Source organism: Panthera uncia (genome assembly GCF_023721935.1).
Source record: "Panthera uncia isolate 11264 chromosome A1 unlocalized genomic scaffold, Puncia_PCG_1.0 HiC_scaffold_17, whole genome shotgun sequence".
In the NCBI taxonomy this organism is placed as follows: Eukaryota; Metazoa; Chordata; class Mammalia; order Carnivora; family Felidae; genus Panthera; species Panthera uncia.
The window spans coordinates 124,565,618-124,637,706 of NW_026057577.1; the positions used below are offsets into that span (position 1 = coordinate 124,565,618).

The following is a 72,089-nucleotide window of genomic DNA, read 5'->3' on the forward strand; positions in this document are numbered from 1 at the left end:
TCCTTCCAAGTACCCCCACCCCCTGAAGGCTAAATCAAAACTTCTAAGCCTGGCATGTCAAATGCTTAACCACTGGTCCCCACCAATTGTGCCACATGCCATCTCAGCCACTGCTCAGTAGACTTCGTGCCTGTGGATGGCTTCCAACGGACCACCTGCTGAATGAACCAGCAACACTCTTCATTCATTCTCTCTGTGAGATACACTGACACCCATGTTGAGACTTGGCTGCCAGCAGGCTATCCTCCAGTGCTCTCTGTACCCACCAAGTGAGACACAAACTCACCCAAGTCAGTCCTGCGTGTCCCAAACTCATTTAGGCCAGTTCAACCTGTTATTGTAATCACATTATGAAGCTGATAAAGTATGAGTATGCAAAGAAAGTCTGATGCTGATCTATAAGAACTATCTTCAATGGTTTGAAAATACTTGACAAAGGCATGTTGAAAGAATATTGCTAGGGGCACCTGGGTGGTTCAGTTGGTTAAGCATCCAACTCTTGATTTCAGCTCAGGTCATGATCTTAGGGTTCGTGTGTTCGAGCCCTGCATCAGGCTCTGTGCTGACTGTGCGGAGCCTGCTTAGGATTCTTTCTCTCTCTCTCTCTGTCTCTCAATCTCTCTCAAAAAATAAATAAACTAAAAAAAATTTTAACTGAAAAAAATTAAAAATTAAAAAAATTAAAAAAAAAGAATATTGCTACCCATATGCTTGATAACATGATGGTGCAAGATTAGGCTGAGGGATACCTTTAAAAATTTAAGCATCTACACTTAGATTTTTTTGTAGGTGTTTGAAAGTCCTTATCCATTTTAAAGAAAGCAAAACTAGACAAAGTAGTTGATGTTTTGCAGTGTGTTACCAAAGAAAGATAAGGTGAAACTATGGTCAGCAACCCACAACCCAAAGGAGAAGGTTTGGTCTTGTTACAAAAGGGTGGTGAATGGACATACAGTCAAATGTTTTTAATTAAAATAAAATGTTCCAGGCATATATGTATTATTTTTTTATACAAGTGCCCTGTGTCTGACTTTTGGGAATAACCATCAATGCCCTACTGTTCCCGACTGAGGCTGACAAGGAGACATCACCTATTGTAGCTGTAACTCCTTAAATGCCCCAGTGCTCTGTCACAGCTCCATGGCTTTGAGCGCATTGTTTCCTCTGCTAGGAAATGTCCTCTGGGCTCCTATATCTGGCACATTCCTACTTACTCTGTCTTGCCACATCAAGTGCGATTTCCTTCACATTACCTCTCCTGGTTGGTTTGTTTGTTTGTTTTCTCAGCCAGCGGCAGAATGTCCTTCCTATATTTGGGGACCACCCCAATCTATGAGGCACAGCCTCTTACTGGAGAAGATGTAAATGCCACCTATATTCTTCTCTGCTTCCCATTGCTAGGGCCCAGACACATGAGCTCGGCATAGTTCTAATCAACCACAGGCTCCAGCTCTACCTCTAAACTGGTGGCCAGTAGGTGAAGCTGCTGGACGTTGCTGCCCGCTCTGCTCTGGGGTTGGTGGTGACAATGGCGGAGGCTGTTTTCAGTTTCTGGATGTGCCAGTGGTAGAGATAAGGGGAGGCTCTGTGAACTCCATGTTCGATTCTCAGATATTCTGGGAGCACTCTAGTAGCCTTTATTAAATTCCTTTTCTGCACAAATCAGCCTAAATTTGCTTCCATTGCTTACACTGAGAATCCTGATAATGCTTTGCCTGCAAGCAGTGATACGACATTGGAACTATCCCTATGTGTCTCTGTCCCCCTGTGATGGTGAGCTGGGAACAGTACATTTCATCCCTGTAACTCCAGTGCCTAGCACAGAACAAAGTAAGGCAAGGCAGATCCTCAACAAATTGCTGTTTAATTCATTAACTTGTGAATTAATTACTTAATCGATGAGTGACGTTCCTCTGAAAATCCAAATATAAAATGACGGCAAGTGACACCAGAATGTTTTCAGTGGTTGAGGAGGTCTGTGGCCTATTCTGTCCCTATTCTTCACAGAAGACAAGCACAGGCACAGAGAGTTCCATAGCATTTAATTAAATATGAGATGGTAACACACGTTGGACAGTTGTATACTTAGCAGCTCTGCAAAATGTTTGTAATGCATATGGGAGGTACATGGTCAAATCAGAGACCTTCACTGTAGTGAATGATGGGTAGTTTTTAGAAAAACCCCAGAAAAAAACCACTGAGCTGACACAAATGCCATCTGATCTGCACCATTCCAGATGTCTTGACCACATATTCTCACCACCTTCCTGCTGGTTCCGTCTTGTAGCCTCTCCAGAAGTGCTATGGAAACACAATATGCACATCTGAAATAGCCTCTACTTGGCTTTTCTGAAGGAAATTTCCGTGGAAACTGGAATGACAGGAGAGGCAAAGGCTAGTGGAAAATCAGTCGAATAATCCAGGGGCTCCCTAGATCCAGCCAAGATTGTTTAATTGCCCAAATCAGCTGCCTGTTTCTTGGTTCTCATTTCATGCTCTACAGAACTAGAAGTTAACACCTCTGACTTATGCATTGTGTCTGAGACCAATTTTTCTTTCCTAATGAAATGCAAAAGGAGGTTGGTGGGAACAAACTTGCAATCTGACATTATACCTTGTCCTTGAGTATAAAATCAAGCATCAGCAGCAATTATGATTATAAGAGTATAATACATGGATTTTAAATCCCTCCAGTAACAGACAGACATTCACACACTAAATTCAAATAATAACCTGTGCCCCAAAATACTGAAACATGGGATTTTAGAGCAGGGGTGGCTTTGATCTGTATCAAGACTTATCTCCTTATTTCTTCAAGAGATTGTCTATTATATCAGAGGAACAAACTTATGGCTTCCAGTCCTGAATTAACATGTAAGGTTTCTGTGTTCCAATTTCCCCAGAAGTTAAAGATGACAACAACACACCTCATAGGACCTCTGTGAATAAGGTATAGGACACCCAGGTTGGCATGGGATTTCCTGTGATAACCTCCTCTTTGAGACCTAGTTCCCATTTCTACAAAAGGTAAAGAACACATGTCCACCTGGTGGAAAATGTCTTCTAGGGCTGACACACCAGGTAGGTTCTGCTTTCCCGCCACACAGATGTATATCACTTGTCTGGCATTTTCCCTGACTGTCTGCAATTGGGCACCCTGAACATGCCTCTATTATAGCACTTTGTGTTATTGGATCATTTGTTTACAAAGTTGCCACTTTTATCAGATTTTCCACCCTATGAGGGCAGGGTCCCCAACTTTATTCACCTAACCCTGTGACTGGCACATAGCAGGCTTTCCATGAATACTTGCCAAGGAAATGAAAGGGATAATGCTTAGGGAAATGCTTTGAAAATCACAAAAGCACTAACAAATCTAAGGGAATAAGAGATTATATTCATCACTACTGAATCAGAGAAAAGGATTTGGAAAGTACAATGGCCAACAGAGGAGTAAATGATCTTATTATCATTAGGCCTCAAAGCCAACAGATATGATTTTAGTCCAAAATTTAAAACCCCCTTTACAGATATCACAAAACAAAACAAACAAGAAAATTGAAAACTTAAAAACACTTAGCCCCCCAAAAACTAAAAACAGGACAAAAAGGTGTAAAATGTAAACAAAAACAACGGAAACAACCCCTTGAACAAAACAAAACCCTGAACTATGCCCTTCATTACTTCCTGTGCCTCTGCTGCTCTGTGTGGTTCTGCATCTGTCCATGGTCTGGGGGGCTGTGGGATGGGTGTTGGCAGCACTCCTCTGAGCTGAGATTTCTCAGCTGCCTTGACTTGGTTTGAGCTCATCACTAAAAATTCATCTAGACCAAGAAATGCATGTTCTTTACCTTCAAGAACATGGCCCCAGTCAGCTCACTCACTGCATGTGCTTGTAACTCTTCTCCCTGAAGCTTGTGGAAACATCCACAGGTATAAAACTCAGGACAATTTGTGGATGCATTTGGATTGGGGCAGTCTCTACACACAGAGAAGTGTTATTCCTGGCTCATTGCTCAAATGCACCTGTGTCTGGAGTTGGCAACAGGTTCTTCTATTTCAGATGGATGCAGCCGGGTGGTATTAGCAAGACAATCACGCTCTCGATAACTAACAACAGAAATCCTGGGCTTCTACTTTTTCAGAAAAACAGAATCAAATGGGATACGTGGGGAACAAACTTCAGTTTTCGTAGACATGGCTGGCCATGGTAGTTCATACATCACCTGACCCTTTCTTTCTCAGTGTTTTTAGTTTGGTGGCCATGTCGCTGTCTGGGACACTCCTGGTTTATGCTTGTTGTCCTGGAATGAGTATTTATAACTCCTCCTTTCACTTTCAAAGATGACCCAGTTTGGACAATAAATGACATAGTCACCCCATTTGTTATTAGTGGGGTTTGTCACTCAAGAATAGGATAGTCCCTAGTCAAGGAGAAGGCGCATGTTTTGGGGGAACCATGGTTAGACTCCCGACCATCAAACCCCACACTGAGGGGGGAGCAAAATGGACAAGTTACTTCATACTTCCAAGTCTCCATTCCATCATCTATTAAAAAAGAGAATAATAATAATAACGATGATAATAATTGTACCAATGCCTGGGATTACTATGAGGATGTAGGGAGACAAGCTACGTAGAGCCCACTGGTATATAGTAAGTCTTAACAATGATACCTATCATCCTTGTTCTCCTTTTCCTCTCTCTTTCCTTGCCCTCTTCCTGCCTTCCTACCCCCTCCCTTCTCTCCTCCATCCCTTCTTTCATTCTTTCCTGGTTTTTTTTTTCCTTAAATAATGGAACAATTTGGGTTGCCTGAAGCAGAGTGCTCCTGTCTCAAGCCAAATGCCCCTGGAGTGAAAAGGAGTGATCCAAGCCATGCTTCTGAATCCTGTAGATGATACGGAGGGCTTGCCTTAATTCTGTCTTCTTTGTGCTTCGAGGAAGAGTAGGCAGAGCTCAGTCATCTTTGTCAGTCATCATGGTTCCAGTCCTGGGTTTCTGAAAATTCACTGGTTTTGGTAGAAACTGGACATGGTGACATAGGCTTCTTCCTGGCTCGATCCCAAGGAAGTGAGAATGGGTTGTCCCTGGGCAGCTGGGTTCAATGTCAGGATTCCTGATTGGAAAGGAAATGGAGTGGGCCCAGGGCCATTTGTAGTTCCAGGGACAAGCAGCAGGCCCTGGTACACATGAGGCCCATTCTTGCCACCATCCCTGAAGTCTGGGGGTCTGGAAGATGGGAGCACAAGGGCCTCACACATACTGACATTCCCAGCCAGGCATCCGAGGGGCGAATCTCCTCTGAACGTTTTTGGGGTAATGACTGCATGCTCAGATGGCCAGGTGGGGCTCTGCACACCCCCTACAAGCCTCTGCTTTTCAGACTCCTCTGGTTGTGGCAGAGAAGTGTCTTGCAGAAAGCCTTCGGCTTCATCTCTAGCTTGAATGCCATCCACCTTATGAATCTGGCAGTCCAGGAAACTTTCAGGATTGAAACTCACATTCAAATTCTACACCAAAAAAAGAGAGAAGGCATTAAGAGTGCTCCAAAGAGACACACCAGCAAAGGTTCAGTTCAGGGAAAGATGTAACAAACTTTCTGACAGGGGTTTACCAGAGAATGTCAGAGAATTACCCACATGTTCTAGTTGACTCTACCACTGGATGCACTCTGACATGTCATTCTGAGGGGACTGGCCATGCCCTCCAGCCCCATGAAAGCCCAGGAGACTTCTGAGACTTGTATCTCATTTTAGTTTTCTATATCCAGGGAGCTGCAGCTAGGATCTTGCAGTTATGGGATGCACAAAAGACCAACACTTGCGGTTCAACTGTTCCCTATCCTGCAATATTATTCTTGGCTTTTGGAATGCCTCCAACATTGTGAAAGAATCACCAGAAGCACTTACCTTTTTTGGTTTCTTGCAAAGTTGTTCCAGAGTCTTCTTATGATCCGGGAGACTGGGCCACACAATAGGTTTAATTCTGAAATAAGAGGACATTGAGAAAGATGAAATGAACAGTGAGGGAGCATGCATGCACAATAGGCCTTTCCATCCATTCTGAGCCAGAAATCAGAAGAGCAGATTTCTAGTCTTGCCTCAGCCACAACTAGGCGGGTGAACTTGGACAAGTGACTTGCTTTCCCTGGACCTCAGTGTCCTATTAATTCACAGAGGGGTTGGACCAGGGGTCATTGTCAGTGATCTCTGTGAACACCTTTGGGAGAGAACCCTGGAGAAGAGGAACAGTGAGGCTTGGCAAGGGTGTGGCTATGAAACCAACATTCCCCCGGCTCTTCTACTCTTAATATAGGTGTTGTCATCCTACTCCTTCTCTTAACTGATAGCAACTCCTCTGCTCTGATTTTTGTGGAAGTGAGGAATATTTTCTAAGCCACCCAGGGAAATTAGAGTATCATGGGGCACCTCGATGGTTCAGTTGGTTGAGCATCCGACTTCAGTCAGGTCATAATCTCATGGTTTGTGAGTTGGAGCCCTGCATCAGGCTCTGTGCTGTCAGCACAGAACCTGCTTCAGATCCTCTGTCCCCCCCGTCTCTGCCCCTCACCCACTCGCTCGCTCTCTCTCTCTCTCAAAAATAAACATTAAAAAAGACAAAAAGACAAATTAAAGTATCATGAGAGCATGTGGCACTGTGCTGAAGGCATCTTCCTAGAACATTAATAACTTGATGGTATGTGTCAAAAGCATCATTTTCATAATGAAACAGACAGGGCTCTGTCATGAGGTAGAATGCAAAAGTCCCATGAATTTGTGTGCTGAAATTCAAGACTTCAAATACATTCTGTATTTTCCATGGGTACCCCCAGCTGCCCAGACATTTTGGAGGCATGGTTCCCACTATTTTAGAAGAAAAAGTTTGGGGGCAGGGTTTGCCCTATGTCTAATTTATGTATTTTCACCTCTTATGAAATTAAATGTGGAAATTCACCAGTGCCTTAGGGTGGGGAGGGATGTTGGGCACTACAATTCCTGAAATGTCTTTTCCCTTTGTAGTTTTCTCATCAATAAATAGGCTAGAGCTCCAACTGTCTGGGACCCCATGTAACCATCCTACTGATTAAAGTTCACCTTTTTTTCCATAATGCACAGGCCAAGATGACCATCAGAGACACAGAGAAGAAACTCAGAATGCTAATAGTTAGTAAAATAGGATCCATCCTCCCTGGAATGCAAGGAAAGATCTTGGTTAGTAATCATTAAACATGGAGTTGGGGAGGCTTTCAGTATGCTTTGAGTTTATTTAGTAACTCGAGACCATTTACTATTTCTTCAAAGTCGCCCTTCAGTGAACAGGATAATGTACTAACTTTACGCACAAGGAATTTTGGCTTCAGTAAGTGGCACTCACGTGAGTGACCAGGTGTAGAACATCTGTCATTTGAAATGTAAAAGTGGCCCAGCATTAAGGATAGCAGTACTCTTTCCCCAATATCTACCATCAAGAGAAGTAAACCTAGCAGGGGAATCAGGAGGGGGATGCTCTACCTCAGAGGTTCATCAACTTCCAGTCTGAGAATGGGATGTTGGTATGTCAAGAATAGTTCCCCTCATACTTCAAAGAGAAGGTATCTGTGGAGTGAGCCATGTTCTTTGGCTTTTATGGCCATTCTCACTTCCTAGACCATGTGGATACCTTTGTTATTCTGGAAAAGGAGGCATGAATGAGCAGCACTAACCTGCTCATCTTCTATCACCAAAGGTGTTCTCCTAGAGGAGCTTTTGAGAGACCAGCCATTGGGATTCCAGTCTAAATTGGTAGAGTGGAGGTAATAGGTGGGGACTTTATTCAGAATTATTATCAGCTCCCAAGAACACCTGGGTCAGTGGAATCCAGGGCAGCCTATATCATTTGATCAATGACTATGGGTTCTATTCCCACTACTTCCTTATTCTTCACAAGAGGGGCCAAGATGGCAGGTCATTCTCCAAAGACAGTGTAAACATACCCTCAGGGGAGTTCTAACATGTGGGTTCCTTTCACCTTTCTGCCTCTCATTCTTGTTCACACACCTTAACATGCAAAGCACTCTGCAGGGGACAAAGATTCTGCTGTCACTTCCCACCTGTGATCTCTGGAGTTCTGAAGTGGAAGCTTGGACTCCATTCACTCCAGAAGCCTTCAAAATAGTCATGATTAGGAATGGATCGGACTTTAATCTCATACATTGCATCAGGTTGTAGCTTTCTCTGTAGGAGTGCCAGCTTTGTACTGGATAAGTTCACATGCTAAAGAGCAAAACATGTCATTATATTTTTAGGGTCAAAAAAGACGTGTTGCCTAGATCCCCCAATCATTTCAAGTTAAGTGACTTTAGTCATGAAGCCCTTTTCTTGTTAGGAAAAGGAGATATGACATAGAGAAGAGCATGTGTGAGCTCATAAATGATGCTACCAGTGGTCAAGGAGGGCAACAGTACCATGGGTCTTTGTTTAGGTGAGCTGGACTCTTCAATACCAGGAGGATATAAATCACTCCTAGGCCCCCACCTTCCTTTCCACACTTCGATTTCTCTCTCTTTTTTTTCTCTTTTTCTCCTCTTTCACATTCCAAAGGAAAATACAAGGGAATGGTAAGGTAAGTGAGCAGGAATAATTTCTCTCTAGAAAGATTCAATTCTACATTGCAAATAGCAATATAGAGAACAACAGTCTCTTCAGCAATGTGCATTATCCTTAAGAAAAAACTATCAATTTGATGGATAAAAAGTTAATATTCCACTGTTATTTACATTTATACTTATTTGATTATTAGTTTTCATATATTTATTGCATTTACATATATCTTATTTTATGAGACATTTCCAAGTTTCTTGCTATTTTTTTCTGTTGTTACATTTGTCCTTTTCTTAATGATTTATAAGGCCTCTTTATATATGAAGGATATTAACCATCTGTCAGTTGTATGTATGGCAATTTAATCCTAATATCTAATTTGCCTTACAATTTTGATTATCATGTGTGGTGACATTTATAAGCCTTTATTTTTATATATTCATATGTATCCGTCTTTTTCTCTCTTTACTGCTTTTATGCTTAGAATATTTTTCTTCATCTCAAGATTACATAAGCATTTACCTATATTTTTTCTACCTTGTTTAGTGTTTCACTTTTACATAATTTATTTAAATCATCTTTTTATTCTATTTTTTAAGTTAGGCATTCAACTTAATTATTTCCCCAAACAGCTAACTGACTGTCCTGGTATCATTTATTCAAAATTCTTCTTTTCTTGGGGCTCTGGGCTGGCTCAGTTGGAGGAGTGTGCAACTCTTGATCTTGGGGTGATGAGTTTGAGCCCCACAATATATATATATATATATATATATTTTAATGTTTCCTTTCTCCACTATAGTTGCTTTTCCATTGGTGCAATTTTCAAATGAAGACTCAAGAGAACAGGACCAAGGTACCCTCGTTTGTGTGGTAGAAGGAGGGTAGAACTGTTTTAGGGTAGACATTACACTTATGTAAGTACTATACAGCAGCATATTGCAAACAAAGAAGGCTGATCCTGGCCTAAGAAAAGAGAACAGCATGGGTATAAATAGGCATTCTTTTCACTGTGAGAAAGATAAGCCATCATCTGGTTTTTGTCCATGTGTTACAAATAGGACAGAATTTAAGCCAGTGAGCCCAGAGGAGCCTAAAAACCTGGGACACTTTACTTTTCTCCCACCTTCTCCTCAAGATAGATTGCAGGGATGGCCAGACCATTCCAATGACAATGAGAGCTATAACAGGATGGCCCAGAGAAGATCCAGGTTTTGTGAAACCTGAATTTCTTATACTTTGGGGAACTTCTTACAGTAAAAGGTATATTTTGAACACAAAATTGCAAGGGGCCCTCCCCAGGTAAATGTACCTCTGGGATGAAAAAATTTATAACATTAAGAAGTTTTTATTTTATGATTTTATATACATATATTATAATTTTATGTATTTTATAGAAATTTACTTATTCAATATACTTATGCAGTCATCTTTATGCATTTTTAATGTATAAATGTAGTTGATCTACATACCATCCAGTCATTTTCATGTTTTTCCTGGCGATAGGCTACCTCATGCAATAATTCTTTCACATACTTCTTTTGTAAGTGAGATGTGTTAAATGTCACCAGAAAGTCATTTGCTCCCTCACGATAGATGACTCTTATGTCAAAAGGAGCCTCAGGTTTAACTGGAAAAGAAAAAGAAAGGAGGTCAGTCTATAGGGCAATCAAGAAAATAATTATACTTTTTAAAGTTCATCCATTCTGAAAATCACATTCTTTTTCTGGGTCAGTAATCAAGCAACAAATCAGAAAACATTTATTCTTCCTGGTTCAAAGCTTGACTAGACTTTTCAGCCTCCTCTGCAGTAGAATGTAGCCTTGTGAACAACGTGAGTGGAAATGTGCACCACCTCCCACCTGGCCCAGAAAGCTTACATGTGTGACCTTATGTTTGTTCCCTTTCCACCATTTGGAGTCATATGTTGAAGACAGTGGAACCACAGGATGAAAGAAGCCTGAATATTGTTTGAAAGAGCACCATGCACACATTAGAAATACCCATTTTGGCTTTTATGTGAGCAAGAAATAAACTTACGGTGTTTGAGATATCATGTTTTAGGAATTATTTGTTATAGCAGCTAGTGCTAATTCTACACTAAAACACATTCACTTTGCCTTTTGAATACTACAGAATTTGTTACTAAGTAGCCTCAAAGCAGGAGTGTTTAAACTTTGAGTCTTCATTATTCCAATAAATCGGGTTTTAAGCTGGCAGCCTTGTACCTCATCTCAGCTATATAGAAGCTGAGGGTCTGCATTCTGTCCCTAAGCTCATAATTTTTAGTGTGACTTTAGTCTGGTTGGTATTAGCTCTGAATTCCTCTCTAGTCTCTTTCTTCTGTCTGCCTGCTGAGCAAACTTACTCTTAGGCTCACAGGCACCATATATGAAATGCTGTTGGAGGGAAATAGGTTTTATTTCAGGCAGAACCTACCCTGAGAAAGGTACTGAATTCTTTGAAAAGCATGCATGTCAAGCAGCCTCCCCATCATTGACCAGGGGCTTTCCTGTCTTGGGTTCTTAGCTGCTCTATCACCAAAGCCTGGGACGTTTGTTTTCTAAAGATGGGGCAGCCACTTTTTTGCATGGCTGGTCTCAGAGAATGAGAGCACATAGACTAAAATCTAATCTAAATCTATTGTTAATGAGAGAGTATGTGTTCATTAAACTCTTACCCTCTAGACTGAGCTGAATTCTAGGCTCTCTGCGCTGGGCTTTATGGCAGACTTGTTGACCCAGTAAAGTGAACTTATGTAATGGAGTTTGGCTCACTTACTGTAGTCACTTGCTCATAGTGGTGACCACCTAAGTTTCTCCTGCATTGCCCCAGAGATCCTGAAAAAGAGGAAATGTCTCCTTCTTTGCCCTTGGATGTCTTGTAAAAGAGGAAGTTTATCCTTCTTTATTTTTAGATTCACTATAGAAAGGGGAGATGCCCTGGGGGAACAGGAGGAAAGGGTGGTGAGTGTAGAGAAACAGACCAACAGAGAACCCCTGCCAAGCCAGTTCCTACTCTTCATTCAAGGGAATAATTAAGATTCACATTTTCAGGGGCGCCTGGGTGGCGCAGTCGGTTAAGCGTCCGACTTCAGCCAGGTCACGATCTCGCGGTCCGTGAGTTCGAGCCCCGCGTCAGGCTCTGGGCTGATGGCTCAGAGCCTGGAGCCTGTTTCCGATTCTGTGTCTCCCTCTCTCTCTGCCCCTCCCCCGTTCATGCTCTGTCTCTCTCTGTCCCAAAAATAAATAAAAAACGTTGAAAAAAAAATTAAAAAAAAAAAAATAGATTCACATTTTCAGTGAAACCTCTGATGCTAAATTCCTTGCCTCATCCCCATCTCTCAAGGTCTCATAATAATGGAAGAATTAAGGAAAGAACAGACTGATATTGATTATACACCTACTAAGCACTTATGCCAGCTTCCACCAATAATCTCTATCATCACTACATTGATGAAGAAACTGAGTCTCAGAGAGGTTAATTAACTTAAGTTCAGGTTCCTATAAAATAGTTTGATATGATTTAAATCCAATTCTGTCTGATTCTGAAGCTCACTCTTCTTCATTTAGCTTTTCTTTCTGTACTCCATTATCTCACTCTGGCTTGTCCAGGTGTCTTCCAAATAGTGCTGTCTCTGGTTCAAAGAGTGTCTCTGAGCACATCAGAAAAAGTTGCTCATTACTCAAGCAACATTTTTATAGCTTAGTTTATTCTGTGAGCAAACTAAACAATTACACAGACTCACTCTACCAAGACAAATGGGAAGGCAGGAAGCTGACCCTCTAGCTTTATCAGAGGGCCCATATCTAAAGAAGGGGGAGTGAGGGGCAGGTGGTTGCAGGGTAGCTCTGGTCTAGGGCTCAATCAGGAACTTCCAATTTAAATTCAATTAAATGACAGTTCTGCTAATCAAATGTCACCTTAGGAACCAGAAGAAGGTGCTGCTGAGTGACATACCTCCATTACCTCTCATCTGGTTGCTTAAGGGTGCTTTTCAAAGCCTGAAGGGGCTCACCACACCCAGTTCACAAGGGCCCAGACTACCAGCTGTGAGCACAACTACCTTTCTCCCTTGGCCTCTCAGATGTGGCTTGGTAGGTTTGCTTCTGCTGAGATCTAGAAAATAGGCTTCTGAGAGCACTGGATATGTGAGATCTGGGGATTCAGATCAGCAGGGTGCTACCTGGAGTCTTGAGTAGTCACATGCTCACTCTGTAAAATGCCATGATGCTGTCAGAGGACTGAGAATCTCTGTCTTCCCTACCTGATTTTAGAGTAGTGAATATAGATTTGCACCCCCAATGTAAACATTTAGATATGGTGCTCTTGTGCAGTGCACAAACTGACCATCCATCCATAACAGCCTAGTCTCCAAATGACCAAAACCTACTTTGCTTGTGTCCTATATTCAGAATTACCTTGCAGTTACATTGGTTGTGGCCTATGTTGCTGTGTGTTCAATATGCACAAACCATTTGTCTAATGTCTCTTTTTCACTATCTGAACTTTTATAGGGTAATTATTCATACATGGAACTTTTGTTTTCATTCTTTATTTTACCAACTTAGTGAGGCAAAGCTGAGACTAGATTCAAAGTTTCTCACCTCTTTATTGTCTCTAATGAGTATTATTCTTTTACCTTTAATTTTCTTTTGGGATGGTGAAGAAGGGGTTGAAAATAGGGAGAGAGAGTGAGCCATAGTACTTAAAACCAGCAAAAGAATGAATGTACCTCTTCTATCACTTTGACCAGTTTCCCTCCTACATATATTATTTCATTTGTAAATCTCCATAGGTAAAATAAACACATGTAGTCATTATTCCATTGCACTAATGCGTCATAATTGGCTTAGACATTCTCCTATATCAGAGTCTGTCTGAGGTTTTGAATGTAACTTTATTCACCCTAGGGTTATAATCTGTAAGTAATAGAAAAGAAAATTTCTTGGGTCTATATTCTCAATCTTTCTGATTATTTTGATTTACTTGCCTGGCAACTAAATGATGAATTGGTAATTAATATTGACTTATAGTCAGATAATTGAATGGATTTACTGATTCATATTACTATGTATATGAATATTATATAGAGCAAAAGGAAACATGTAGGTGAATTTACCAATTTCGATTATAATTTTGTTTGAAATATTTTTTGACAAAATGTAATATGAATATTCTAGGCCAAATATTAATTGATATTAACTTTTCAAAATAACTTGATAATTTAACTAAACATACTCTGAATATGGTGGATATATGGGAAGAAGAATACAAGGAATTCAGGAGAAGGAAAGATGAAGAGGGAAAGGGCATCAGAGGTCCAGCTCTAGTGACTTCATGTAGAACTCTTCCTGCAATCTGTAGGTGCCAATCACTATCTTTCATGGCTGAGTTGGAAGACCCTCAAAATTCTTTTTAAAAAACTTTTAAAAAATGTTTATTTATTTTTGAGAGAGAGATAGAGTGTGAGCAGAGAAGGGGCAGAGAGAAAGGGAGACACAGAATCAGAAGCAGGCTCCAGGCTCCGAGCTGTCAGCACAGAGCCCAATGCAGGGCTCAAACTCACAAACTTTGAGATCATGACCCTAGCCAAAGTCGCACACTTAACCCACTGAGCCACCCAGGCATCCCCCTCAGAATTCTCTCATATTAAGAATTAGTGTCACATGCTTCAAAACTTCCAGGTCTTAAAAAAATTCCTTCCATTAAGGACTTTGCTATTCTCTATTGCAAAGAGCTTTCATGATTTGTCTACTTTTAACATGCAGAAAGTCCAGACACAATCAGTGTCTTCATATATGTCCAAACGGCAAGCCTACTCTTGTAAGATACAACTTACCTATCTTGACTATGTTCATTTTCCTGCAAGTTATCTTTTTTCCTTTAAGCTTCACACATATTTCGCTGTCTCCAATCAGTAAGAATTTCTTTGTCCTGATGAAATACATCTCTTGCATTTTATTAAAAGTCAGGCATTTCACATCCAAAAGAGCCCCACTGTAGAAACAAAAAAGGAATCTATCTTAATTCAAGTAAGAGTTTCTGTATACAATGGAATAGCACTACATGTACATTTCAGTTTTGTGACTTCAACTCTGTCCACTGGTATGTGGATGTATAGGTGCTTGTGTATGTGTGTATGTGTGTATGTGTGTGTGTGTGTGTGTGTGTGAGAGAGAGAGAGAGAGAGAGAGAGAGAGAAATTAAATAATGTGGCTTCTTGGTACCATCACAATGGTATAATGATGATATACTCTGGCGTTACATGCAACTGAATATGAAACTGTCAAAGCCTGTTCATGAAAAACCTGGAAAATTCCTATTTTTAAATAATTGATCATTGAAAAACAAAAATGTTTTGTAGGTGGTTAGATAATTGCTTTTTTTGATGTTCTGCAGAAATAAATTCAGGAAATAAAGGCTGTAAAGGAACATTGACCAAAACAAAGTTAAAGGAAATGATACAATAGTCTAGAGGATTATATACATAAAACCATATACACTTAATGAGTAATTTGGGGACTTTCAAAGGTAATTTTGACTGTGCTCCACTTTTACCTCATCAACAAACTTTAAAATCAACCCTTATTCCCATGTTCCCTTTCCTCTTCCCAACTAAGATCAGTCTTTCAATAAACTGAGGAAGAGAGATTGTTGCTTATTGTACAACTAACATCAAAAGCTTCACATTGCACTTTTTTCAATAAAAAGTATAACTATTAGGTCCAGTAATAGCAGAACAACTTGTATCATACTAACCTTCCAATATATAACTATTATCAACCTTGGACAAGATATTTTTGAAAATCCTTTTTAAAAGTTTTAAAGAGTAATCAAAAGTATGCAGAAATTACAGGGAATTTTTAAAAAATGTTAACTTATTTAATTTGAGAGAGAGATAGAGAGTGAGCAGGGGAGGGGCAGAGAGAGATGGAGACAGAGAATCCCAAGCAGGCTCCATGCTGTCAGTGTGGAGTCCAGTGTGGGGCTTCAACCCATGAACTGTTAGATGATGACCTGAGCCCAAATCAAGAGTTGGAGTCTTCACCAACTGAGCCACCCATGCACTCTGAGAGGGAATTTTATCCTTTATAAAAGGGTAGATGAGCTCCTTGTTCCTGCTTTTTCTTTTTCTTTGTTTGATAGCATTCCTCAGGTCACACTGTGACAGGCATCTAGAATCTAACAAAAAGCCACAGTTTTATTGTCTTGAGAAGTTAGAGGACTTCCTGTGTGGATGGATATTTTTAATGGGGAAAGGCCTAGAAATGAGGAAGCTATGGAGAGATCTGCATATAACCTCTGCTCATATCATTATATGTCACTTTAATTGTCAGGTATGAAGGAAACTCTAAGGAAACCATGGGAAAGGAATAGCTAGATGACACTAGAAATAACTGAGCTGAGATTTTAGGTATTATCTCAAAAGAAAAGAGAATTTAAAGATTAATCCAGTCAAGTTAACTAACAGAGTTCAAATCAACAGTTGGCAGAGTAAGTTAACAGAATCCAGAAAACTTGTTGTCAATAATGTCTTTTCTATAGTCAAAAGCTACTACAAATGACTTAAGAAAAGAAAAATGAGACCCATAGTAAAGACAAAAAACAGTCAATGGAAACTGACCCTAATGTGACCAGATTTTAGAATTAGCAGAAAAAGACCTTAAAGCAGCTTTTGTAAATATGTTTAAGGGCTGAAAAAAGGATATGGTCATAATGATTGAATAGATACATAATGTTAGTGGTGAAATGGAAACTATAAAAGAAAACAAAATGAAAATGCTATAACTGACAAGTAAATCTAAAATCTTTAAAAATGTACTGAGTGTATTGGAAGGACTTAATAACAGATTGAAGATGGCAGAAGAAAGGGTTGTTGAACTTGAAGATAGATCAATAGAAATATTCAGTCTGAAAAAACAAAATCTCAGTGACCTGTAGGATGATATCAAGACTATTAATAGAAGAACACTTCCTCAACCTGAAACAGGAAATTTAGGAAGAGTCTACAATTAACATCATACTTAATGGTGAAATTTTGAACATTTTCCCCTAAGATACAGACAAAACAGGAATATGCACTTTCACCATTTTTACTCAACAATTTACTGGAGGTTCTAGGCAGTGTGTAAAACAGGACAAACAAGCAAACAAAAACATATCCAGGTTGTAAAGGAAGAGAAAAAAAGCCTTTCTTTATTAGTGGACAACATTATATAGACTCTCCAACAAAACTACAGGAACTAGTAAGTTGAATTCATCAAAGTAAGAATATAAAGGACAATTATATTTCTACAGACTAGTATCAAACAATTAGAAAATAAATTTTAAAACCAACAGCTCCATTTATGACACCAATGAAAACATAAAATGCTTAGAGATAAAATTAATAAAGGATGTTCAAGGCCTTTGAAATAGAAATTATAAAACATTCCTCAGAGCTATTAAAGGAGATCTAAATAAATGAAGACATACATTCATGGATTAGCAAATTTAGTAGTAAGAATGTGGGAATATCCCCTAACTTGGTATATGTAATATTAATCAAAATCTCAGCAGGAATTAAAAAAAAAATTGACAAGCTGATTCTAAAATTTATGTGGAAATACAAAAAACTCAGAAAAGCCAAAATCACACTGAAAAAGTAGAACAAATATGTAAGATTCAGAGCAGTTGGTTTCAAATTTACTATAAAGCTATGATAATTGGGCAGTCTTAGCACTGGTGTAAGAATAAATAAAAGGATCAATAGAAAGTATAAAGAGTTCAGAAATAGGCTCACACATAGAAGGTTAACTGATTTTCAATACAAGTACTCTATCAATTCAATGGGAAATAGAAAATCATTTCAGCAAATTGTCCTGGAACAAGTAAACAAATGTAGGGAAAATATGACCCTTAATCTCATGCAAAATTAATTAGATATGGATTATAGACCTAAATGTAAAGGCTCAAACTACAAAATATCTAGAAGAAAACATAAGAAAATATGTTTTTGACTTTACGAGGGGACAAAGGGAGTAATGACACACAAAACATTGAAACATAAAAGAGGGGAAAAAAAAGCGTGCCTGGGTGGCTCAGTGGGTTAAGCGTTGTACTCTCGGTTTTGGCTCAGGTCATGATCTCATGGTTCTTGGGTTTGAGCGCTGGGTGGGGCTCTTTACTTGCTTTTGGCTCAGGTCATGCTCTCACAGTTCTTGGGTTTGAGGCTGGGTGGGGCTCTTTACTAACAGCCTGCTTGGGATTCTTTCTCTCCCTCTCTCTCTGCCCCTCCCATGCTTGTCCACAGACATAAGTTCATGCACACACACGCATGTGCTCTCCTTCTCTCTGTCTCTCTCATTCTCTCTCAATAAAAAAACAAACAAACAAACAAACTTAAGGGACACCTGAGTGGCTCAGTGGGTTAAGCCTCGGACTTCAGCTCAGGTCATGACCTCACAGTTCATGAGTTTGAGCCCCAAGTCAGACTTCTGTACTGAAAGCTTGAAGCCTTGAGTCTGCTTCAGATTTCTGTGTCTTCCTCTCTCTCTTTGCCCTTCCCCAGCTCACATTTTCTCTATCAAAAATAAATAAACTTAAAAAAAATCTGCTGCTGCACCTTTACAAGAAAAAAAAGACATTGGACTTTCATCAAAATGAAAACTTTCTGCCTATTAAAGTACACCTTAAGAAAATGAAATGGCAAGCTACACACTGGCAGAAAATAGTTGTAATGAAGATATCCGACAAAGGAATTGTATCCAGAACATATAAAGAATTCATACTCATCAACAATAAAAGGATAAATAATTGGGTGAAAAGGACAAAAGGCTTTAACAGGCACTTGCTACAAGAAGACATGCAAATGGCCAGCAAGTATGCAAAATGATGGTCGACATGATTTTTTACTTGGAATACATAAATAAAAATCACAAGGTACTATTTCAAAGCCAAATGTTGGAGATGACTTTAGCTCTCACACTCTGTTGGTGGGAGAGTAGAATGGTATAACCACTTTGGAAAACTGCTGGATAGTTTCTTACAGTTAAATACACACCGAGCCTATGATATAGTAATTCCACATTGAGGTTTTTACTGCAGAGAAATGAACAAACTAATTTGTACAAAAATTTTAACAGCGACTTAAAAATTAATAGTCTCAAATTTGGAAAGAAAAAAACCTCGAATATCCATGTAAAGGAGAAAGGATTACAAATTTGTGATATATTCATTCAGTGGAATGAAAACTCAGCAATTGAAAAGATGAGATCTGAAACATGCATCAATGTGGATAAATCTCAAAAAGAAAAGAGTAAACAGTGTGTTACTTCACTTATAAGAAGTATTGGAAACTGGCAAACCCAAAGGGTGATGGATTATTCACAGGGGATGGGTGGCTAGAAGGGGACAGAAGGGTAAAAGAAATGTTTTGTATGAAAGAAAGAATGAAAAGTATGTACACCTATTGCAACAATAATTAAACAATGCAAAATAAAAATAAAAGTACTCATTTCTCTTTCTTTTCCAATCGTCAATTTAATTTCCGTCTCCTGTGATAAACATGATTACCAATTTGTTTTCCTATATGCTCTTCCAGCCAAATAGTCCTGAAAAGAGGGATAGCTGGCTCAAATTGGAAGTGGGGATTGTAGCAAGAAAAAAAAAAAAGAAAAAAAAAAAGAAAATGAGTTTGCTTACATGAAAAGAATTCTTTTCATTAACCAGATATTTTTAAAAATATCACAGGGAATATATTCTAAAAATGTCCTTTGCTACCTACGGTACAGAATGTGTTGGTTTTCTTTGGTAAATTAGATGTGCGTACACTTTCCTCAACATGTGCTCAAGTGAGCCCTTTCCAGGATTGTTGCTGGATTCTGAGCAGAAAGAACTTGTCTGTGTGGCTTGAGGTGAGGTGGGTGTGGGGTTAAAATCTGAGGAGGATGGCTCGGCTGTAGGTGCACATCTCCCTGTTCTAGGCTGCTGTGGTCTTTGAGTGACTACTTACATTCCTGTATTCAAACAAAGACAGAGATGGGTCAAGAAATTTTAAGTTTATTAATTGGCTAAATATATTTACTATTTGTGGAACATCCCTTAAAATTGCCACCTTCCCCCAATTATAGTTTTTTTGTTAACTGTTAATCTTTCAGGGTATGCAGCTGTGTGGCTTTAAATGTGTGTGTGTGTGTGTGTGTGTGTGTGTGTGTGTGCATGTGAGTGTGTTGGAGTTTCTAGTGAGTGTGTCCCTCATTGGGCTAACTGGGTTTTCCCCCTTGGAGTAGAGTAAATATTAAAAGCAAATTTTTAAGTTGGGCCAGATGGATACCAGGGAACAAACTTGGGAGGAATGTCATATGGACAGTTCTGAAGATAGCCTACATTTCATAATTTGATAAAGATAGAGGGGGAGAATTAGAGCATGATCCCATTTCTGAATTTTGGTAAACATATGATGTGGAGAAATTAGAAAGGCAATGCCTTTTAGTTCAGTCAATGAGTTTGCAATATATTTTTAAGTGAAGCATAGTACAATATTCAATTATAAATCCTTAACAGGTAGCAAGTTTTTCGTCTTGTTAGAAGTTTAAAAAGAACCTAAAATGGCATTCTTGGTTTTTTCCCACTTTTTGGAAAATAAGATAAATGAGCAAAAAAAAAGTAAATAAAGGATCACCCTTTGGCTGACTTTTGAGCTTGGGCATCCTTTTAAGGGGTCTGAATTCCAGGATGTGGAATTCCCCTCCTATGTGGAGGGGAAGCCATGTTTGTTGCTAAGAAGAACCTATGGCCTGGAATAGACAATCTTCTTTGTGCCAATGACACTGGCTTCAGGCAAATGGAAGAAACTTAGTGTATTCCCCATGAGTTCAACTCAATTCAATGTAATTCATTTCAACTCACTTACCTAATTTGAAACAATTTCCTTGGTTGCTAAATATGTATTGTTAAGGTTAGACGTATTCTAGAATGACACTGTCCAACACAATAACCACCTCCCAATATGTGGTTATTGAACACTTGAAATATCACATGTGATGTGCTCTAACTATAAAATATACAACAGATTTTGAAGATGCAAAAAGTAATGTAAAATATTTCATTAATGTTTGTGTTTATATTGATTACATGTTGAAGTGATAATATCTTGGATATAGTATATTAAAGTGTATTGTTAAATCAGATATATTAAATTAGATTAATGTCACCTATTTATATTTTATTTCTTAAAATGTTGCTACTAGAAAACTTAGAATTATATATGTGGCTCACACATTTATGGATCACACTATATTTCTGTTGGAAATACCCAAAATTCTAGGGTATTTTGGGGGCAGAAAAAAGCACCACAAGTATCCAATGTTAAAATTAAACACAGAGACCGCACTTGAAAATTCCCTGAGCAGACAAAACAAGTTCGTCATATATGCAAATATTATTTTAGCTTACTTTACAAGACAAGCAAGATTAACTTAACCTGGGTCACTTCTTGTTTGTGCCTCTGAAAATCATAAGCAAAACTTAAACCATTTGCCAAAATTGATATGAGGTAACCACCAACCAATTTCCTTTTGGTTAAGAAAATTCTAATATTATAGTCAATCATTGTAAAGAATAGACACTCATTGTCTTTACACTATATAAATTGCTTTATAACAATATACCTCTGAGCCTCATTCTATATTTTAGTTTGAGCACAGCTGGTTTGCAAACTGTCTTTTTGGTACGTGCTCAATAAACTTTTAGAAATTACTATTTCAGTGATTTACTGGCTTTACTTCTGGGGTGGCTTTTTTTCATGTACTTTTGACCCCAGTAGTACTATAGGCCAACAAATTTGGGCCTATACGACCTTCCCAGAGAGCATCAACAGTAATCCACTCACACAAACCCTCTTGTTCTGAAAAGAGGGAGAGACTCCTGGGGAGACCATAGTGCCTACTTCTTCAATTTAGCTCCAGCTTCCTAAATCTCTTTCAAGCTTGTCTGGTTTAGCTTGATAAATGCATTTCTCCTGATGGGGCAGACAGATATCTACATGGAAACATTAAAAAACAGAAACAAAAACTGTAGTCTTTTTTCCCCATTTGGCCTCTAAAGACAGACTCTATCTCAAAAATATTTAGCAACTTTGAAAGTTAGCATGGTTTACTGGAGAAGGACTAAATTAATAACCCCTGGTTATTGCTAGGCAGATATTGCTAGGTAACTCTACAATATGCGATAAATTTGGCAGGGTGCCTGTGACATTGGTGGTAAATCATAGAAACTAAAAATGACATATAGGAAGTGCTATCTGTAGGTGGCACATGGAGGTGACTGTGATGCTCCCAAGAATGTGGAAACAAACAAAAAAATCAGTTGCCTTCGAGAGCTGACTATGGACCTTATATAAGCACCTAGAAAGCAGGGTCCCAAAGTCAAGTGCCCACAGTGTCTACGAAAGTAACATAAATGTGAAAAGTGGGCTTACGTTCAAGGCTGAGATTTAATTGTTCATCCACAGAAGCAGCAGGAATTCTGTTCAGGCCCTTTTGCTGGATGGGCCTGCTATTATCAAATCTGATTTTTAAAGAGATACCTAGATGTTTAAGTGCTGGTAGCTAGTCTTAAAACATTAAGCACTTTGAGATCTGAACCAAATAACTGTAAACTTTAAAAAATTTTTTAAAATATTTATTTATTTTTGAGAGACAGAGAGAGACAGAGCATGAGCAGCAGAGGGGCAGAGAGAGAGGGAGACACAGAATCTGAAGCAGGCTCTAGGCTCCGAGCTGTCAGTAGAGAGCCCAACGTGGGGCTCGAACTCAGAAACCGCGAGATCATGACCTGAGCCGACGTCAGATGTTTGACTGAGCCACCCAGGTGCCCCAACTAACTCTAGTCATAAAACCAACAAATAAATTTCCTTTGTTTTGCTTCTATATTTACTGAACAACCTTTTGATCTCATTTTTAATAAAAATCAATCTACATTGAGAATTAAGTACTATTTACAGGTATTGACCATATGCCAACCACCCCAATGCAATGTGGTTGTTATGATCAGAGAGCTTAAGTAGCAACTCCTTGGTCACAGAGCCCCTTAAGTGTTACTATGGGGATTCTAACTTAGCTGCTTGCTTTTAGTGCCTCTGTTGTGTTATTCCAGGTACCTGAGAGGTGGTTAAGTTTCTGGTGAATAAAAAATTTTCAGATCCCTCAGTAAGAGTGGATTTATATTGACATATACTCCATTGGTCCACTCTGTTCCTCTTCTCCCCAAACACCCACTCCTATTGGTCCTGAGCCCAGTGTGAATATTTGGGTATCTATAATAATTGTATCTATCAGTGTGAAATCTTCAATTGGCATATTGGTAATATAACTCTGTGATTTTGGCTAATCCAAGTCCATTCCTGGGAAATGGATCCTCTCATTGAACACCAAGTAATTTGGTTTCTAACCCTGGGAGACTGGTGACCAGATCAGGCAGGTGGTAAACTCTTCTAGGAATATGCCCCTAACAAGTCTGCTGGGAAACAGCACCTGGTTTCTGTCAACAATTCCACCTGTGAAAAGACTTCAGAAGAAAGTACGTTTTTCAATGATTTCCAATTTCTTCTTTATAAACATGTTAAAGGAACAGAAAGCTCCAATGAAACTAGTTACATTGGCAAAGCAACCTAGCCTCGTAGGCAAATACAGCACTCCAAGTGACTTTGACTTGAGAAACAATGTTCCTCCTGGGATTAGGAGTTGCATGAAAGTCCCCCTCAAAGTGTGGATACCTTCACAAACACAGATGCTCTCCAGAAGCACCTTAACCTCCTCATACTTAGTGTTTCACACTGAAAACATGTCTTAAGACAATCCCTTTCCAACCAAAATACATAAATCCAATTGCAAACCCCCAATGGATGCTGCAGATAGATTATAATATGACAGAAGTAATCAAAAGACTTGCAAAAGGAAGTGGGCAAGTTTGTTCAAGTGGTCAAGGAAGTGGTGTGAGTGAAAGTGGACAGAAAGGTCAGCCTCAGCCTCCTGAGGAGAAACTATACGAACACTGCTGTCCACCAAATAGCGTGGTGGAGAACCCAAAGTCACATAACTGTTGGAGGGGATTTTGTCCATAAAAAGGAGCACATGGCTGGAATAAGCTGTTTGCCTGTTTTAGTGTAGTTTAGTTGCAGTATAGATTCTGGACATCGTAGATTCCTATTCTCCTGACAGATTTTATTCCTGGAAAGTGTGTTATAGAAGTGAACCAAGAAGCAGGCTGAGAACACACGATGGAATTCAAGTCCAAGATTGTGTTCTCGAATGACTGCATCAGGAAGCATTGCATGAGCACATTCAGGAAGCTCCTGTAATTTAATGTAAGGCATGGAATTTAGGGCTTGTCTAGACCATATATTAGGGGGATTGGTGAGAGTCTACTGAATTTAAGAAGCCCTCTTTTACTACTAGTGGGTCTTGACTCCCTTTTCTTGGTAAGAACCTACTTAGGACATTTGATATGAATTTGGAGATAGCCCTAAGTTAGAATTTCATGTTGGAGTATCTTTTTCAAGTCATCAGAGACAGTAACCCAAAGCAATGAGATGGTTTATGGAGGGAGAAGAAAACTCTCTGAGTTTTTCACCAAACTTTCAAACCAGAGAGAGACTTACTTTTTTTCTTTGCCTTTTCCCTGAGGCCTTATGAAAACAAGAGCCAGATTATTCCTGCTGATTTTTGGAAAACTGATACTAAGGGTACCATCTAGAGTCAAACTGTGCCAAGAAGGTGGAAGTTAGGTCTGTATTCATAGATTTTTTTATTTTAATGCCTCTTTCCCAATAATTATATAATGGATATGTCTTCCAATTAAATTATTATTTTTTTAAGTTTATTTATTTAGAGAGAGAAAGAGAGAGAGAGAGAGAGAGAGACAGAGACAGAAAGGAGCAGACAGGGAAGGAGAGAGAAAATCCCAAGCAGGCCCTATGCTGGCAGCGCAGAGCCCTGTGTGCGGCTCGAACTCACAAACCATGAGATCCTAACCTCAGCCAAAATGGAGAGTTGGATGCTCAACCAACTTAGCCACCCAGGCACCCCTTTAATTCAATTATTAAAGTATTACATTATTTATTTATCCAAACCTCCTTATGAATTTGTACAACTCATTTAACAGGTGAAGAACTTGAGGCCTACATGAGTTCCATAGCTTGCTTTAGGTTGAAAAGCTAAGACGGTGCTGGTATTGGGATTAGAAAACAGGCAACAGCCCTCCAGAGTGCAGCAAGACACTAGATTGTCTCAGGCAGATAAATTTTGGGGGAGGAGTGTTCTAAGAAAGCAAGATTTAAAGTCTGCTATGAAGGGGGCGCCTGGGTGAATCAGTTGGTTAAGTGTCCGACTTCGGCTCAGGTCATGATCTCATGGCCTGTGAATTCAAGCCCCGCGTCGGGCTCTGTGCTGACATCTCAGAGCCTGGAGCCTGTTTTGGATTCTGTATCTCCCCCCTCTCTCTCTGCCCCTCCCCTGCTTGTGCTCTGTCTCTCTTGCTCTCAAAACTAAATAAAATATTAAAAAAAAATAAATGCTAAAGTCTGCTATGAAGTCAGGAGGGTTGGGAGATCTCCAAGTTCCATACCATCAGCTTGCTGTACCAGCAAGGACTGACTGACAGGAGAACCTATGAAAGTATCTTTGCTGGAGTATTTTGGTGAAGAACAAGGAGTTTCAGGAAGTTTTTGGAATTCATTCGATTTTAGTACTTGACAATTATGCTCCATACTCTTTCCTTTGCTGCGTAGTACATGAAAAGAGAGACAGGATTTCCAGGCACCCGTAGGAGCCAATATTCCTCACCATATTTCAAATTCCAGATTGGTGCTATTGACATCTGTGTCGTCAAAAGTACAGGTCAGCAAGTGCTGGGATCCATCAACTTCCAACTGACTGTAACAGGAGAATGGATAGTCATCCAGTTCGGCATCATCAAAGTCTCCTGGGGAGGAACAAACCTGTAGCTGTTAATGGGGCAAATAAGTGCATCCTTTTGAAATCTGGAGTGACGTTAATGAAATGGCAGCCTTTGGGGGCAGACATGAGGGAGCTGTTATAAGTTTATCTCAAGAAGAAAAGCCCAAGGCAAAAGACAGAAAAACCAAAACCAAAGCAGAAAAGATCCCAAATCCAAACCAAAATAAAACCTAAAGAGCACAGATTTTTCTAGAAGAAAAAAAAATCATAAAAATTAATAAATAACTTCCAAGTATTCATTTTTAAATACATTATACTCTTTTTCTTTTTAAAAAAATGTTTATTTATTTCTGAGAAAGAGAGAGAGAGAGAGAGAGAGAGAGAAAGGGAGACACAGAATCAGAAGCAGACTCCAGGCTCCAAGCTGTCAACGCAGAGCCCAATGCCGGGCTGGAACCCGTGAATCGTGAGATCATGATGTAAGCCAAAATGGAGAGTTGGACACTCAACACACTGAGCCACCCAAGTGCTCCTATCTCCAAATATTTCTAAATACCTCTGACACTGGGTTAGTGCATTAGAGATCTAGAATAAAATAGTAAACATACACTTTCTTTTTTACACTATAATTTCTTCTGTTCATTAGTGAATTTCAAATAAGAGATACTCTATCTCTATTATTCAAATGCTACCTAGCCTTTAACTTTATTACTAATCTTCATTTCTTTCCTCCCAAGTATTTTTTGAATGAAGGAAGATGAGAGCTATCATACAGTCAGAAGTTCACTTTTTTAAGGGATAGATTTCCCTTACCTGAATAGGAATTCCAACTAAAAGTACAATTGATTATCTCCATTGTGTGAATATTTATTTAAAGCAATTTGTCTTAAGCTACTAAGGCAAATGTGATTAGATTAGATCTGCTGGGACTCAGATCTGGTGGACTTTCCCACAAATCCTATAGGTATTATTTCAGTGCTTATAGATCCTTCTTCTATAGATACTGTATCTTAAGATATTATCAGAATTCTGAAAGTATGTAGTGAGCCAGAATCTTTTGTCAGTCACTTTTGGTAAGTACAGTTTTTCATAGATTGTATTCGATTTTTTAAACTGGGTTGAGGTCCTTAAGATTCCATAGACATTTTGTATCTATATTTCATAATATTTAATAGAAAAAAACGTATCAGCAAATATACTTGGACTGAGACCTGAGAAAATCCAGAGTAACTGAAGTCATTCTCAGAGTAATCAAGTGTGAGCTTATGATGGCTTCTAGGTCCATTGTTACTAAAAATCACTTTGGCCCATCAATACTAGAAATTAGAAGCTTCTAGAGCTTCAAATAGGATACAGAATATACTAAAATCAAACCCGTTGAGTGTCCTGAAGGTCCTTTTTACTTAAATTACCAAGTAGTTCTGTGGGAAAATTAGTAAAGCTGGTTGTGAGTGGAGTGGACCAACTAGATGAGTGACAGGTTGGTTCAGTCAAAGCCACACATCTTGAAAGACTACATCAAGATAAAAAGCTGTGGGTGCTGCTCTATCTGACCGTTCCTAGAATCCATAGGCTTACAATTTGCCACAAGCAAAGATTCCTTATGTAATTTCAGTAGGGTATAGACCCCTTCCTGATGACAGTCAGGTTTTTGTTTGTTTGTTGAGAGAGAGAGAGACAGAGAGACAGAGAGACAGAGAATCTTAAGCAGGTTCCATGCTTTGCACAGAGCCTGCCATGGGGCTTGATCTCATGACCATGAGATCATGACCTGAGCTAAAATCAAAAGTCAGACGATCAACTGACTGAGCTACCCAGGTGCTCCCTGATGACAGTTTTAAATAATGAGGGGCAACCCACTATTTAGGGCTCACACTCTAAACCATGTTCATTCCCAATCTGATAGTATTAAAACCTCGTCTCCTAAAACCTTTTCTCAGTGGAACAGTGGTGGTTGTAGCCTGCCTTTACACAGCAGTCCTCACTCTGTTTTGAGGTTTTCTCTTCTTCAAATCTTCCACCAATCCTGTACAACAGAACCTACATTACTATTTGGATTCAGACTTCTGTGGATCAGCTTTGTGTCCAAAATTCTTCAATATACAATATAATACAATATACAAGATAAACCGGAGAGCATAGACTAGCAGATGCTGAGCACCAGCAGAACGAGGCATTCCTACCACCCTTAGCCATCCAGTCTGGTGAAGTGTGTCTGATGTATATGCTTATACAATATACAAAACACTAGTCATACAATTAAAGTGGCTATGTTTTGAGAAACAGCTTACTGGCTCTTTAGGAGATGTTACTGGGCAAAATTGCTTTGTAACCAAGAAAAATTCCCCTCAACAACTTGCAAAATTGCATGGCATTTTACAAAGAGAATGTTCTACCTGATCTAAGCTGAAAAATTCTTAGAGTATTATACACAGTGGTTAAAACCTCCAACACCAGAGCTGGACAGATGTGGGTTTAAATTCTTCCTATTTTACTTTGTAACTGTGGTCCCTGTCAGGTTACTCAACCTCTCTACACCTCAGTGTTTTGATATGGAAATTCACATTATATGAGAAATCATTGAACAAATATATGCAAAGAGTTAGCTTAGAACATAGTAAGCACCTTGGGGCGCCTGGGTGGCTCAGTTGGTTAAGCATCTGACTTCAGCTCAGGTCATGATCTTGTGGTTTGTGAGTTCGAGCCCTGCATCAGGCTCAGAGCCTGGAGCCTGCTTCAGATTCTGTGTGTGTCTCTCTCTCTGCCCTTCCCCCACTCTCACTCTGTCTCTGTCTCTGAACAATAAATAAACGTTAAAAAAAAAAAAAACATAGTAAGCACCGAATAAGGGTTAGCTATGATTATTATCATTTTTCTGTTTTTGAGAAATAAGTAATGAAACGGTAACACAAGAATTCTAATTCTAAGAATCTACATGAAACCTTTGGGGATCCTTTGAAAGAGTTCTATGTCAAAGGTATTATTGCTATGATTTTGAAATTACATAGAAATTTTTAACAGTGAGTTAACTTACTATTCTTTCAATACTATCTAAGCATATTTGTCTATAAAAATTTAGTTTTTTTAAATATGCATTATTGACAAGGCCGTGTGGTCTGGAAGTCTTCCTGTTGAAAGGAATTAGTTGATCAAAAACATACATGGTTTGGATTATTAAAAAATATCCCTTTCTTCTCTTTATCATCCTTATGGTTATCAACAAACTAATCCTTCAACAAAGAGCAGTGGATTATTATACACACCAAACTGAAAAGTATTTTGAGGTGATCAATGTGGATGGGTGGTTATAGATATCCTAAATAAAACTGAAATTTGAAAAGTTGAAGTGAAACTCAGCTTTCAGTTAGAATTCTTATTTCTTTTTTTTAAAAAGTATGGCCATCAGGGAAAAATAGAAGGAAAATATTATACTCCAAAGAGTAAGAATTAGGTGTTACCTGCCAAGCAGCTATCTGTGCAAACATAAGGGGACATGTACCAAGGAATTATGATCATCCCCACAAAGTGATTCATATATGGTCACACTGAAAAATGTCAGCTTTCTGACAATTCCCTCAGTGAAAATATTCTAGGGATTTCCACCCTTAGTAATTACATGACTTAACATATCTAAGCTGAATCATTAAGCTGATGTCTTTGGTATCTTTGATAGGAAAATACTTTTCAACTCTTAGAGCCAAAGAGCTTAATTATCGGGAACAAATGGGTGGTTCAAATTCCCAGGTGGCTCCTCTTGTTGCCATTTTGTCTTTGTTTACAGTTGTGTTGTCATTATGACCTAGTTCCTAAGTAGATAGCATTGGTTTGTAGGTGCTAAGTATTTCAAGGATCCCAAAGGGAATTACTATATGATGATAAATGTGTTGATATGAAGGCAATTAAATATATTTTTAGGAGACAACTAATACAGATCTTTCTCTGTTCAATTATTCACTAAGTAAGAATCTCACATAAATATCAAAACTGAAGTATTTTGAAGGAATTTTCAAATATTCAATTCAAATATTGAATGTTTACTACGTTCTAGACACTTTTAGGTGCTGGCGATATGGTGATGGTAAGTGCAGACAGAGCTGTTGTTTCTGGAAACTATTTTATCATGAGAGTTATGCTTTTGGAACCTCTTAAAAAACTAAACAAAATAAATCTAGTTTGATTTTTTTAACAAGGTAAAATTACCTTGGAGATTCTCCAACAAGCACAACCATTGCACCTATATGGGTATTCCTTTTGTAAGAGTAGAAACATTGACCAACATTTAAGATCCACATTTATAGAGTTAAATGCATTCTTTCTAGACAATTCTAAGACTTTATACCACCCACAGTATTGTTTCCTGGCCTCCTGTCCCCGTGGTTAGAACTTACAAATGACAGAAAAATGACAGAATATATGGTAATTCTCCAACTCCATTCCAACCCAGTGTCCAGATCAGGTCTTTGGGGATCTAAGTAACCCGAAGCATATGCTAGAGATAACCTGAAATCCTAAAGAAAAGTTAGAAATGACTCACCATTCTGTGCATAGCCACTTTCTCCAGAAACGACTTGAAGTAAATAGAAAACCATACCAAAAGCTGTACCTAGAATCATCATTCTGAGAGAGAGAGAAAGAGAGGAGAGGGGAGGTGTGTGAGCCTGTGTGTAGGAATGAATGAGAGACAGAGCACCAGTGAGAGAGAGAGAGAGAGAGGCACCAATCTACAGCTTTAGCACTTTATACTTATTTAACCACAGACAGGGGGAAGTATAAACACAGCAAAAAAGAAGGCAAGTGCCAGAAACAGGAAGTCTGAGTAAAAGTATTGCTGTTGTAAGCAGAGGTAGAGGAAATGAAGGGATAGAGCATTTGAATTATTGTACCTCTTTGGTATTCCTGTAAGTCCCCAAACTTATTGTGCTTATTCCAGAATAAGGTAGTACATCCAAATATAGTCCAAGATACCTGAGACTCTAGAGTGTGAATAAGGCTCAGTTCAAAAAATAATCACAAAACAAAACTGTAAACTTACAGAGCTAATCAATTGATTGGGGTAAGTTTTGCTTTAAGGAAAGATTCTGCACTTTATTAAGTACTTTATTGCAGATTATTTTAAAATAGATCATCTCCAATTTCTGAACATATACACTAGAGAATTTCGCAAGAACAGCAAATGTTCATTTTGTTTTCTGTGTATCCCTAATACTTATACTTCACTGATCAAAGTAGGCATTCAAGAATTATTTATTTAGTTTAGAAGTTGGCAAACTACGGCCAAAGGGCAAAATTTGGCCCACCACCTATTTTTGCAAATAAAGTTTTATTGAAACACGGTTGCTTTTGTGCTACAGCAGCAGAGCTGAGGACTTGCGGCAGAAACTGTATGGCACACAAACCGTAAAATCTTTACTCTCTGGTCCTTCACAGAAAAAAACTGTCGATCCCTTGTTTAATAGATAAACAGTTATTTTCTCAATGTATTTTTAATAGGATTCTATTTCTGACAATCTGATTTCCACACATTCAGGAACATATGGCATTTGCAAACCAAACTAGTACATACAATATATATAAGGGGCAGAAGCCTGAGACAATGACAAAGATAATTCAGTCTCTCTCTAAACGTGTGTCAATCAAAACTATTCCCAACACGGCCTCAGGGTTAAAGTAGTGACACTTGTGAAACCTAACTGACTTCCCCGGAATTGTTGGATCTTTTTCTTTAAACTGCTATTAGTATTCAAATGACGGTTCGTAGCAATCATTGTTATCAACAGGCAGAGGAAGCCTTCTGGAAGACAGAGGTCTGCTCAGGTCTTCCACTGGCTAATCACCTGGATTCAAACTAGGAAACACCACTCGCCTCTCTTTTAGAAAAAAGCCACAAGACTGCAATTATTAGGTGATGAGTACCGAAATGATGAGTAGGCAGTGTGTACTTAACTGTTTGATTCATAGATATTGGGTAGAATTGGCCCTACAGGACTATAAAAATGGCTAAATTAGCAAAGATGAGCAACACCCTCCCGTGCATAAAACAGAGAGTCTTTGAAAGCTGCATGAGTTCACTTAACTCACCATTACAGTTATTGTGACAATCTCATAAAATAAGAAAAGAAGTAAGGCATCTGTACCAGTCTCTAGAAGCCTGTCTTCAGTGTTGAGGCAGATCCAGTGATAGAGATGGGATGTCCTGTTCAGAAGATCACACTCTGGACTGCAAACTCAAGGGATATTTCTCTGCAAGAAGCCGACTGAACGGGCATAATCTATATCCTCCATCTGCTAAGGCCTACTTTTGGCATTTTCAAACATATTTCAAGCCAAATAAAGAGTGACAATTTTGTGCATCAGATAATAATTTCTGCCCTCATTTCTAATCTTGTCTAGAAAGCTTGGTTAGAAAATCATGAGTCTGACTCACAACAATTGGTATATTTTGTGCATTGAGCTGAATATCCTTTCAAGAAAGATACAATTATAAATTCTCATAAGCTAAATAAGTGTTAGAGGAGGAACCATGAATTATATATATATCCACCAACCCAGGTGTCATGAATTGTTCAGATTTTCACTCTATGGGTGAGTAATTGAGTCGTGTCTCTTTAAATTCTCTTGTTTATCATTTAAGTGGACTATCATTTTGATTGTATCTCTTTCCTTTAGTTGTGAAGATGTAAAAGAACAAAGCCAAGACACAATATTTTGGTACAGCATGTGCTAGTTTGCTCAGGGGATTTCCACTGGTGTACTTACTCTTTTTGGGTGGGGCAGGAGATGCTGAAGGACCTAGAGAGAAACCTAGATATAGCGTGGGGAGCTCAAAGAAACGTGAAGGTTCATTAGTCAGTCCTTCTAGAGATTCTGGGGGAACAATGGTGCTTTCTCTGTTTTCTTCACCAGTCTTGCTAGTCTTTTGAAACTTAGGAAGGCTGAGGAAGAACTGCCTTGCTCCACCCATTCCCCCAAATGAGAGACATTCACCTTGTTGCTTTGTCATTATTGTCCCTGAGAGAAGTGGAGAGCTAAGAAAAGCAGATCAGGAAAGATGCTCAGGGCACCAGAGCCTCCAGCTGAGAAGCCAGGATCCCAGCAGTGGACAGAGGACAAAGCAGATCCTTGGACACAGCAACCTGGTTGGAGCACACATCCTTCCCTCCTCTTTTCGCATCATTTCCTTTCATCACTATCTTCTCTCTTCCCTCTCTGCTACGTTGTCCTCCTATGATGTGGTGGATCATAGAAGAGGAAAGCCATTGTATTGTTTCTCATACACAAGCAGAATGCAATAACCTTGTAAGACTCCCAGATTCAGTTGGTCATAACTTTCCTTTCTTCCTTTGTGTGTGACGCTGTGTGTGTGTGTGTGTGTGTGTGTGTGTGTGATCATTCAGACTATTTATTAAACAGAGAAAGCATAGAATGCTTTTCTTTCATTTTCCTACTGTAATAAGTTACATGCCCTTTGTGTATAATAGGTAGAGTCCTGAAGAACTCAGAGAACATATCTTTTAGCTAGATTTGGGATTCCAGGAAAGGGGGGGGGGTGGCATTGGAAGAGTGTGTGCACCCTTTATTTGATTTTTGTTTTTTTGTTTTCTTGGTAGAAGTCCTCTCCCAGAAGTTCCAGGTTCCTCTCTTATTCCCAGTCAGTGAGGACGAAGATTTTCCTGGGCAAATTCAGGCTGAGAATCTTTACTACTAATCTTCATTATCTGGACTCATCTCTTAGGACCAGAAATTTCATTTCCATCCTTGACAGAAATTATAAATTTAGTGGGACAGGCACCAATGCGTTATCTCTTTCAGCACCCTTGGGAAACAAATTGTTTCAAGGGCAAAAGCACTTCTCAGAGTCAGTTTTTATATGAAGCTTATAAAACAGCCATTAACATTGAGTAATTTGTCCTAAGTGAGAAAGATTTAAAAGTCACTCACCTTGTGACTGAAGACTGAAGGACAATAAAGTGAAACAACAACAGCTACGATAGTAATAATAAGCAGTATTATGTTGCTATGGAAATATCCTGGGAAAAATCTGATATTTGAAAAAATACTCAGAAAGTTCCAAAATATGTTCTGTGAAATCTGTATAAGTTCCCCCCATCCCTGTCACTTATCTAATCCTTAATTAACAGATATTACCCATGAGATGGGAAACAATCTTGAGCACCTACATGCTGGGAAAAAGAAATCGAGGCCAGCTTAGTGGAATGACTGGGGACCCCCAAGGACCATAGGGCATAAAAGGAGGAATAAAAATGCCCAAGGCTGTCAAGTAGGTGAGGGTGGCAGTAGGGAGCCCTAATCTTGCTCTAGTCTTAAATGAATTGTCTTTAGCATTTTACCAGTGTGTGCTGAGTCAGTCCCTAGGGCCCTAAGGGGGAGTCCCAGCATCACGAAGTTTCATTTCCAGGAGCACAGCATTTTCCTTGTTGTGGCTCTTCTTTCATTTCCCTTTCCTCCTTACCCTGCATCTTCAGCCCCCGGCCTTGCTGTCATGTCATGCAACGAGTTCTTTCTGGGCAGAGTTTGAAGAGCTATTTTCGCCTTGACAAGACTTTAGTCTCTGTCTTTGAATGCAACAAAAATGGAGTCTTTGCTAATTTTTCACTCTTTGCTCATTTCTACTAGAGAGAGAGTGTTTTGATGTCAATACATGCTCAAATTTTGGTAAAAGCGTGAACCAGAATGCCAGTCCTTGAGGAAAGTGGTATGCCTTTTGGCAATGGCTCCAGGTCTGGTTGCTTTTGCCGACAGCTGGAACACAGCGTGGGTCTCTCTGTCCCTTCAGACCCTTACCAACAGACAAACAGTTCAGACCAGGCCCATTTTCTCTGATCTCAGGTCTCTGATCCAAAGAGGCTTTAAGGAACAGTAAAACTCCAGAGCTAGGGTTCCAAATTTGGGTACTCCATGCATCTCCTGAAACTCCAAACAATACATGGAGATAAAAGATTTCTCTTTTCTTAGAACCTCAGATGGGACTGTGACAAAAATATTTAAATTCCAATACATTGGCTCGGGGGAGACACCATGATAAAGCACCTGAGCTGTCCTCATGGGGACCACGGACTATACAAGACGTGAGCAGCTGTGTCTGAGACTCTTGATTTGAGTTTCCTGGTTAGTTCTCTTAATTCTTGGCAGGTGACGGGAGTTTATGTCCGACACAATACAACTCAAGCATCAAGTATTTGTGCTGGTCACCACCTTCCCTACTCTGGGCGGATGAGAAAAGGCTGTCCTTTCTTATTCTACTAACACTGACTGGAAGGAGGCTGGCCTTACTCCCGAGGAGGCTTCTCATCATTTTCTTCTGTCTCAGCACTGCATGTGCACTTTCTAAAGCAACTCTCTTCCTCCTTACAAACAGCATAGTCTATTTCTTGACTTTAGCCAAGTTGTGTGCTTTCTCTGGCTGAACTGTGTTCCACTACTAGAAGCAGAAAGGAGGGCATTTATTTTGGGTAAATGCAAAGTAATAAAGGTGGTGGCAGCAGGCAGGGAATTTTAAATTTGTACAGTGTACGTCTTGTACTTGTGTTTTCACTGAAATGACTCATTTTTTTTTCCAGTTTATCATGGGAAGCTGGGTTTTGCCTGCACTGGTTATTTTACAATGTCTTTCAGCAAGGCAAAATCTTATTTTAAGTAAAGTCTCAGATCGTTCTGGGCAGTGTTGTGTGCCCAAGTTTTCAGAGGTCCTTCATAAAGGCCTTAGGGGTAACAGGGGATGTAGGCAGGAAAGGAGGAAGCTGAACCAGCATGCTGTAAGTCTATCTCCAGCATGGTGATGTTTGGGAAATATGAATCATTGCTCCCTCCCTACTCCTACCCATGGGTTTTCCTTTCCTGTTTTGCTCTTCTCATGCCCCACTCCTCACACATTCTGAACTTTTCACTCAGGAGAGAAAGGTGGCAGTTGAAAACATTTAAAAAGAGAGTTCTTTCCTGGCTTTTGAATTCAAAAGCCAGAGTCTCGAAGAGAAGAGTGGGGTATATAGGGTCACAAAGGAGAGGATTGTCAACTCCTTTGCCCTCTCAAATATCACTTCCTCTATCCCTCAGACTAAACAAGTGTCCACTTTGAGGGAGAAAAAATGGAGAGAAGGGGCAGGGAAAGAGGGAATGTTCCCAGGCTGACAGGGACCAAGTGGGAGAGCTCAGGTGGAAAAGAATGGAACCCACAACTGCAAACCATATGGCAATACCTGGGATCTCCTTGCAAAGTGAGTCAGATTCCCTTCTCTTCACGCTGGGGGACCCTACACAATGCCATAATTCAGAGCTCCACCAGCCATCCTTCCCGCAGGAAATGGCGAGGGCTTCACTTCACCACAGACATCAATTTCCACTCCAACTTTCCAACAAGGACAAGATTCTAACACAGTCTGGCTTTCTCCCCATCAAAGTGTCAGGTAATTCTTAAGTCCTGGAGGAGAATGGCCATTCAGATGGGGTTGGAAATAGGGAAAAGAAATCCTTCTCCTTGTTCCCCCACTATGGACAGACTGTACTTGAGGGACTGAAGGAAACAATGTGAGAATACTCAGAGCCAGGAGAATAGTAACATTCCTACTGCTTAAAACCTATTTTATAGTGTAGTTTTCTGTGTTAGATTTTGTTTGGAAAATGAATGAGGTCCATGTCTTAAATTTTAAATCTCTAGATTCTATTCAAGAGGACATGGATTTGGAATCACACCTGGCCTGCTATTCAACTCTGGCTAGTGCCTCTCATCAGCAAAATGGGGGAATGATATTTAATTCTGAGGGCCATTCTGTGGTTGAAGTACATGCTTCAGTGACTGTCACATAGGTATTTAGTGCCTGCAAGTTTTCTCCACCATCTGCATTCATCAAGAGGGAAACAAAAGTAGCAGATGATGTTGTAAAATGTTACACCATGTATCTCCCCTTTTATTAACTTTTACCCCATGACCCTCCTCCAACAGGTCTCTACTGCCTCAAGTGAAAATTATCATACTAGAAAACAGAGACTTCAATTTTTTGGTTTTCAATTTCAAAGGCACACTCTATAAGGTGGGAAAAATTTAGAGCAATTTTTTTTTTTTAGGTAAGACATGTCCTCCTTTCTCTGCATCATCTGAAGCCAATTCAATACACACACCCATTCTCACCCACACCCCTCTCTCCCTCTCTTTCTCTCATAACTAGATACAGAGCTTGTAACTGAGGGAGGGAAAGGGACAGAAAGTGAGTAGAAAAGAGAGAGCACTCATGACATGGAGCCCAGAATCCTAAAACCTCCCTACACTAAGATATAAGTCCAAGGTGAAGGAGAAGGTCCCTCAATAGGCTTGGGGGATGCAAGAAAGAAGGGACATGTGCTTCATTTCTCACCAACATGCTGAAGTGACCATCCCACAGGTGTCCCCAAGCCTCTAGAACACTGGAGAACAGAGTAGAGATGGCTGCCAAGGGTGGTTGGGCACAAAGTCTTGAGCTGGTCTCACAAAGTCCCTGCATGCCTCCAGGCCCCACGGAGAAGCCTGATGTTTTTGTTTGTTTGTTTGTTTTTCTGCATCCCAGAGAGTTGTGTGGATATGACACCAAGATGCTATGGGTTAGGGGCCACTGTCAACAAATCCCATATGCTGAAGGTGTAGAGGACCAGCTGGAGCCTCAGATGCCTCAGAAGATGCATGGGGATGTAACATGTGTGAGGTCTGGATAAAATAGCTTATTTCAGAAGATGCCAGGGAAGAATGAAACACTTTTGGAAGACTATGGGTTCAAGGGCCACGCTATTCCTCTGGTGACATCACATCATGAAACCACCACTCGTGTCAAACCCCAGACAAAACTAAAAGTCAACCATGGAAAAAGAATGGGGAAAGAAGAAAATCCCAATTAATGTAGTCGACCCCCAAGAATCACACAATTTTAAAACTGAAATTGGGGGGGTTGCTCAGGAGGTTGTTTATCTGGATTCTTTCTTACTAGAGAGAAGTAGAGTGAGCCCAAGAGAAGTTTAACTGTTTGCGCACAGACTTGGTTTCAGAAGTCATGGCAGTTTTACAGGTAGCTGAGCTAAGATGTTACTTAAAATTACTTGGTCTGTGAGAGCTTTTGTAAAACAAGAGATTCCTGGTACATTCAGTCGAGCCTTGAATACCCAGCCCACTTTGCTGCAACTTGCTTTTGTCCCTGTCCGTGTGAATATTGCACTATTTTTTCTAGCTGCAAAAAATGCTCAGTTGTGCAAGAAGTGTAATTCCTGGGGCTCCTGGGTGGCTCAGTCAGTTGGGCGGCTGACTTTGGATCAGGTCATGATCTCGCAGTCCATAGGTTTGATCTCTGCATCATGCTCTGTGCTGACAGCTCAGAGCCTAGAGCTGTTTTGGATTCTGTGTGTGTGTCTCTCTCTGCCCCTCCCTGACTCACGCTCTGTCTCTCTCTCTCTCAAAAATGAATAAACATTAAAAAAAAACTTTAAAAAGAAGTGTGATTCCTTATTCCTGTAGCTCAACTTTGTTTTTACCTTTGGTCCCTATTCTACTGGAGGTGAACAACTTGATCTTGCTAATGCTGAATAAAATGCATTTGATTGAATGATGGTTGGGTACCATGCTTAAGAATGGTTTGAGTTTTAGGAGTTGGGTGTATATAAAGAAAGGTAAATATTATGGAAGGCACTGGAGTCTTTTAAAACATAGATAAATGCCTAACTTGGCACTTTCTCTGGAAGCAGTCATGGAAACTCACCCACAGGTTGGTTGAAGAATAACGGAATGTTCCTCACTACTGACAATCATCTGTATACTCTCTCCTGCTCTGATCCATGCCTGGATAGGCACCTTCTTCATCTGTTTCCATCACCTTCTTACCATTCCCATCCTCCTGCCAGGCCAGGCTGGTGGCAGCCTCTGACTCTTACTGAAAAGTCTCATTGCTGTAGATTGAGTATATTGAAGTTCTCCTCACCATTTCCTTAGGGAGAATTATAACATACAAAATTAAAAAAAAATAACCTTATTCTTTTGCATGTATATATCCAGTCATTGGAAAGGCTGTTTGTCAGAAAGGCTATTTCTCATTTCATTTGTGTTGGCACTCCTTTCTAGAATCAACTAACCATCAAAACCCTAGAGGAGAAAGCAGGAAAAAGCCTCTGACCTCAGCCACAGCAATTTCTTACTTGACACATCTCCAAAGGCAAGGGAATTAAAAGAAAAAATGAACTATTGGGACGTCATCAAGATAAAAAGCTTCTGCACAGCAAAGGAAACAATCAACAAAACTAAAAGGCAACCAACGGAATGGGAAAAGATATTTGCAAATGACATATCAGACAAAGGGCTGGTATCCAAAATCTATAAAGAACTCACCAAACTCTACACCCGAAAAACAAATAATCCAGTGAAGAAATGGGCAGAAGACATGAATAGACACTTCTCTAAAGAAGACATCCAGATGGCCAACAGGCACATGAAAAGATGATCAACGTCACTCCTCATCAGGGAAATACAAATCCAAACCACACTCAGATATCACCTCACACCAGTCAGAGTGGCCAAAATGAACAAATCAGGAGACTATAGATGCTGGAGAGGATGTGGAGAAACGGGAACTCTCTTGCACTGTTGGTGGGAATGCAAACTGGTGCAGCCGCTCTGAAAAACAGTGTGGAGGTTCCTCAAAAAATTAAAAATAGATCTACCCTATGACCCAGCAATAACACTGCTAGGAATTTACCCAAGGGATACAGGAGTGCTGATGCATAGGGGCACTTGTATCCCAATGTTTATAGCAGCACTCTCAACAATAGCCAAATTATGGAAAGAGCCTAAATGTCCATTAACTGATGAATGGATAAAGAAATTGTGGTTTATATACACAATGGAATACTACTTGCAATGAGAAAGAATGAAATATGGCCTTTTGTAGCAATGTGGATGGAACTGGAGAGTGTTATGACAAGTGAAATAAGCCTTACAGAGAAAGACAGATACCATATGTTTTCATTCTTATGTGGATCCTGAGAAACTTAACAGAAGACCATAGGGGAGGGGAAGGAAAAAAAAAAAGAGAGGGAGGGAGGCAAACCATAAGAGACTCTTAAAAACTGAGAATAAACTGAGGGTTGTTGAGGGTGGGAAGAAGAGGAGGGTGGGTGATGGGTATTGATGAGGGCACCTGTTGGGATGAGCACTGGGTGTTGGATGGAAACCAGTTTGACAATAAATTTCGTATTAAAAAATATAAGGTTATTTTTTAGGATCTAAGTTCTCTTCCATTCTATATGTCTCTCCTTGTGCCAGTACAATACTGCCTTTATTGCTATAGCTTTGTAGTTAAGTTTTAAAATCAGGAAATGTGAGTTCTCCAACTTTGTTCTTTTCCGCAAGAAAGTTTTGGCTATTTTGAGTGTCTGGCATTTCCACGAGTTTTAGGATCAGGTTGCCAATTTCTTCAGATAAGGTAACTGAAATTTGATAGGATTACATGAAATCTAAAAATTGATTTGGGGAGTATTGATATATAAACAATATTAAGTCTTCCAATTCATTAATGCAGAGTACTTTTCCATTTTTAAGGTTTTAACTAATTTCTTCAACAGTGTTTTGTGCATTTCAATATACAAGTCTCACATTCTTTTTTGTTTAACTTATTCCTAAGTATTTAAATCTCTTTGATGCTCCTATAAATGGTCTTGTCGTCTTAATTTCCTTTTCATGTCAATTGCTTGGGTCTAATAATACAATTGCTTTTAGAATATGGTTCTTATATCCTCATAAACTTTCTTCTCTCTTTAAATGTTTACTTATTTTTAAGACAGAGAGAGAGAGCAAGTGGGGGAGAGGCAGAGAGAGGGAGACATAGAATACAAGTTTTTCTTAATTCTCTCACCTCAGGTTGAGGAAGTTTCTTCCTATCTCTACTTTGATGAGTATTTTAATCATGAAAAGGTGTTGTATTTTGTCAAATGCTTTTTTGCATCTATTGAGGAGATTATGTGTGTTTGTTTTTTAATAGGGTGTATCACTTTTATACTTTTTAAATGTTAAACCAATCATCTATTCCTTGGTCATAACCTTGTTATGTTACTGGATTCAGTTTTGCTAGTTGAGGATTTTTGCATCCATATTCATACGGGACATTGATCTGTAGTTTTTTCTTGTGATGTCTTTGTTTGGTTTTGGTATAGGGTAATAGTGGGAATAAGTTGGGAAGTCTCCCAAGCTCTTTAATTTGTTTGCTAGAATTTGTGAAGGATTAGCATTAAACTTTCTCTAAATGTTTGATAGGATTTATCAGTGAAGCCATGTAGGCCTTTTCATTGTTGGAAGTTTTAAAATTATTAATTCAATATCTTTATTTGTTTAGGGTTATTCAGATTTTCTATTTCTTCTTGAGTTATTTTTGGTAGTCTTTGTCTTCCTAGGAATTTGTTTATCATCTCAGTTAGCTAATTTGTTGGCATACAGCTGTTTATAGTATTCCCTTACAATCCTATTCTTGTAGGATCAATAGTGATGTCTCCTCTTTCATTTCCGATTTTAGCACTTTGAATCTTTTTCTTTCTTAGTCTAGTTAAAGGTTTATGTAGATTTCGTTGATCTTTTCAAATGTCTGACTTACCATTTTTAAGAAAATCATAGAGAGGAGAGAAAAGGAGAGGGCAATATCTTTTGAGACTATCCCTTATAGTCCCATATCTGATTAGGGAAAGTATTACTAACAAAGGAGTCATACTTTAGTATTATAGTATGATTAGCTAGAATCACAGCACAAATACAGGAAGAGATGAATCATAGTTCAGATGATGTGATTTAAAGAATTATATGTTGCTTGTGGGATTACAGTGAAACTTATTGAAAAATCTCTTATTTCACATTGAGTGATAAGCTCACAGATGTGCACAGGGGACATAAATCTCTTTCTTTGAAACTGCATTTTATTTCATGGTAGCTATAAGTGTTGTGGAAAGCATTTTTTGACTAATAGGACACTGAGGTGGTCTCTTCAGGTCTGAGAGACTGGAAAAGATTAATGTGTGGCTTAATGAATGGTGGTTAGATGTGTAGAGTTTGGCTCCTTTCAAGGTATATCATCTTTAAGTTGGGTTCTTTGGGGCAGATTGGTATAGCAGTTAAGAGGATGGGTTTTGAATCTTTACAGATCTGCATTGTTAAAAATAGCAGTGTGACCCTAGAGAGGTTATTCAACAACTGAAAGTCTGAGTTTCCTACTGAATAGATTGTTGTCATAATTAAATGAGATAAAGCATCTAGATGTTCAGCACGTATTAGTGGTGATGGTGGTGCTGACGATGACGATGATGACAGTGATGATGACGATACAGGGTAGTGAACCCCCTGCATATGCACTTACTCACTTGGCTCTTTCGGGAGATGTTGCTAATTTCAAGCCTATCACCTTCCCTGACTGAACTGCAGCCCTTCAGTCGACTGCTTTTTGCCTGTAGGTTTCCTACTATGAGCTTTATTTTGCTGTCCTACCTGGGCTTTTTTCCACTCACCATTCAGAACTTTCAGACATTTCTTTGGATCAGAGTACTCATAATTCCTTCTTTCCGCCACCCCCCCATTATGGTCATATCAATTCCTAATTATCTGCTGGTATTCATAAAGGACTCTTACTTTGCATCATTCATTCCCTCAATTGATTCCTAAACAAACATTTCTTGTAATTGTAAAACATCTACCTAGAAAGTTGAGGGAAAGGGGTAGTTTCTTTTTTCAGTGTTAATCAGAGAAAGACTGAAAGTGATGCCTTATGAGTAACTTTTGAAGAAATGAGAAATGAAAAGAATTCATGCTGATGAAGTCTTTGTCTGAAGTTGGTGGGTTAGCATTAAGTACAGACTGCCAACATTTTTTTTCATTATCTTGACTAAAAATTTCATTTTCCAAGTGATGAAATTAAAAATTTCCAGGTTACAATAACTTTTAACACTGCAAAATATACTTTTGGATCCATTTTTTAGTTCATTTGGGAATGTGAAACACAGTGATGAATTATCATCTTGATGACCAAATAGGAGAAAAAATGCTATGCTGCAGTGAACCAAAATCAATGGGAATGCAGAGGGGGGGCAGGGAGGAAAACCACAACTTATATCTATGGACAAGGAAATGACCATGAAAAACATTTATAATAATAATAATTATTATTATTAATTTATTTTATTTTTTTGCCAAGTGAAGGACAAATAAAAATTCACATAAAGTAAGGAGGAAAGATAGATGTAGGGAATATTTGTCTACCATAAATTTGGAATAAACGCAGACTGTAGTGAGGACTGCTTCCTTCATAACCTCCTTCCATCAGTAAGGGGAGTTTTTTAAATCATTCTAGGGAGTGGGCAGCTTTGTTTCTTCTTTGATAGATACTTATCTCTTCCATCCTCCACCTCCTTACCTATCTCCTGTTGGGACACAATGCTCAAGGTCTGCATCTACACAGCAATAGAATAGGAGGCTGCACGGGGAAAGTCTCAATACACTGTGTGACTGACCTCCAAAGATTAATTTGCCTGGTTTTATATTTTATTTTATTTTATTTATGAGAGAAAGAGGGTGCACAGGGGAGGGACAGAGGGAGAGGGCGAGGGAATTCTAAGCAGGCTGTGCGATCATGACCTGAGCTGAAGTCAAGAGTCAGACATTTAACCAACTGAGCCACCCAGGTGCCCCAGCCTTTATTTTAAATCGCCTGACTCTGGGGATTTAATAGAATGAGTCTAGGTTTGCATGGAATCAAAAGAGGAAGCCAAGCAACAGAATCAACTTTTGGTGCAGAAGACAACAGAGACAGCAGATCTGAGGGCCCAGCCAGCAATAATAGCCACCATTTGCTGAATGGTTCTAGACCAGGTTCCTGCTAAATGTTTTAAGGCTCTTATCTTTGCAAAACATTATTATATGCATTTCTAAAATTAGAAACCCGAGACTCAGAGGAGTGGCTTGCACAGTTTCTCTCCACCAACCTACAACTCCTCTCTGATGTGATCTGTGCCTCTCTAAATCTGCTGAATAAAGAAAGCTTGAAAATTAAATTAATTCATGTAGTAGTTTAGACTCATTTTCTTTTGCTGAGGTCAACAAACATCAAGAATTGCTGCTCATGGGTTTTCAGAAAAACCTTTACAGACATGAAGAATGTTACTAAAATACATGCAAATCTTAAATCCATCAGGTTTTTATTGCTGTACTATCTCCCAGCCCTCTGGCTATCTGAAATGGTTCTTCAGATGTCTCTCTCTGTTTTTCTGCTCCTGCTTACTTAAGATCAATTCTCAGTGAAAGCAAGCTGTAGTCCTAAACACGCTGTTGTTGTTGTTGTTGCTGCTGCTGCTTTTATTTATTTTTGAGAGGCAGAGAATGAGAGAGAGAGAGAGCATGCGGGAGGGACAGAGAGAGAGGGAGACAGGCTCTGCACAGTCAGCGCAGAGCCCAATTCAGGGCTTGAACTCATGAACTGTGAGATCATGATCTGGACCAAAATCTGGAAACGGTCACTTAATGGACTGAGTCACCCAGCTGCACCTGAAACGTGTTTTTTTCCCTTTTTTTCCTTTTCTGGTCCCTTCCCTGTTTTTGTTGCAGATAACAGACAATTGGCTTTCTTTCTGGGTGGCTATAGCAATTCCTGTCCTTGTTATCTCACAGTTACTATGTTAAGCAATATCGTAACCATTGCAGGCAAGCATCTGAAGGTTTCCCAATGATTTACCAACATGCTTGCTGAACAACAACAAAAAGGTGTTCAGGTAGGAAATTTTAGAGAGATTAGGTTTTCCTGTTTACATAGTTTAGGCAATAGTTCTATCTTGACACGCTGGCTTTTGTTTTGGTAATGCACCAGAAGTGGATTTTATTTTAGTCACCTAGAAGTATTGGTGCGCTATGAGACAGTCAAATGAGTAGGATTTGATCTTTTTTTCCCCCAGGCAATAGAAACACAATAAAAATCATGACCCTATTTTGAATTGAAGTTAAAAGGATCCTCCCCACACTCTTCTTTTGCTTGGTTTCTGAGGCCCAATATAAACCCTTTATATCTATTGACCTGTTACCTTTTTGAGCTGTTAGCCAACTTATGGTCTCAGTCAGCATTTTAGGCCAGAAGCATGTTGATATAAAATTTTGCTTACGGATACAAATTGTTCTTGAACAAATTGTGGGAACAAAGGGCTTTGTTTAATCTGACACTCTGTTTGTGGTTTATAGGTGTTAAAAACATTTTCCCCAATAAGGGAACACCCAAAATACATGTCATTAGCACTTTGGCAATTGTAAAATAAAAATGAATGGATGGATTGTTTCTGTGGGTAATTCTGGAACTTAAAAACATTAGACCCTCCAAAAGCTTATCTACTACCATTTTGAGTTGTATTTCCATGTGTCCAGAGTAAAGAATATTTTAGGTGCAGTAGTATTCACTATCAAAAATGTGATATCTAGGCAATGTTTTACATGGTACTCAAAAAAAAAAACAAAAAAAAAAAACAAAAAAAAAGGAAAGAAAGAAAAAGGAAAGAAAAAGAAAGCAAGAAAAGAAAAGAAAAAGAAAAATTTCCCAGATAATTTGATCAAGTCCTGAAGACAGCTTTTTATTTCAGAGATTTAAAAATTTTTATTCAGATATGAGTCGTTATTCTAGTAGTAAGATGAATTAAGCTGGTCACTGAAAAGAAGGTAAGAATTGACTAAACAAGCAGTTTTGTTCTTAAGGATGATTCTTAATGAATTAAGAATCCTCAAGGAGTAGAAAAGAAAAACACAGAAAAAGATGTTACTATCTGAATAACAGAATAGAATAGGATTTTGTAGTAGTATTTTTGGTAATTTGCTCCAAATCTGATTGGAGAGGAAATTTCATAATGATTTTAACTCATGTTCCCTCTCAGTTAGTGTTTCAGAGAAGGCTTATATAATTGGAAATAGGTCAGCCAGTGTTAGTGAGTGATTTACAATTGTGGAGCACATGCTCAGCAAAGTAATTCAGGTCAGTGTCCTGCTAAGCACGATTCCACTTGTGTAAGGAGCTCAGCTCTCACAATGCACATCTATGTGTCATGTGAACACAAGGAGGAAAAAAGTTGAGGTCACATTGACTTCTTTCCAAAGTGATGAAATAGAGTTGTAATCCATTTGGTGGGTTTGGGTATAATTAGACTAGCCAGTTGGACTTCAGGCTGGGATAGAAACCAATAGACAATAACTGTTCAAAATTGCCTTTAAAGCAGAATATCATTACTGTGGCATCAAATACTTCAAAAGTCTAGTGAATTAGGTAACCTAGAGAGATGCTTAATTAGGTGCTATAAATAAAACGCTTCCTTAGGGCAATGCATGGTTAAAAAAAAAAAGACACAAAAAAGCTGAGAGGGTATAATAAAGACAACTTACTTGGCAAGTACTTACAATTGCTTTAGAACCAACAACATTGATATGTGAATTTGATATTCTTATTTACTGAAATTCACCAAATCTAGATGACATCAGTTGTAAGGTTCATTCCAATTTCAGAGATGTTAGCTGATAGGGAAAAAAAGTCCATCTTATGAAAAATGTCCTTTGATCAGGAGGCACTTTTGTCATCCTGGCCCCTGTAAACACCTGTCTTTGATATTGTAAACAATAGAATTATACTGCTTGGAGAATGCTACTTTGCTTATTCTTGTCCTTAATTCAGAAAGGATTCCTTATGAGATCATACAAATTGTATGGACCATGCTATGAAGCTGAGTCAGGGGCAATCAAAAGTTGCAAAGCACATGACTTGTGTATAAAGTATTATGCCTCACCAGTGGGGGGATGGGTCCCTCCCAGTCCATGGATCACTCTCTTTCCTTCTGTAATACTGATTGGCTACATTTCCAGGAACCAGCAACAGATCTAGAACCCTGAGTTTCCAATCAACTTTAACATCTTAAGGTTGGGGAAGAGACAAAGTGGGACTGTCTCCCTGGTGTCTTCTTAACCCATAGAGGTTAATGCCTTGTCAGGGAGGGGACCTGGACACTTACTGCTCAGTGGGAGTTCAGTGTTTGGTTGGAATGAGAAATTATAATGGATCAGACTCTCTGGTTCTCCTAATTGCCTCTGTGATGGCCTCCACCATTTTATTCATATAAGCTTGGGGACTCCTTGTCTACTTGGTGATTGGCATTTAGTTCCCACAGATGGAGGTGAGAGGGACACTGAGCTAGAAAGACTAAATGTTTATACCTGGTTGGGACATGTAGACCTTAGAAAACCAACTTTTTCAGACTCTTCTTAACAAACCATAATAAGTACACAGTACATTACCTGTCAACACTATTCTGAAAAAGTTAATGCATATGGATAAGAAAGACAAGTAAGACTATCTTTGTCTTATTCCGTGGCTAGAGCTTTCCTTTAGGAAGGAAATTTCTTAGGAAGGAAGCAGAGAGCCAATGTTTTGGATGTCTATATGACTTGATGTCTTAGCACCTTTCAATTTACCATTTTGTGTAATAAAATAAACATTTTGGGTGATAGTAACTAAACATATTAGATTACATATTTGTGTAGGTCTAATAGCTTTGCCACTGAAGTCAAATTAAAATCTATTCTGTATTTTACAAGGAGAAAGAGCTAAAAACCTATATTCTGATCTATTTCTGAAATGGTTAAAGCATTGCTCTGGACCATAAAACCAGGACCGTGGTTTGGAAACAATCTTTGATATTATCGTAAAATCTTCAAAACAAAATGCAAGTGTGGCCGTATTTTTTTTTTTTTTTTAGCTGATCTGCCGTACATGTATTTTAGTGTCTGTCTGATTGCACTCAGATGTGGGTAAGCAGCGGGGAGGAAAAAATAATGTTTCTTTACTCTGTGGATAAAAAGACTTCAAATTACGTGCATCTCACATACTTTGGTAATCTGCCCCACATTCTACAGCATGCTGTGGGCTAGATACTGCTAATTTGGTGTTTATTTCTTGGGGGGAAACAAACTTTGAAGAGAAAGAATGCTGCTACAGATAGGTGGTAATGTCGGAGCTGTGCGAAGAGAAATTGATAACTCTCAAAGACCTCAAAGAGATTTAATCACAGTTATGGTGGCTCCCCCTATGAGCAATTGATTTGGGGAATCCCAAATTGTGTCCTCCCTGGCCATTACTGAGACATCAGCATTCACTCTCATTTTTTTTTTTCAGATGAAAGCAACTGAACTAGGAAGTACCATGTAGGCACCAAAGAACTAAGCAAGGACTTTCATATATTCATACTAAAGTCTTTGTAAGGAAGTTAGAGAGAGAGAGAGAGAGAGAGAGAGTGCAAGAGAGAGAATCCCAAGCAGGCTGCATGCTGTCAATGCAGAGTCTGATGTGGGGTTCAAACCCATGAACTGAGAGATCATGACCCGTAGCTGAGATCAAAAGTTACTTGACTGAGCCACCCAGGCATCCCATCTCTTCTTCTTATTCTTTTTTTTTTTAATGGCTGCACAGTGTTTCATGATATGGATATATCACAGTTAAGTCAATCATTCCCTATTGGTGGTTCTTTTCCCCCATGTATTTTGATGGCAATAAATGAATGAGAGAATGTATATCTATCTATCTATCTATCTATATATATCTATATGTGTGTGTATATATATATATATACATATATAGATATATATAGATATGTATATATAAAATGATAAGCGATGCTTTCCTCTGGGCTAGATGGATTGCTGGGTTGGAAACTTCAAATATTTTTAACTTTAATAAGTGGTTTAAGATTACTTTCCAAAAAAGCATGTTTTAGTTCACAATTTTACATGTTTACAATTTTAAAGCATGTTTTATTTCATTAATTTACATTAGAGTAGATATAAGTTTCTAAATACTTGCACTTCATTGTGGGACCCACGGACCAGAAGCTTTGGCATCACCTGGGAGCTTGGTAGAAATGCATAACCTTAGTCTTCCTCAGATTTACTGAATCAGAATCTGCATCTTAATAACATCCCAGGTGATTCATACATATTTTACCATCTGAAAATCACAGATTTTTTTAATGTTCATTTATTTATTTTTGAGGGAGGGATGGGCAGACAGAAAGGGAGAGGGAGAATTCCAAGCAGAATTCTGACGTGGGGCTCAAACCCGTGATCTCATGAGATCATGACCTGAGCCGAAATCAAGAGTCAGATGCTTAACCGACTGAGCCACCCAGGCACCCCTGAAAATCACAGTTTTAAATCACTTGCAATCTGTGTTAAATTGGAAGGGGGTATCTATTTACAAGTATTTTCTTTGGGAGGATAATTAAGAAATTAGTAATAGTAGTTGACTGTTGAGTGTAGCCCGGTGGGACTGGCAGACAGGACTGGGATGGAAACTTGCTTTTCACCATACATTTGTGCAATCTTGGAGCTTCTCCATGTGCATGTACTACTTAGACAAATCTTAAGAGCAACTTCTTGCAAAGATAACAATTCCTTTGCATTCTCATTCTATCTCCAGGGAGATAGCAGCTCTGTGACTCCATGGGTACTCCACACACACTACTGCTGATTTCGTCATGTTGATGTACTCTGGTTTAAGAAGCATGGTGGGAAAGGAAAATTCTCCGAGCCACATAGCTTGTTTTTTGAGGATATGAGAATGTAATGATGTCACTGGGGTTTCTCTGCAGAGGGAGCATTTGACAGAGCAGGTAGAGTGAGTCAGTGTCATAGCACCTTCACGCTTTTTCTGCAAATCCCCCTAGTTGGAACTGTGATCATCATCCCAGTGTTAATTTTGCAATGATATCTGATTTCCCAACACCAGAACACTGCATTAAAAATGTTACAACTGATTCAACTTCTTCGTATATGAGAGTTCCCCGGTTTCTTGTGAATCAGAGAGCTAACAAGCAGGTGTTTCAGGGTATACGCTGGATCTGCTGATACCAAGAGGGGAGAGGTTGAAGTCAGCCAGCTCTGACTTCTAGAGTTGAAAATGGAGCCTCCCCACGATCCTGATGGTCCTGGAAATCTTCCTGGGGCAAGAATCCCCCTCTACCTCGGTGATCCATTGTATACGCAACTTAATCATAGGAAACATATTTTTTTAAGTTTATGTATTTATGTTGAGACAGAGAGAGAGAGGGAGAGAGAGCAGAGGTGGGGCTGAGAGAGAGGGATAGAAAGAGTCCCAAGCAGGCTCCATGCTCAGCACAGAGCCCGACATGGGGCTCAGTCTCACCACTGCGACATCACCACCTAAGCCACTCAAGCGTGCCAATCATAGGAAACATTTCACGCAGGCGAAATTGAAAATATATGGAAGTTCTACACAGGCTCTGAAGGTTAAAATACATAAATGTTTTTGTTCTTTCGATTTTGAAGTTTATTTACCTATTTTGAGGGGGAGAAAGAGCGTGTGCACATAAGCTAGGGAGGGGCAGAGAGAGAGAGGGAAAGAGAGAATCCCAGGCAGGCTCTGTGCTGAAGGCGGATGAATCATGAACCCATGAATCATGAACCCACGAATCATGAGACTATGACCTGAACTGAAATCAAGAGCCAGACACCTCCCTGACTGAGCCACCCAGGCGCCCCCATGAATCTTTTAAATCTGATTTCTCCAGGTATCACCACTTTATAGGGTCCAAAGGACTTTATGTTAAGAAGAATACTTTAAACATTTTTGGCCCCTGAAGCTACGCACTCCCTCAGGATCACTGGCCTCCTGAAAAATGTTGCACAATTATTTAAGGGAGTCTTTGGGAATATTGAGATAGTTCTTATATGTGCTCACAAACAAATGAGGCCACCCAGCAAAGAATCTGCCATTTCTTACTTTTCACGAGCTTTGCCCCTTACCTCTGCATATCACTGCTCCTGCCAGGAATGTTTTTCCTCCACAGAGTATCTTTCTCCTAGGAGATATCTGTCACCAGCTGCATCTGGGACTCTGGAGTCCTAGGGTGTATGTGGAGGGGTGGTAGAGGAGATTGAAGCCATGTGACATTTTAGACAGGAGGAAAGAACTTTTTCTTTTGGTGGCATTCTCTTTTATTTAATTAATTTTTAAAAAAATATAAAGTTTACTTATTTTTGAGAGAATGAGAGACAGAGCACAAGTGGGGGAGGGGCAGAGAGAGAGGGAGACACAGAATCTGAAGCAGGATCCAGGCTCCGAGCCATCAGCACAGAGCTCAATGCGGGGCTTTAACCCACGAACCATGAGATCATGATCTGAGCTGAAGTTGGACACTTAACTGAGCCACTCAGGTGCCCCTGGTAGCATTGTCTTTTAGAGGCTCTGTGTCCCAGGGTTTTAGTGAAACAGCCCTTTTAGCATTTACTTACAGTCCTCTCTTTCTTGAGGCCATAGGCACTAGAGGGCTTTGCCAGATGACAAATCCAATGTCCGAATGCACATTGTGGCCATTCCATTGTTACTGAATCTAGCTATTCTTGCTCCTAGACTCAAGATACATTTTATCTCAGGATTTTTGTCTTCTGCATCTGGGGATTCTGACTTCCAGATAAAGTTTCTGTTGGGGTCCCTGCTACAGTCTCAGCAGAAACTTTAGGGTCATAAGAAATAATAACTTATTGACTGGACTTCTCTGGGCCCTAATACCTAAACAAAAGCATTTCATGGTTAAGCGGATATCATCTACTCAATTCTTGAGGGGCTTCCAGGGACAGAGGCCCAGCCAGTTGTTTGGTTATTTGCCCCATGGTAAGTCTAGTCCTACCTAGTCTTTAGCCATTTCTTGCTGTCTCTAGTGTGGAAACAGATCAGTTGTATCCTGTGCAGGAGACAGCAGCACACTTTGCCTCACAGGGAAGTTGAAGGAGATTGTTTTCCATTCTCAGGTCCCATGATCCCCCAGAACTGTGTCCCATGTGCAGCTCAGCTGTGAGGTTGTTTGGTGCTGGTGGGCAGGTGTGGGAACAGGGTTGGGGAACCAGAGGATGGGAGGAAAAAGGGGAGTGCCTTCACCCAGAGCACCCCTAGAATGCGTAACAAGGTTTTCAAAAGGTACATTTATTTTCCTAAGTATAATTTTATTTCCCCCAAGAATAAAGGGAATGTGATGATAGCCATAAAAGGGAAGAGTGTGGGCATGGGGATATATCTTCTCACCATGTTCTTCTGTCTCTAGGAATTCCTATGAGAAGAAGGGAGAACCTTATAAAGTGAGCTCACAACCAATTTGAAAATAGATCCATCAGCTGTGGTTTCCAGAACAATAGTTTGATCACAACTGATATGTGAGTTGCTAGTAATCACATTTTCAGTGCCCTTGCCATGTTCTTAGTCATAGAGGGAGGGATGGCTACAGGAAGTTATGCCGACTTTTCGATTTCAACTTAGCCTTGCCGGTGAAATTGAGAGGCGAAATTTCCATTGTTAGACAACCACCTAATGCAAAGGAATGTGTGGACAAATACATTGACAGGTTGTGTGATGTTTGTGTGCTTATTTTTAGACCTGTCCTAGGTTACCACTTCCAGGTTTCTTCAAGGCTTAGCCTCATCCCATGCATGTGTTTAATATCTCTCTTCTACCCTCCCATGTCTAGCATGGGTGGGAGATGCAGGCAATAAGACAACAGGCTGTAGAGGGGGTTGTACCTCTGATCTTGGTCAAGCTGTGTACCTCCAGCGCCGTGGTGGGGGGCTCAAATGCTTGGCAGCCCAGGAATTGCAGAGCAATGGCTGGAGAATGTGGACCACAGGTTGCCTTCCTTCTTCAGATTATTTTATTTTTTCATCCACATGGTTTGAGTGTTCAGATATGCTGAGTGAAGCCACATCAAATAGGCTGAACATGATTGGGCGGTTTGTGCACTGCAAAAATGCAACCAGTTGAGAGGGAAATGGGGGCTGAACTGTATTCACTAATCTGTTGTGTCCTGTCATGTGCTATACGAGTCTGAAGGAAGGGACGTCTCCCAGAGGGGGTGTCTTGAGGTGGGAGTCACACAAGGTGTTGTATGAGCTTAGTTATGGCCCTGTATACATGGCTTAACCTGTGAAGCAATGGGTTTGGATTTGGCAGCCTCTACTCTTGCTGCCACAACCACCCTCTGACTTGCTTGGAATGACCTGCTTTGGGAAACCTGACTGTGGAAAGTGGATAGGCAGTGGGCCACATATAAAGCCCATGAATATTTGTTTGGTATCTGCAGAACTGGCCCACACATGTTTTAAAATGTTTGAATTAGTTGTCAATATTTCCAGTTTAAGTTTGCATAAGGATCAGAATTTCTGGCTTTCCACAGTACTGTCAGGTAACATTGGGCAGCAGCCAGGTCACGTGGGACAGTCCTCAGCGAGCCCTCTGGCCTTTCTACCACTGGTGATGAAGGTTGTGTTTGTCATAGTCCATGTGCTCTATTTTCTTGTAGTAGAATTAAGAGAAAGTGAAATCTATCCTTTCCTCTTTTTTTTTAATTTTTATTTTTAACGTTTTTCATTTTTGAGAGACCGAGAGAGACAGAGCATGAGTGGGGAAGAGGCAGAAAGAGGGGGAGACACAGAATCCAAAGCAGGCTCCATCCAGGCTCCGAGCTGTCAGCACAGAGCCCGACGTGGGGCTTGGACCCACGAACCGTGAGATCATGACCTGAGCCGAGGTAGGACACTTAACTGAGCCACCCAGGCGCCCCAGTGTGTGCTCTTTTAAAGGTGAGAAAATTAAAGATAGACTGAGAAGCCAATTTTTTCAAGAAATCTGATCTGGTACCATATTTTTCAAATGTCTGCCAAGGTCCTCTAGCATTTGTGTTTGCAGCCTGTATTCTCATGTCAGATTGTCTCAGCATCATGCAGTCAAGGAAACTGGAGAAATTCATTTAGAGCACATGCTCCTTCATTTGGCCATGAAATTAAACTAGTGGGCTGACAGAAGAGCCTTGATTTATCATGATGCCTCTACAGGAGAGGGCTCAGGAGGGGAAGAGTGTTCTGGAGGTTCATTCCTTTCACTGTCCTTGGTCTAAAGTGTTTGTCAGGAGAAAGGGTTTCGACCCTTCCCGCTGAGTTGGGGGTGGGGTGGGGGGAGCAGCACTAGACGGTCAGTGGACCACGCCTCAGGTCGAGTGAAAGAGATGTTATAATCAGATTTATGGAGATCCGAATGTGGGGGAGGAAAGACAGTGAAATTGGCGACATAGGCAAGGCAAGCCAGAGGCCACAAAAATGTCAAGTATGTAAATGGGTGGAGTCATCTTTCATAAGCCAAGGCCCCTGATGTCAAAATTCCTTTAGTCGGGAGGCAATGCTCAAGGGCAGAGAGTTCAAGAGACCAGTTCTTAGCTGAAGGAAACTCCGAGGGACTTAATCACATGACTATATCTTATGATTCCTGTACCTGATCCACAGGCCAGAGAGAAGCAGTGCAGTTGGAGGGTTAGGGGCAAAGACTCTGGAGGCAGATCCCTTCCTTCCCTGGTAGAAATCCTCGCTTCTTAGCAGCCATGTGAGTTGGGAGAGCTCCTTAACCCTTCACACCTCGGCAGTGAGAATAGCAGTAGATCTAACTTAGGAGTTGTCTGTAGATGAGAATTAAATGAGTCAGCTCATATAAAGTGGCCAGCAGGTGTCCAATACCCAGGAAGCATTTATTACTACCTGCTTGCTAGCTCTCCCACCTACCTTAGGAAAATGCAATATTTAGAAATGTGGTTATCAGCTTGGAGGAAATTGCTCTCTATAAGAAGTAACAGAAGCACAGTTTTATAAGTGGTACCTTAGCAAATTGTAAAGGAACCTTCCAAACAATCCCACTGGCATAGTGGGTAAACTGCCCTCAATGGGCAGCTAAATTCAGGAAGAAATCATAAAGGTCTCCTGTAGCATGAGAAAGCTAAGTGAGGTCTTCTGATGCAGGGCCCTCTTCCTGTAGATTCTTTTGCAAGGAGCCTGGTGGCAAAGGCTCTCCTTGACTTACAGGGACTATACCATGAAATGGGCTCAAACGGTGAAACTAGTGGGAGAGAAGTAAGCCCTCAGCCTTCGAGCACATAGTGAGGTCTGCCGCGTGCGAGAAGGATGTTGTGGTTTCAGCCTGGTTTGTGGGGGCACAGCAAGGTGAGGCTGTTTCAGACAGTGCTCAGTGTCGCTGTCTCCCTGTGGTTAGCATGAAATGAGCAAAGACAAAACAGCGTTTGCTTGGAGCTCAAGCGCTCAGGGCGCTGCTTTGAGCCCAGGGTGGCCCTTTTGGGCTTTAAAATGCAGCCACAAGACTCTAGTGGCATCTCTTTCCAGGTTTGCTTTCACACAGGCTTAAAAACAAAATTTCATGCTGTTCTTATGCTAAGAATCTGAGAGTGAATGTGCTCATCCATTTGTTTATCTGTGGCTCAACAGAATCTCTGGTGACGCCTCTAGTAACAGAGGATGCCCTCTTAAGTCTGTGTTAGAGAACATGAGAACTATTATGGGTTGAAGGAGCTACACCAGTAAGCAATATAAATTCATTATTAAGTCAAACATGCCAGTAAAATAGGAGAGGAGACAGACTGAGTTGAAAAAGGTGTTGGGGCACAGTTAGGGCTCTTTGTTTAGATAAGATGGGTAGGGTGTGGGGGAGGGGTTTAGATGGAGCCCCGCCAGTTGGGTCTGCTGGGCTAACCTGTTCAGGGTTACACCAGGCTCTGGACCCTCAGAGGAACTGATTAAGACAGAATTCTTGTTTCTCATTAGCGTCTATGTGTCAGTCAGCCTCTAGCAGTTGTACCCTGATGTCACTCAACCTGTCTTCTCCAGAGCTGCAGAGAACCTTTTGGGGAGGAGGAAAATGACACTCTTACCACTTCCCTACACACACTCTCTCTCACACACAAATAATCCTAAAAAGATGAGATCAATTCTCTCAACAGATCCAGTAAGGGGTGAATATGATTGTAGGAACATCTTTATTCTAAAAAGTTGCCCTCACCTTTTAGGATTTCTAGTAAAAGGAGACATCCCTCTTCACTCCTTACTCCATTCCATTTTTATTTAGTATCTAGTAAGTATCAGAGGCTATGTTGAGTGAAGCTGTATGAAGCCGAGTGTGAGAAAAAGATGATTAGTATAGAGTCAAGTTCTAAAGAACATTCTAAGAGGTGTGGAATTTATTTGAAAGCAATGAGTCAGAGGGAAGGTTTTTAAAGCAAAAGTGTGATCTGCTTAAGCAGTTTCAGGAAGATTATTTTGGGAGTAGTGCAGAGGCTGGGTTGGGGTAGAAAAAGGGAAGATGTGGAAGGTACAGAAAGTAGGGGATCAACTGAGAGCTATTCAAGAGTCTAGAAAGATTTTCAGGGCTTTTGAAATTGGGTGGCTGTTGAAACTGAAAGGAGAGGACAGATCTGAGAGACATTTATAAGGAGTAATGAGATTTGGGTGTAAAGGGAGAGAGATCATGAGGAAGCAAGGACTTGGTCCAAGTGTCAGCGTGTCAGAGACAGAACTGCAGGTGTTGCCATTGATGGAGAATGGGAAGTTCTCTTCTCAGAGAACCTCAGAGATGGATGGGGCCATAAAGCCATCCTGCCAAATGCCCCATGTCTGTATCTCATCTTCTACCACTGTAATCCTCCTTTAGGGAGCAATTGGCTGGTTTGGACAGGGTAACAGCTAAGTGGCTGGAGTATGGTATTGGGCTCCGCAGGTAGGGCTTCTAGTGCACGTGTGCCCTAAAGAAAGATGAGATCCATACACGATGAAGACCAAGCTGAAAAGGCCCTTTCAGGAGAATGGAAGTTGGGGTAGCAGAGCTGACAAGCTGATTCAGTAGAGACAGAATTGCAGTAGGAGCAGGACAAGGGGTAAAGTTCTGAAGTCCCGTCATGGCAGCCAACTGTCCTGCCACATGGCACTCTGCCTCTGTCAGAATACTTCTGGCAACAGGGAGCCTGTATCTTCCGTCATGCTGCAATGTTTACTGGTGTTGGTTTACCCCTGGGGACCGTAGAGAGCACTCCTCTGTCCCATAGGTTGGAAGCTTCTCTACTCAAGCTTAAGGCTAAGGGGTTTGAATTTACTCACTTATGAATAAAAAAAATCGGTTCCTCTGCATATATAAAGGATGTGTATATTCAAGCGTGTGGCCGGGAACTGCACACAGAATTGCAGCTGAGGTCTGACCACCACAGATCAGAGGAAAATCAGCATCTCCCTTACAACCACTGATGCCCTGAGGGCACTGGATTCTTCAGGGGCCACATTACACAGCAAATTAGAGTCAAATTTACTTTGAACAAAACCCTTTGTTTTTATTTTTAAATACAGCTAAGCCATACTTCCTCCATCCTGTGCTTGCACAATGGGTGATTTTGTACACAAGTTGAGCAAACTGGGGAAGAGGATGGCTTTTGGTGTTAATATTGAGTTCCTAGTCTGTCTGTTATTTATCAGCTGTGTGACTTCAGGCAAGTTAATCTTCTCTTTAAATGCCATCTTCACTATATGGAAATGGCAATACTAAGAGTACCTAACTCAGAGTTGTAAACACTGAGACAGTGCTTGTAAAGCTCTCAGCACAGTGCCTGCCTCATAGTAAACCCTCAAAAAGAGCAGCTATTGTTGTGTATAGTCACCTATTATTAGTACCTCAACCTTGTTATCGGGTCCTCTTTCTCTTACCAAACATAATTTAATTCAAATCTCTTCCAACATTGCATCAACCATAATTCTAGGTCGCCTGGATCCTATATCCCTGTTTGAATTTCTTTGTTGATGTTTTGTATCACAGAGATCAGTAAGACAGACATGGGCATTGGTTCCCATAGCTAACAATCTCTTGAGGAGAGAGGTAATGAATAATTTGTGTGACGAATCTTTTGTGTCCCTCCACTGGTTCCAGACTCAGTTGTCCTTGCATTTAGTCCATATTCGTTTCCTTTGTTCCCAAGGAAATCATGAATAATCCTGTAAACATCACATGATACCCAGAAGAGAGCCCTAGGATAAGAGACCATGTCACAAAGTCAATAGCTGGAGGTCACAGTAATATTCAGTGCAGTCAAAATGATTTCAAGATAGTGAGGCATTCCCTAAAATTATAAGACTTGAAAGGCCCTTGAGTGGATGAGTTCTAGAACATTCTTCCTTTGTCTGGGAGAATCCCATGCAACCTCTTGTTTCAGTGTGAAGTTGCATGCCTTGCCTGCTCCAGGACCTGTGTGGGAGAGCTCCTTTTTCAGCTCTGGGTCATGCCCAGTCACAACATCTGCTTAGTCTTGATGATGGTTAACAGATTGTGACATGGTAGCAAATACCCACCAGGGAGACCTTTCATGTGGTGGTTGTCCTGCCTACTGCTTAGATGAGTCAATGGGCCTCAGGAGGGAGATTCTGCAATTTCCTTATTTAACAATGCTGTGCAAGAACATTAGGACAGCAAGGGATACTGTCAGCTCTGCTTTTAATTTTTTTCTATTGGAAAATAGTGCTGCCTTGTCTTGTTCAATCCTTGACTAAATGTAGATTAGTTTACTGCCTGTGACCTCATCATGATATTTTATTTATTTGAGCTCAATTTTCAGATATTCCTCTCCTTCCTTCTCTAGAAAAACTAGAATTATCTCGTAATAACCAAAACTGCATGTGAACTGGCTAAGTTGAAATTTGGAAATCTCTGGCAGAGTTTCTACCACATCTCTGTACTTCTGGGTCACCACCCTCCATAATTTTAAAGACAAAGATTCTGGTAGTGGAGCCCACAAGAAGGAAACTAAGGAAACATGTCACTGTCCAGAAATAGAATATAAATCTTACTAACAATAGAAATTGTCTTCAGCTTGCTCACCATTCATGGTGATCAATCTAAATGTGATATTTCCACCCATTTTGCACAAATATATCAATACAACTTAAAGTTGGCTATAATTTTAGTCTTAGGTTCTGGAGCATAGCAATAAAGAATACAAGAGAAATCTCTGGCTTCATTGAACTTACAGCCTAGTGGAGTGACAGGCAAACAAAAGAGTAAACATGTAGTTTGTCAGATGTAAATAAGTACAATGGAAAAAAAATTATGTTGTGTTGGGATGTGGCTTATTTCTATTTTGTATCACCTGTTGAGGGAAGGCCTTAGTGACAAAGTGTCATTTAAATAGGCACCTAAAGGAAGTGAGGGGACAAGCCACACAGGTTGGGAGAAAGTCATTCTAGGCAGCGAAAAAAGTACATGCAAAAGTCCTGAGACAGAAGTGTTCTGGTGTGTTCTAGGATCAACGAGGTGGATTTGTCACTTAAGTGCTCCACTCCACTTAAGTAGAGTGGGCAAGGGGCAAAATAGCAAGAGATGGGATCAGAGAGGTAGCAAGGGGTAAGCTCAGGGTGAGGACTTGGGCTGGATGCTGCACGAAATGGGATGCTGACAGAGGGTTGGAGTGAGGGGTGACACGACCTCACCTGCATCATGAAAGGTTCCCTCTGTTGGCTTGGACATGTTGAGTTTGTGATGACTGTGAGTGATCAATATGGTAATCAAATGGACAGTAAGAGTAAAGTTTGGATTCCAGGGCACCGGTGAGAAGAAAAGAAATTTCTGTGTTAGTCTCTGTAATACCCACAAAGTAATGGAAATGGATGAGTCATTCAGGGACTGACTTTAGATGGAGAAGGCAGAGTTCTGAGGCCCTTCAACATTTGGAGGTTGAGTAAAAGAGGAGTATCCAGCAGCCACAGAGGCTCAGGAGGAGCAGTCAGGGGGTACAAAGACCAAGAAGGGGTTTCAGAGAAGGCCCACCACTGAGAAGACGCCATCACTCACTTAGAAAACATTTTCTTGAGATAAGTATCATTGAATTTGAGTCACTAATATATACAAGGAAAAAGATATAATGGTGCGAGTAGATTCATCTATATAGGAAATATTATATTCTATTAGGAAAGGATTAGAAATAGATGCGAGTAGCATGGCTGTACCAGCAGCTGATGCAGCCATCTCTTCAGCTTGTGTGGGATGAACCTTGGAATTTTACTGCACGTGGAGCCAGAACCACAAAATGTGCATATCAGAACTTCCCTGATGTGGAGATTCAGGGGAATTTCCACTATATTTGCCTAATGTACATACTTCTTACAGTGATTTTTCATGACTTTTATGTGTGTGTTTATTTTTAACACATTGTTCTGGTGTCTTCTATTTTCGGAATCACTTCAAAATGCATTCCTTCTTACTTTGTATTTTTGCTCTGTACTTAAGGTTTATTATAGAATATTCTCCAAGTTAAGGAAGGCCCCCTTTTCAATGCCCCTAATAACCAGGTCTAAGTCATTTCTATACTTACAATGACAACATATATGACAAACACCATGTTTACATTTTATGTTTGGAAGATTCATTGCCAAGTAATAAAAATCACACTCTTGTTTTCATTTCTTTTCCTCTGTAAGTCTCGAAGGAGATCTCTCTCCATCACTTCCTTGTACATGCTCACTCCTTTGGAGAATTATTTTAATATCCTAAGGGAAGAGATTAAAAGAGAAGTCAGAGACATTAATAAGTGATTTAGGATTAAAGATCATGTAATATATGGCAGTGCTTAAACAGTAAGTTGTTTTTATTTCGATATTTTTCTTTAAGAAAATGGTTCTCTATTTAGTTTAAATCTCACCCTGCAACTTACTGGTTGTACCCTTGGAAAGATATCAAAGATCTTGGAGCCTCTGTTTCCTAATCTAATAATGACTGGAATTGTCACATTAGATTAAGTAACATTTATAAAAAGTAATTTACACAGTTTGGCACCTAATGAACAAGCCTAAGTGTTACTTCCTTATTCATGAAAAAAACATGTTCATTTACTATTTATGAAAAATTCTAATGCCAGATCAACCATATCTACAGATTTACAGAACTTTAGACGAGTGGATTATTTTGAGGGGAGACTTTTACATTTCTCCGTTTTTTTTTTTAATATTAGGAATAAATCGATCTGTTTTTTGTCCATTTAAAATAGCAGTGTCTTACATTTTAGATCACAGTCATTGAAAAAAATAAATGTAAAATACTATCAAAATGTCGAAGGGATACAAACACGTGTGAAAAATGTAGAGTTATATTTATGCAGTTTCTTTTCTTTCCCTCACAGATTTAGGGAAATGTTCTAAGAATGTAACTTTCTTTTCTTCAGAGCTGAGTTCCAAAGGTTTCAATTTGACTGAGGTCATTTTACTCAAGAAGACAGGAGTTAGTTCACTATCTGAGCTGACCCCTGCTGAGTGACACACGTACTGCTTATTTTCAGTCACTGCCAGGAATCATAGTGAATCATTTTCTGGTGAGACCTTGTTTTTTGAAAATGCAGATTTCCTACAGACAGAGGTCAAACTCAAGTGAACTAAGTGAAAAAGAACAGCCGCTCCCCATTGTTAATACTACATGTTCTTTGACTAGAGAGTATTTACACTAATACTGCTGACTGTTCACTTGGGGATTAAAGAGTGAGCTGCCCTGTGATCACGTGACACTCTGCAGCATGGAGAACATCATCAGCTTCAGATGTTTAAATCAGCCCTGGCTAAGTTTGCAGTTGAAGTCAGAGGCCATAATTTTCACTAGCAGTTAATGGAGGAAAGCTGAGAGAGTTTGGAAATGTTTGACTTGGGTGCTTTGAAAACACAATGCACCATAGCAGCCATCATGTTTTGTTACAAATGAGAGGATTGGAGAAAACCTTAAAGTCAGATTCCCTGAAGGCACAGTGGGATGAAAATCCCTTCAAGTCACTCTTAATAATTCGTATTTTGTCCTCATGTAATTGGGTCCTGACTCATTTGCTTATAAGAATTCCCCTGTGACATTCAGATTTTAATGCTAAAAGATTTTTTGTTATCTCCTATTGAATGGAAGCCTTAACTTGAAGCATATATGCTTGATTTGCAGGTTTGCTGAAAAAAAATTTACGTTGATTTGGTATGTGTTTGTTATAAGAAACTACATTCGTTAGGTTGGTATAGAAAACCAGGTGTTCACTTACATTTGTGGATATATTGGTCATAGGAAATTCATTGATTTTCCTAACAACTCAGCTACGATATCTGCATTGATCTTGTTACATTTATTTAACCAAAGCATTTTCTTAATAATTTAGGAATATTACTTGAAATTACCTCTTTGTATAAGATCTATGAAAGCAGAAGTTAAATAAATGACTTTGACCGAATAACTATAAGATCCAACACAAAATCTGGAATTTGCACCTAGGTATTGCCCGCATGGGGATTTCTGGGACATGAGTTTGGACCCTCTGTCATCATGGCACTGCAACAGGGAAAGCCTTTTCTTTCTTTCCAAAGAGCAGACACTGAATTCAGGAGATGAAGTGCCAGCTTATTTATTTATCCACATACAATGTCACATGGCTCAGAAATATTTCCTGGGCACCGCAATTACCAACAAACCCTCAATAGTAATAAGAGTAGCAATAATTATAATGTTTAACATTTATTTTTGGGTGCATCCTATCTGCCAAGCCCTAAGCTAAGCACTTTATATGTACTAAGTCATTAAATCCATACAAGAACCCCATGAGGTATGTATGGTAACCTGTTTTACAGATGGGGAAACTAAGGCACCGTGAGGTCACTTGGCCAAGGTCACCCAGTGCATAGGTGTGAACCCAATCAGTGTGGCTCTTGGGCCGCTCTCTCAACCACAAAGCCAGGATGCCTCCCAATAGGAGCAAGAATTAAACATGCCAAAATGACTATGAATACTCAGTTTTTTTCAAATATATATTTCAAAATGCTGCTGCTTCCAAACACAAACCTTGTAAACAGAGCTATCAGGCAACAACCTTCACTTCCCACTGTTTATAACAGCAAACAACATTTTAACCTGAAAAACCACATTCTAGCTTTTGCTCTACTTATCTTGAAAGATCTTCAAATAACATCACTGTGGTTAAAGTTCATTTTAAAATGTGATCTATTTACTTCTACATGGATATCTGGAGCAGAAATGGTGACAGGATGGGTTTGGTAGAAACTGAATCTTCAGAGATTTTTTTTTTCTTTTCCTTTATTTCTCTTCTTTCTTTTCTTTTTTTTGCACAATGAAAATGAGAATGGAACATCTTACTGGAAAGAGAAGCTCTTTCATTCTAGAATATCAGAGTTTAGGCTTTTTAGGTCACAGGCTCAAGTCTCTAATTCACAGTCATATGAATGAGTCCCAATTATGCAGTCCTCTGTCCTCTCATGGCTTTGAGGTGGAGGGCCAGGAAGGAGAGGTGGGGGCGAGGAGACAGGGAGCTGAAGAAGCTGACTCTGCAGAAGCACTCTGGCCATGAAGGAAAGCACGGACAGACTGACTGGTGACAGACAGGCTTACTCTCTTTCTGCTGTTGGAGCACCAGGTGATAATGGTCTGGGGAAACTGACTCACAGAAGGTCAGATGTCCTGTGCTGGTAGGCTCTAGGTCAGAGGGGTGCTGCATGCCAGGGAAATTTGGGGAACGTGCAAAGACGGCGTTGGTAGTCAGTATGTCCAAGCACTCCTGGGATAGAGCGGGCAGTGGCCCAGAATCCTGCCATGCTGGAGGTAGTCCTGTGTAGAGAAACCGCACTGTCTACAACATCACTAGCGAGGTGTACAACAAGTTGATCAAACTCCTTCCAAAAAGAGAGAAATATGTACATTAAAAACAGCCCCATGGACTCCTGCTATCCCTAGGAGTCAGGACACCTTTTCAAGGGGCTGACTCTCAAAGGCAGTCATCCATTGGCTATTTTCTTAGGAAAATGCTGAATAGAATCTTCTCAGCAAGTTAATCATATTTAGTCTGGCCAGAGTCAAGATGTTTCCAAATTGTCTGACTTTGTACAGTTTTCTTCCCTTTAGGGGAGGAAATAATTATGGCATCATTTTATGTTTCTACTGGTTCCTGGTAATACAAGATAAATTCTAATATACATAATTCCAAGGGAGTTTGAAAATTATTTTACTGGTTCAAAGTAAGAGGGCCATTCCCTAAAACATAGGACAGCCATGTAAGATGAAATGCAGTCAAAGGTGATGTGCCTCTGGAACTTATACAGGATGACATCTACCCAGAAGAAAGCAAAAGGGGGTTGATTCCCACAGCTGGGGACACTCCTTTGTCCTCTCTCCCCTCCTGTCTCCAACCTGTGGTCTAGTTCTGGTGTGCTCTGTCCCCCCCCAACTAATTCTAGGGTCACACTGACCTATGCCCTCCTCCTCCTAAGTGGGGAAGAAGCTAGTCTTCATTAATGAAAATATGAGATAGGAAAAACTGAAAAGGAACATGTAACATATCAGTTTTGATGCAAACAATAAATGTTTGTGGAATGTATGAGCACAGCAACTTGGAATAATTGCCAACAATGTTTCCAGATATTTTGGCCTATTTATATAAAGAGACACAACTTTGTTTTAAAAGAGGCCAATTAAATGTTAGAGACACAATGATATGGTTACGAGACAAAGAAACACTTAGAAATGAAGAAGTTGCTATCACATCACGTCCCTGCTCAGATGCCTACTGGCTCCCCTTCCCCCATGCAGTCCTGTGTCCACGCCTTTGCACAGACCTTTCCTTTTCCCTACAATGCTGTCCTCTCTCCACCCCAATGGCAGAATCCGTGTAGACCTCCTCTCCTCTCCCTCCACTTTCAAAAACTCCTGGCCGTCTTTGAAGACTCAGCTTCTAGAACAAAAAACGTCCTATGTTTTGAATTCCTGTAATGTTGTTCTTGGGTGGTTTACCTCATATCACTCTCTTGTAATTCTTGCATGTAAAAATTGTCTTACAAACATAGTGGAGTTTGGTTGAGAGCAGCAACTGAGGTTCATACTCATTTTGTCTCCCACGAAGTCTTGGATCGCTAGCCTTGGTGGTCAGTGCTCAGAGGCCAAGAGTAAGTACAGCAGCCACCATTTCAGAAGTCCTTGCCGAATGTCAGAAACCCCACCATGTGCCTGAGCAATGCCTGAGCTCATTTCATTCTCATTGCAACCCTCTCTGTCGGAATGACTGTTATTCCCATTTAACAGATGAGGGAGTCAGGATGAAGAGAAAGTTTAAGTCAGGTCTCTAGTAAGTAGTCTACCTGAGATTCAGTCCCATGACTTCCTGATCCTTGAGCCTGTGTTCCTAAATGCTATCATCATACTTCACTACCGGATGAGTGTCTGCTAGCTTGTTAGAAATTGATTTCAGTTATTGCCAACAGAGGAGATACAATTTATAAGCAAAAAGATCAGCAATTTAAAACAAACAAATTTAGGTCTGAAGATATTCACGTCTGAATGGTCTCATTTCTGGGCATAGAAGGTTATCACTGACAAGTCAGGAGAAATGTGTCTTAGAATCACCTTCATTTTATCGAAGTGAAAGTGCTTTTATCTTAAACTCAGCACACCCTTAATTGTCCAAGAAACAACTAGCAGGAGCCAAATAAAGAGACTTCATACGGTTGAACCGGTACGTGAGGAGGCTGTACACCTGCCCCACTGTGATTGGGGTGTGTCTCTGCCTGCCTTGTCCCTTGTCATTAAAGACCTGGCATTGCCAGGGTGGACACACATTCAGCACATGCGGTAGAGACTCGCTGGGTCACTGTGATCTCTGAACTGCAGCTCTCCCTTTCTTCCTTCTCTCCTTCTGTGGCGGTCTAGTCTCTATGGGTTTTGTCCTCAGTTTCTCCATTTTGCACAGTGTTTCCCTGATGGAACTGACATCCAGTCTCCTGTGTGCGCTCACACTATATGCGCTACATAGACAATGGGTACCATGATTAGAGAGAACAACTACGTCAGCACTTGTTTGGGGATCGTGGTCTCCTTAGTTCTTTTTGGGAAGGGGGGATTCTATTCTCCATACTTTTCAGTCACAGGCTAGTTATTAGCCGGATGGAATGATCTGGAACACTAATACTGCCTCTCATCCAGCTTTCATCTCATTCACTCCAGCCTTCTGTCATAGATCCAAGATAGCCCCCTTCCTAATGAGGCAGCTCCATAATGTTAACAGTGTCATTCATAGTGCAGATAGCTACCTCTACTGTTCCTGGCCTTGCTGCCCGCTGGGTATCACAGGCTGGCTTCTCTAACCTGATGCTTTTACCAGCTTAGCTTCTCTGACCCTGGTTTGGCCAGCACCAGCTTCTCCCCTGTCTCTGTAGTCCACACTGGAAACGTCCCACCATGCCCTGATCCTGAGCTTGACTGAATTAGGACACCTTGGGATAATACTCACAGGGATTTTATAGTCTGAATAACTTGAAATCAGGTCTTGAATAAAAGGATGCTTCAAAAGAACAGCAACTCTGACTGGTTCCAGATTCTTGGCACCTAGGTCTTGAAATACTTTTATGAAGTTCTTTAAAGAAGAAAAAAAAAAGTGAAGTTAACTTCACAATCCTGCAGATGTTAAAAACTTATTTTACTTAATAAAGGAATTTGCCATAATTTCTACACAATGATACATTTGAGAGCAATTCCATGAAACTATGCTAAGACTTGAGGGTGAGTTTTCTTATGTACAAGTTACCCCTTTTCTGAAGGAGTCTAACCAACCTCTGAGTCAGCGTTCTCTATCTGTAGGTGGCTGGCAAATCTGTTAGCGTCCTGTACTTCTTTTCCCCCTCGGAACACTTTGAGTAGTCTTTCCAAAGAAATCTTTTCAGTGTTTGCATTCGCAGGGATATCTTCTTCCTTTTCCTCCTTTTCTTCTCTTAATTCCCTTTCCTCACTCATGAAGTTTCCCTCATGTTCAGGATATTCCTCAATTGGACTCATATCAGTAAAAGAGGAGGTCTGCACGATTTAATAAAGACAATATGAAGTCAGACTGAAGAGTTTCCAGTAATGGAGACATTTAAACACACTAATGTTGTCACACACTTTTCACGCAATGAAGCGATGGTGCCTCCCACAACCTAGCCAAACAAAGTACCGAAGAGAGCGTACTAACTACACTGGAGATCACATCGAGATTCTAGACCAATTCTGCCTGTGGATACAGACACCTCAGTGTGGGGTGTGTCTTACCTCCATAGATGCTTCAGCTCACTGCACTGCCAGGCACTTCGGATTCCTCTGTAAGTGGACACTGGAGTGAATTAGTGTGCCTGATGCCTGGCTTCTGCACATGAATATAGATTTTTAAAGGATTTGCTTTGGAAACGGACTGTAGCCGAGAGGTTATGGCAAGTTAATTTCTCAAGCTTGATAGATTCTAAGAGCTTCAGAAACATTTGTTTGCATACCAGAGGTTAAACCCAACTAAACATTCAGATGGCAAAATAGAAAACAAATTGAACTAGAAAGTCAGGTGGGATTTTTACGGCTGCTCATTGAAACACGGCCAAGAGCCATGAAGTCGGTAGGCCTCATGAGTATGGTAAAGAGTACAGTATTTCTGAAGTAATTTCTTGTGTTTCAAAAACCTGAAAACCATTCCTGCCCATTGACCTTGTAATTATAGATCTAGGAATTGATTCTAAAAAAAATTCATTTGCACAAAGACTTCTATATATGGATGTTTGTTCAGTATTACAGCAAACACAGAAAATCTGCAATTCCAAAATCAGAGAGTGGTGACATAAATTTTAGTATGTTTCTGTGATGGAATACTATACTGCCATAAAAACTGTGGTTTAGAAGAGTACCTAGTGACTTGAGAAAACACTCATAGAGGTAAATGCAAAAAAAAAATCCATAAAATGATAAATACACTAGGATCCTCATTTTCTTATACATCTATGCTTATTAGTGAAAAAAAGAAAGGGGCACCTGGGTGGCTCAGTTGGTTAAGCCTCCGACTTTGGCTCAGGCCATAATCTTGTGGTTCACAAGTTTGAGCCCTGCATCAGGCTCTGTGCTAATAGCTCAGAGCCTGGAGCCTGCTTCGGATTCTGTGTCTCCCTCTCTCTGCCCCTCCCCTGCTCACGCTCTGTCTATCTCTCTCTCAAAAATAAATAAAAACATATACAAAATTAAAAAAAAAAAAGAAAAGAGAAAAGAAAGATACAGTAAAGAGTTAACAAATGTTTACCTCTGGTTAGGGAATAGATGATATTTTTTTCACACATTGCTGTACTTTCCACATACTCTACATATTTGTATTTATTGTATTCAGTGTAATAAACACATATATGTGTGTGAGTTTTTCATGATAAGATTGTTGATATTTGATGATTTGCCACAGAAAAATGGGTGTTTTTGGAATGTTGACTGATTAGATGTCATAACACACCTGAATACCAATTCTCCTTTATCCCAAGAAAGGAAAAATGATAAACTTAGGCTTAAAATAAAAGGAGGGTTTCAATGTTTATAAATATTCAGTTCAGTAGAAGCATTAAGTGCAAGTTAATTAGTCACGAAAGTTCTTTCCAAATAGGTATGAAAGCCCTATATATAAAAAATTATGATACAGCAGGAAATGAAGCCTGTGATAGTGGTAAGTCCCTTTAGGAGATTTGTAGGGGCTGTGAGCAGTGTAATGAAGACAGGTTTCATTTGTTCTAGCTCTGTGTAGGTTGGGTTTCTATATCCTTTGGTAAACTGGGAATTTAATCTAATCTAAGACAGAGAGAGAATTCATTATCAGGTGAAGATTTTGGAATTAAGTATAGATCTATCTACCTACCTACCTACCTATTACCCATCTATCTACCTATTCAAACTCTTCTCTATTTTAAAGAACTGAAATATTACATTGCAGAAATGTGAAACTGGCCTTTTTGTGCCCACCTAAGATGCTTGGAAATCATCACACAGGTAGTGTAGGATGAATAGATTTCTATTTAGACTGCAATATAAATGCTACAAGGACATAATAAATACAAAGCCTGTGGGTGAATAAATGATTAGCCGGATTAGATGGGCAGGTGATACCTAAATAAAACAGACAAAGAGCCTTGTCTCTCTGCCCTATTTCCATAGTTAGAGACAGACTATTCAGAGGCCTGATACAATCATCATGGGATAAATGAATTGTTGCCTTTTGGTAACAGTCCCCAGAACAGTGCCTGGCCATTAATTTCCTTCATTCAACCAGTTCAGTCCCACAACTCAGAGGCAGAACAGAAGGTCAGTCCTTGGGACTAATATGGGTAAAGTGTCAAAAGAGTAAGATGGAATTAAAATTTAGATGTTTTGAACCCCAGCACCTCAAATGCTCTCCCAAGATGCTTTAACAAGATTTTTAAAATGTGGGAGTTTCAAACTCACAATTTACTGAATTCCAACATCACAACCCCACACCACATAGGCCAGAATGAACCATTTTTCCAAATGTCAACTTATTTAAAGCTTCACTAGGACCAGCACATACTCATGAATGCTTTGCTCTTGGGATTCTTTTAAGTTACCCAAGAAACTATGGATTTGAACAGAAAGTCTGTGCCACATTGAATAAAACAGCATGAGTCACTGAAATAGAGTAAGGAAGAATAAAATATTGTGGATGTTTCCAGTCATTCATGTGGAAAGCAAAAGCAGAGATCTGATTTAATGTCTTGGGAGTGAATATGGATCTGTTGGAGGTGTTATTTCTGAGTAAACTCATTATGGCTTCCTGGGATGAGGTTGCCCAGGAAACAAACACAACTGGAAAGGGCACAGAAACAGAGTGGCATAATTGGAGGCAGGATGCTAAGAACAAGAGGTGAGCAAGAATGAGGGAGGTGGGCGGATTCTGTATTTCAAAAGCTCAAGCACCTTGGGTTCACCCAAAGCCGGGAACAGGCCTGTGTGTGGTATGTCACAGGCACGCTCTCTGCCTCCTGCCCCTCAGGCCTGTTCCATCCCTGTGGTGTTGTGGAGCAGTTCCTGTGCAGTGTGCTTGGACTTTAGAAGAGCTTTGAGGAGAAGCACTCCAGGGGCATTGCTTCTTGGTGGGGCATTAGCTTCCCTGAATGAGTGGTTTAGGGACAGAGGGGATGCAGAGCCCTCCTGTGCTAGCTGGCCTGGTTGCTACTCACCCAGACAGCTGTATGTTGCTATAGGAACAATTCTAGCACAGGCTTCCTTTTTCCTGGACTTTCTAGCTCATTGCAGCCTCCTGGATTCACTATTGCCTCTGATGGGAATGCCTGCTCTCCTCCTCTCTACCTTAGAAACAGAATTCCGTTCCTCCTCACTCTCTCCTCTTCCCATCTTTCCCTCCATGTTTATAAACATTAATTGAACATTTGCTATGTGGCAACCACTGTGGTGAACATGAAGGTGGGTAATAGGTTGTCCCCAATTCAAGGTAGAAATAACTTATTAGAAGGATTCAATAGACAAACAGCTGCCTGAATTACTAGCTCTTCTTACTCCCTCCTTTGTTCCCCTACAGTATGCTCTAACACAGCAGCCAGAGAGATTTCCATACATTTAAAGTCAGATGGCCATATTCCAATAACTTCTCATCTCATCTCTCAGCAAAGTCAAAGCCAAGGTCCCTACAGTGGCTCTTGGGGCATCTCCCCCTCATTTATTTTTCTTACTACTCTCCTCCAGCTCATTCCTCTCCAACTATAATGGCTGGTCTTTGGAATACATCCAACACCCCCTCCCCCCCCCCCCGCCCCCCCCACCACTGTCTGGCTTTGGCATCTGCTGCTGTCTTTACTTACAATTGCAGCTACCTTGCTGTTCTTCCCAGCGTTGCAACCTACCCCAGCTCCTGTATTTTTCCCTATATTATTATTTTCCTGTAGCATTTATTATCATATGATGTAGTCTATATGCTACTTCTTTATTCCTCACATCAAGGGTGGTTCCCAGTACACAGAGAAGCTGGGAAAATATTTGTTGAATAAATGCATGTATGCATGAAGTGGTGCCCAGCCCTACCAGAGAGGATCTGAATCTAAGGGGGCCCCGTTGAGAGCTCTCAGTGTTGCTCTTGAGTGTCAGGGGAAACTTCATGAATCATCTGGTAGTTGAAATAGGCCCTGGATACTGGGGAGGCCTTGAGCCCTTCAGAATGAGATGAAGGGGACACCAGGTGGAGGCAATAGCAAAAACAATGATAGGGAGGTGGGAAAAAGGAAAAGACAAACACCTCTTCTGATCAGTAAGACCCTATGTTAATCTGTCCTTTTCGCTGTGTTCCTTCCATGTCTGGCACATTGTTCACCCATTGTTTTCTGCATGGATGGGGGCGATTAGATGGAGTCTCTTTAGGGGAGCAAATCAGCCTTCTTCTGTATCCCTTGCAGACCACAGGGCTATTTACAAAGTGAATTACATAATTAACTGACCCACTCAATGAAATCTTTACTGAGCTCTGTGCCAGTAATTCGGGTTCAGGATTGTGACAGGTTCAGAACAAGACAGATGGCACCTCCCTGCCCCCTGGGTGCTTAGAGTCTAGCAAAGAACTGACCTGAAGAAGTGACTGTGAGGAGGATCGTGAAGGGAGAAACATAGAACTCTATGGAAACATATGGCAGGGGCTGCCTGACATCACCTGAGGTCAGGGAAAGTCTCCTGGAGGACAGACATGTGACTAAGATCTCCTGGCAGGCCGCGATCCATGCCAGAGTTAGCTTACGGAGGCCCAATCTATGGGGGGAGGGTACAGAAGCATCCCTGGGGAAGCGGCAAATGCAGTCCCAACAAAGGCAGTCCATATCTGACTCCTTATTTACTTGGGAAAACTGAAACTGGCCTTCTACTATCTAAAAAGACAGAATACTTGAATGAAATAAACACTCATTGCTGCACTTTCTGTCACTGTGCAGGTATTGAAGTAGCATCTACAGCAAATCGGGTTGAAGAGCCTTGAGTTGGCAGCTTACTGGGCACCTGTCTGGCCTCACTCTGACCCTGATGGAAGAGGAAGGACATCTCTTGTCCATTTGTCCCAGGTCAAAATTTAGGGTTGCATCTCAGAGAGTCTATTTCTTCCTAGATATGAAAGCTGTCACAGAAACTTCCCTTTTTCTTTCTTTCTTTCTTTCTTTCTTTCTTTCTTTCTTTCAGAACCCAGCATAGTCTATTTTGACAAACATGTATGAAAGGCAAACAAGTGTGCCTAGGACATCTGAGGAGTTTGGACTGGGCAGTACCCCTCCATCTTCTGTGTTCATAAAAGAAGAGAGAAAAAACATTCCATTACAAGGATCACAGCTCTGTCCCCAAAATGTCAGAGGAATACTAAAAAGTCATGCAGAAGGGAATATAATAAGTACATTAGTTAGCACTCTTTTCCATCCAAGACAGCCAGGGAATGCCAACCCTTTAGAAATCTAAAAGGGAATGTGAGGTTTAATTAGCTATTAAGCTTCTTTGTCTTTAGATGTAGGATATACAAAGTACTTGTGGGTTTCAGGAGACTGGGCTTTGGCCTGAAACACTATCAAGTGTCACATGTATGTGGGATGTCTGAGGCCTGGCTTGTTTCATGTAGGCTTTCCACACAGTATGACAGATAGATTGGGTTGATACCCACTTATTCACTTATCAGGATCAGTACTTCATGTAAAATAAATGCTGTCCTTTACAGAACAAACTTGGATTCCACCAACAAATTTTGAGCAAATTTTGACTTTACTACAAAGATTTTTGTTTTTTGTTTTTTGTTTTTTGTTTGTTTGACAGTGGGTCTCTAGTTCTTAAGCCAATTGAGTAAAGCTTTATTGAAG

The 72,089-nt window shown here is 40.1% G+C and overlaps 2 protein-coding genes across 5 annotated transcripts in view; both read right to left on the bottom strand.

Annotated features, from left to right (window-relative positions):
* Positions 1-2,025: 2,025 nt before the first annotated feature.
* IL7R (interleukin 7 receptor) lies at positions 2,026-30,257 on the bottom strand. Its single transcript, XM_049648187.1, has 8 exons — positions 30,054-30,257; positions 25,406-25,544; positions 14,422-14,579; positions 10,052-10,209; positions 8,093-8,255; positions 7,098-7,191; positions 5,913-5,988; positions 2,026-5,513 (listed from the first exon to the last, which is right to left on the bottom strand). The coding sequence occupies exons 1-8, from the start codon at positions 30,133-30,135 to the stop codon at positions 5,010-5,012; spliced, it is 1,374 nt and encodes a 457-aa protein (XP_049504144.1). The 5' UTR covers positions 30,136-30,257; the 3' UTR covers positions 2,026-5,009.
* Positions 30,258-59,779: 29,522 nt separating this feature from the next.
* SPEF2 (sperm flagellar 2) overlaps positions 59,780-72,089 on the bottom strand; it is a 183,321-nt gene continuing 171,011 nt past the window's right edge. For 3 of the 4 annotated variants that reach the window (XM_049648173.1, XM_049648172.1, XM_049648174.1), the window contains 3 exons: positions 66,022-66,261; positions 65,702-65,824; positions 59,780-59,942 (listed from right to left, as the gene is read on the bottom strand). In XM_049648173.1, coding sequence (XP_049504130.1) covers positions 59,853-59,942; positions 65,702-65,824; positions 66,022-66,261 — 453 coding nt within the window. In that variant the 3' untranslated portion in view covers positions 59,780-59,852. Of the gene's footprint in view, positions 59,943-65,701; positions 65,825-66,021; positions 66,262-66,495; positions 66,544-72,089 lie in introns of those variants that run through there. The other variant, XM_049648175.1, reaches the window with a different exon arrangement.

Excerpts from the sequence above, each read along its gene's own strand:
- IL7R (XM_049648187.1), bottom strand. The coding sequence starts at position 30,135 with ATGATGATTCTAGGTACAGCTTTTGGTATGGTTTTCTATTTACTTCAA. Across the intron at positions 8,256-10,051 it reads AACATGAAAATGACTGGATG|CATGTGAACTTATCCAGTAC; the intron begins GTATGTAGATCA and ends TTTGCTCTTTAG. Across the intron at positions 5,989-7,097 it reads TGTGCATTATGGAAAAAAAG|AATTAAACCTATTGTGTGGC; the intron begins GTGAACTTTAAT and ends CTCTTATTTCAG.